Source organism: Aythya fuligula, chromosome 2 (assembly GCF_009819795.1).
Source record: "Aythya fuligula isolate bAytFul2 chromosome 2, bAytFul2.pri, whole genome shotgun sequence".
Taxonomy (NCBI): domain Eukaryota; kingdom Metazoa; phylum Chordata; class Aves; order Anseriformes; family Anatidae; genus Aythya; species Aythya fuligula.
Window position 1 is genome coordinate 120,915,085 of NC_045560.1, and position 72,089 is coordinate 120,987,173.

At 36.5% G+C, this 72,089-nt stretch overlaps 1 long non-coding RNA gene across 2 annotated transcripts; it reads left to right on the plus strand.

The window, feature by feature from the left end:
- Positions 1 to 23,923: 23,923 nt before the first annotated feature.
- Positions 23,924 to 53,151, plus strand: LOC116486817. 2 transcript variants are annotated; one of them, XR_004252997.1, is made up of 6 exons: positions 23,924 to 24,011; positions 25,979 to 26,148; positions 26,583 to 26,693; positions 38,800 to 38,871; positions 50,217 to 50,377; positions 52,224 to 53,151. It is a non-coding gene; the product is annotated as an uncharacterized LOC116486817 (long non-coding RNA). The 2 variants fall into 2 exon arrangements; XR_004252998.1 differs by lacking the exon at positions 25,979 to 26,148.
- Positions 53,152 to 72,089: the final 18,938 nt, after the last annotated feature.

Below are 72,089 nucleotides of genomic sequence, written 5' to 3' on the forward strand. Positions count from 1 at the left end.
TAAATTATTTAGTTCAGCAGTTTCCCATTGACATTTTTTTTCCTTCCAGCACTTTGATTTCGATGAAACTACATTTTCATAGAAAATGTACTGTTCCTCTCACCTCACTTTGTTCTAAAATAGCCCAGATTTGTAGCCTTTCAGGTCATGCTGTGTAGTCTTTTTTTCCCTTGGGTGTTTGAAAATGAGTTGGAACTGAAAGGATAAGAAGTTATTGGAAGAAGAAGGAATTTGATCTATTAAATTGCCTGTGTTATCAGCTGTGGTGGTTATTCTGAAATTGCATTTCTAGACTTAAGGTTTTATTTGTGATATATTTTTAACTTAAAACTAATATGCACAGTCATAGGAATTAGGAATCCTTTTCAGTATTTGTATAACTGCAATATCTAAATAAATAGATAGAACTTGTCTGTTGCCATCATGCCCCATCTTCTGGATCCTTGCTGTACCATCTCAAAAACAGGACAAAACTGTTAATTTCTGCAGATTTATGCCACCCCAAAGCCACACATAAGAACTTACCACCTAACACCAGGGCTGGCATAAATGCAATTATTTTACCAGAAGGCACAGTATCCTCTGATACTCTCTAATTCATTAAGCCAGTTTGTCTTTAACAGTCAGAAAATGCCCATGGTACTTTGTAGAAGCAACAGTGCCAGCCCAGATGCAAAACCAGAGCTCACTCTGAAGTACCACGTGTTTCAAAGGTAAAAACTTCATGGAGAGGGTTCTTTGCTAAAAGATTGTTCAATTGTCCAAAGTATGATAAGACAAAAACAGAAAAGCAGTGCATGTTCTGACAGTGTACTTTGCACATAAACAGTTGTTGTGCCTGTGGTACATCAGCAGCTGCTGAGCCAGAACACCTCTCTCAATTCTCATATCAAGGGCTGTGGCCCACAAACCACAAAAATACCTCGTGTTCTTTCCATGACAAGCTAGAAGTGTGAAACAATCTATGTTTCTGCTAAAATGTGCTGTGCTATCAGTAAACTTATTTCCCAGGCTTTAAAATGCTGCTGCTGCTGCTGCTGCTGCTGCTGCTGATAATAATAATAATAATAATAATAATAATAATAATAATAATAATAATAATAATAATAATAATAATAATAATAATAATAAATATTGTCTGATAGAAAATACCAGAATTTGAAGCTCTGTTAGAGCTTTCCAATGGCTGAAAGCACTGTAATTCATAAATCACTGAAAGTACTTAAAATGAAAGTCAAAAAGAAGAAATGGATGAAAGCTCATTATAGAAAATGAACAGCCATTTTCCACTGTTTCTGCAGCAGAACCTTGATATCTATTTACATACTATTTCTAATATTGATATCACTGTGGCAACATAAATCACTCCCCATACTTTTACATTTTTAATTACATTTTACTGTACTTATTCTTTTATTTACAGTTGGCCTGTTAGACAATGCAATATGTATTTTATCTTACATATAGGATGGGGTTTCAGTATTTTAATCAGATTTTCCACATAATCTCCCCCCACATCTTCCTTTACTGTCTTTTTTTTTTTTTTTCTTTTTTTTTTTTTATGACCCTAAACACCACAGGATGTTGTTTTGTAGAAAATCTCATTATTTTTTAATGCATGGCTATTTATTAATGTATTGTGTATATAACACACTATGCATTTCTTTGCATTGATGAATACATTTACATCCCCTTGAGAATAAGAATTCCCTTAAGGGCCAATCTCACATTTCTCTGGCTATGCTGCCACAAGACTATGCTTCTGATCTTCTGATGTTTTTCCTTTTTTTTTTTTTTTTTTTTTTTTTTTTTAACTTAAGAGACACAATGGTGTCTGTTCTGATTTGCTGAGAAGGTCTTTCTACCAGTGGACATAGATCATTATTCATTTTCTGAGTGTAGACCTGCATGTGCTGTGACAGATATTACTGAGCAAGGTACCCATATCTCAGCTGTGTTTTAATAAAGATGCTCTGAACTGTTGTTTTTTAGTGTGAAAGAGGTAAACTGCTCTCACATCAGTGTGTTGCCAACAGTATTTTGCAGTGGTATGTAAGCACCTTTTGGGTTAACAGCAAACAAGATATTGAAGTAAAAACATTTGTTTGAACTTCATGCCTTAAGAACATGATGCCTTAAACAAATTCCATCAAAACCAATACAAAATCATATGAATTCATCATGAGAGATATGGGTGGAAGACTTCAGTCTGTGGGAATACAGTGTATTTAGTAATTTCCTATTTTAAAATAATGTGAAATGGGTACAATTATTGAGGCCTTTTGTACCTCAGTAGCTATTATCGGAATTAAGAAAATTACTGTTGATGCTTTATTTGCATATTTGGACTTCCTTTTTTTCACCCTTGCTTCCTTCCTTCTTTCCTTCTCTCCTTTTAGATAAAGCATAAGCCAACTGTAATTTTTTAATACTTAACTGTATTTACCAAATTTCTGCTGACAAGTTCTACTTCTTAAATTATCAAAGAATAGTTTGGTATCAATAGCTGAAATATGTTAATTCAATTCTTTTAATTGTCAAGTGCAGTAACTCTCCACCCCAAGTGAGTCAGGCACAGATAGCCCTGCATTTTGTGGGATCTGATTCATAGAATCACTAAGGTTGGAAAACACCTTCAAGATCATCTGGTCCAACCATCACTCTACTACCAATGTCACCCACTAAACCATGTCCCTAAGCACCACATCCAACCATTCCTTGAACACCCCCAGGGATGCTGCCTCCACCACCTCCCTGGGCAACCAGTTCCAATGCCTGAACCAGTTCCAATCTTTCTGAGAAGAAATGTCTCCTATTTCCAACCTAAACCTCCCCTGAAACAACTTGAAGCCATTCCCTCTAGTCCTATCACTAGTTATATGTGAGTTTGAACAGTTCCTAGACAATCATCACAGTCACTAGATGCTAAAGAGAAATTCATACTTATAGTGACAAGTTGAAAGAAAGGTAGCAGTTTTAGAGGGTTTTAATCTTTATAGCTCAAAACTTTTAATTTGTGGGGAATAAATCTACAGTGTAATAAAGAATAATATTTTCCTCTCTCTAAACTCTGAACTCCCATAATCACATGATGGGATCAAATACCACTAAGTCTGTTCTGTTATTTTGAGGTAGCTGTGAAGGATAAGGAAAATGGTTCCCCTATTACTGTTTAAAAACCAAATCAGGTAATATGCATGTCTATACAACATTTTAATCATCTAATGCACTCAGATGACTCCAAACTAGATTTATCCAAGACATTACTGTGTGATGGATCCCTGTAAGTGCTCTGCATGGACTCTTTACAGCCTATTGGGTAAATAATACAAATTTTAAAATGATGAAAATACTTAGGTACAAGAGAAATCCTAATGGTTTCAAAGGAGTGGTTATGCTGAATAAATAACATGAAAATTTCAAATTGTTTTCTTACAGTTTTATGCATACTGTATCACACATTTGTGTTTGTATTTGGGATTAACAAAACACTTGTTCATGGTACATATCCTGACGCATATTTTTCAGATGCTTTTTACTTGCTTTAACTATCAAATATATCCTCGTTCCTTCTAGGTATCTTTATATATTCCAGTAAAATTACTATTGTGAATGAAATAAATAAATAGAAAGTTAGTTTATAACTTAAACCCACACCTAATTCAATTTTGACCCTTGCAATTTAAGAGATATATAGCATTACCTTATTATGCAAAAGGCATAATAACAAGTCCAGAATTTTAACATCATTCTTTTATCAATTTATATAATTGAAAATTATCACCCAGGAAAACTTTGGGTGCATAAAGCTTCTTTTGTACTGTGAAGCCTTGGGAAATGCCATTTTACAAACATAGATGGAGTAACATTTACACTAATATCTTGCATTTCTTTCTTTGTACAATATCAGAGGATTATTGTCATCAATTTAAAAATGTAAAAAATAAAAGCCTTTAGATTATAAATGACTATGTATGACTTTTGCACAGGGAGGTTTTGTAGTCTCGTTCTCTGGAGATATTCAAGGCCCATCTGGACGCCTATTTGGGCAACCTGCTGTAGGGAACCTGCATTGTCAGGGACGTTGGACCTGATGATCTCTTGAGGTCCCTTCCAACCCCTACAATTCTGTGATCCTGTGATTCTGTGACTTTGATTCCTCTTCTGCATTTTGCATGATTGGCTCATAAGTGTAAAGCCAATAATCACTCAATAATCACGAAACAAGGCTGCCCCCTATTCCTAACTTTATCATCAGAACATTTTCTCAATTCTAATTCAATATTTTTCTTCATTACCATCAGTCCTTTGGCTCTTATTTGCATAATCTGCTTCCTTTGTTCATTTTATTGAACATTTATATGTTCATTGTCATTTAAGGCCTGTTATCTTCTGCCTCCTGAATTTTCACTCTTCTAAGAGTGGCTCATTAAGTTCCTCCAGCACTGGCAGCAGTAAACTCTTCTAGAGGTTTTTGTATTTGAAGAGAAAGAGTTGGTGAAGATGTGGTTTGAGCAAAGCCAAAACTTTTTATATAAACATATAGACTGTAATCTATAGAGAAGGATGGTAGTATCCCCTCAGCCTAAAATGATTTTTTACCTGTAGTTTAGCTTTCCTCTTGCAGGCTCTTGTCTCTTGAAATCTGTACCAAGAGAATCACTGAATGTAACACACAGACATCATAGATCCATGAAGTTTGTTTGTTTGTTTTTGTTTTTCTTTTCCCTTTTAATAAAATAAGAATAATATTGTTGTTTACTACTTATCAGCATGGTGTTATTTTCTGTTTATTATCAGGATGTTTCCTTCTAAGCCAGTATTTACTCTGGCTAATAACTGATTTATTGGAGCTTCTCTGGGTTAGGCATTTTATCAGGATGATTAACTAACAAATGAGAAATTACACACTGGTAACATCCAGCTTGTTAAGGATTTGTAAAGATTATCATTGAGTAAATAAACATTAACAGCAACCATGTCAATAGCTCCAAAAGAATATTCAGGGAGTTTATCTGGAATATAAATGTTTTGTGACACAAACTGTGTTCTTAGGGACAGCTGTATTCCTTAGAATACAATCTTAAAATTATTTTTATATAATTTAATTCACTGTGCAGCAACAGACAGAAGCACAGAACTGGGGAGAATGAGGACATTTGAGAGTTTTCAAAATGAGGAATCTGGAACCAACATTCCTCTTCCTGTCAATAGCAAATATATTTCAGGAAACATAACTTCTGCATGTGTCTCTGTATTTAATTTTCTAGTTTTTACATATTATCTTTTAATTATATGCTTAGTCTGATTTCACAATTATTCTGCATGAACATTTCCTATTGAGTTCAGTCAGAGTGTAGATGATGGGTCAATAACGGGATAGGGATTATTAGTCACTATTACACATACATGCAGGCACATTTGCCCATGCAAATAATTGGATATATCCAAATAACTAGTGAGGTTGAAAATTATTGCCATTTGTTTAGTCTGAATGTCATGGTATTAGTGCTCATCGTTCCAAACAATATGTGAACTGAGTCCAACTAATAACAAAACCTTGCTCCAAGACAAATCAAATGGCATGAGCAGGTAACTACACAGTACACTACTGAACAAAACAGCACGTTGTCTTCACAGAAGCAGTCCTTCAAGAATCAGTAGATTCTCATATTTATTTAGTTTTTCAAGTAGAAAGAAAAAGAATTTTGCATGTCTTCACTGAAAATCTGGTGCATATTTTCATGCCAATAATAATAAGTAAAATAAGAGACCTTCAAAAAAAGTGTTATGATTATGGAAACAATTTGGACAGAATTAAAACTTCTCTTTATTGTTCCTCAAAAGCAATCTCACAAAATGATAACAAATGGTGATTACAACACAGTCTTTAGATTGGGAGATAGATTTGACATAGTTAAGTAGCTACAGCCAAAATATTGGCATTTCATAGGTTGCATGGTACCGAAACTTCTGCCTCTGGATGTACCCAGAGCACAGTAAGACTTGACCTAAGATTGGATATTGAAACCCTGTTTAATTACCACAAAACTTTCACAGTCTAAGCAAAGCTTACTTCAGATAGGTGTAATGAGTGCAATTAAATACCATCAAGCTTAAAGCCACATCTTCATATGTGTGTGAAAGAAAAGTTGGTTTAGGGTGTGATAAGTTTAATTTATATGAAAACTCTGTTGAAGATGAAACCAACTACTCTTCAGACTATCCTATTTTTCTCCATTGTTGATAAAAGGATTCTAGAGGACTAAAATGCACTGAGGTATCTACAGTGTCTTTGAGAATAGTTAGCTTGGTCAGCTAAATTCAATCTTGAGTGTTTTTTCTCATGGCTCAGCTGAGAAATAGTTGAGATATTATGATTTCACCTAATTCACCCAATATTATCCTTTTTTTTTTTTTTTTTTCTTCCAAAGGACTGCTTGCTCCAGCTTACAGGAGGTACCAATGGAAGCACTGGCCCAGCTGGGGTAGGAGGAGCAGCCATTAGACCCTCCAAAACTAGAAAATCCTACAACTTCTGCCTGATTTCTGCCATTATTTCTTTCTATTTCATCTATTATTCTTGATATGCCAACACTATCCCAGTTCTGTAAAAACTTGTCCATCTTATTTATGGGGCCCAATCTGGCATACTCAAAGCAGTTTTTCCTGGGGATGAAATAAAAGGTTGATGTGAGAAAATAAACCTTTGGATTCTATTTTCTTCTCCCCTGAATTTTTGTTTTTTGTTATTCATTACTCATAGGTACAGAAAATTGAATACATAGAGATACATACATTTGAGAAAAACTGGGCTATAGTGTCACCTTTCACAAAAAATTGGCTCAGGGTCATTCTACACAAAATAAACAGTTTTAGTAGAATATGCTGAGAAACCCCACCTTTAATTACTTTTACAGGTATTTAATACTTTAATGGCCTCCATCCACAACCTTTCTGTGTGAAAAGTGGGTTTATATGCCCCGAGACATACAAGGGAACTATTTGCAAATCCCTTACGTCCTGTATGACAACTCTAAGACATCCTGTAAAAGAACTCTAATCATGGGCTGTGAGGTCATCTCACCAATTCTATTCTATACTTGAAGGGCTGATGTAGGCACCAGATTTACATATATATATATCTGTGTGTGTGTGTATGTGTGTATAATATATAATGAATAATACATACAATGAATAGTATTTTTAAATATACATATGCATATACATAGAAATATATATATATACATACATATATATATATTAGGAAGCAGCACTGATGTTCCTGAGTGCCTCAGAACTTCCTGTATAGGAAGTATACAGTTACCTGTTTAGGTAACATACTCCTTTTTAGAATATATGGATAACCATTGTACATGTTCTAGGACTTTAGATTCCACTATGGACCAAAGTGACTAAAATTAAGTAAACTAGACATGCGATATATACATTCCTTTAGCTTTGAAATCTCAGAAGCATTCCCTTCTACCTTAAGCAGTGTAAGAATCTTAAGCTGTTTTTTTTAAGACTGAACTATGATCATAGTGGATCCTATACTCGTATCCCCCAGTTTTACAGCAAGTTCTGTGAACCTTAGGAATGAAAATATTGTCCTGCATAAATTCCAGTTAGCTCAAAATATTCCTTCCTGCCTTTCTTCCTGCCTTTCGGCCTTGCCATTCTGCCTTTCTTCTTTTCTTCTTTTTTATTTGTTCTCAGTGTGGAAGCAGAATGTTTCGTAATAAAAATCAGATTTCATTTAAAAAGTCCTCAAGAAACCAATACACAGGAGTGACTTGTCAGTCATCTGACTGAAAAGTAATACCCCTTATATTGTATCATCCATATTTCTTTCTACCTGCAACAATGCATAAAAAAAAACAATTAGTTCAAGAGTAGTTTGTAAATCAAATATTTTCACATCTGGTAAACACTCAAAGCCTTAATCAGTGTTATATCCCCTGTTTCTAAGATATTGCTGCCTGCATTTGGAAGTGTTTTTGCTCCTGTACGGTAACTTTCAAGTCTACATTAGAGATTCTTTACCAGTCCCCAAACACATTTAGGTCTATCTAACTAGAACACTAGGACTATTTGACACACACTGTATAATTCCTTTTTGTGTCTCTAATGATGCCTAAGTACCTACAAATATATTGTAGATTGTACTTAGTGCATGGAAATATTACTGTGATCTACTTCATTTTCGTTTTGTTGCATTGTTCCATGTGCTATTTCATGACCTGCTGTTGGAATCCAGCCCTACTCAAGGTTTAAAGCAAGCAACACAAAGTGCTTTGTTATCAATGATATATGCTAAAATAACAGCTGGGGAGATGTGAGGAAATTTTATTCTCATTATCTTTATGATGTAAATGATTCTCTTGACATAACCTCTTCATTTGATACAAAGTTAAAAATGTATAACCTATGAAACATGTAAAGATTTTTCAAAAGAAAAAATATCACAAAATACTGAAGAGTGTTTTATGTTCTGTATATCCAGGCTGGTTTGTGCAGTTCTAGACAAACAGTTAAAAAAAATGAATAATAATAATAATAATAATAATCCTTTATAAAAATTCTTTGACCCTGCTTTTTGCCATCTGAGTGGTCATGGCTGATTGGAAAATCAATGAAGTGCTGTGAGAATCGCACCTCACTGTTGCAGAAAAGCCACACAAAATTCCAACTTTTCACATGAGATGAAGATTGCCTTTGGTTCATTTACCCTCTTAAGGCACATTAAAATCAAATCTATCACCCCATTTGGCCATCTGTCAATTCTTACTACACAGTAAATGAGAGACTTTGTTCCTTGATCACCAGAATTGGAGGATGTTTTGTTGGTGTAATAAATGGTTTTAGGCCTCAGAGACAGAAATAAATCAGTGCAATTTATAAAGTTGGGGTGAAAATGTTAGATGCAGTTTTCCAAACTACAGAGAATTATGTATGGATGACTTGCAATAAATAAAGCACAGTTTTAGCAGCTTACAAAAATAAATAATAAAGATGAAAGAAATTAATGTGTAGTCCTTTATTTCAGAACCCTTTAAAAAATAAAATAAATACAAAAGTAAATTGCACATCAAAGGTGCAACTTCATATACATTTCATTTTAAACGCTTGGGAAACAAGTAAGAGAGTTCATTTCCTTCTCTTCTTAACTAAAACTTAGATTTCTAAGTACAATATATACTAACAACCTAAACCACATTTCCTACTGTTTGTTCAATAATAGTTCTGCTATCTATCTCCAGAAGAATTATCTTCTAGAGAACAGTATGAATTTCACTGTAAATATAACTTTTGAGGAGTAGCTTATTTTGGAACTGAAAATGGATGCTTTTGGAAATTGGCAGTCATGTTGGGGTGGTGCTCCAAGAGTCCAGGTGCTTCAGTCATTAAAAGCTTGATCTTGAGTTCCAATCAACATAGCATCTTCTACTGTACTAATTTGCACTCTTTTCTATATTGGTTGGCAGCAGTTTTGGAGATACTTTTGTGTGAAGAGAAACCTAAGCTCAACTCAATTTACTTGCAACTATTCAAAGAGATGTGAGCCTTGTAAAACTGAACTATCTTATATGTAATGAGCTCCAAAATAAAATGTCTGAAAATACAGAGACTAAACATCTGGCAACAGACATTAACAAAGTCATCAATTCCATATCCCAGCAGACTACATTAGTACAACAAAGTTATTTTCAGAAGAATAAACCATCAGTCCCCAAATTGTTGTCTGTAGCCACAAATGGTCTTCGGTGGGTTGCAGAACAATACCAGCTCTGTATAATTCTGAATTAAAAATATGATGGCATGCATATATAGCCCAAAATGTTTGAGAACTGCTGAAATATACCATCAAAACCACAAGTTTAAAACAAACTGATGCAAAAGCAGAAACAGACTTTTTAAGCAGTGGTTTTGCAAATTAAACATTTTAAAATTCAAGTAATTACTAATATATGTGAATAATTACTTCTTTTTTAAAGTAGAGATTAGGAGTTGGATGGAGGTGTAAGTTAAACATTCAGTTTTGCAAATATGGTTCAGAGTGAAATAATTTCAACAGTACACGATTTTGAATGTTGCTAACTATGCAGATACTGCTGAATCCAATGATTTCTTATGTTAAGAACTAAGTGTCTTCTATTGCATATTCTTCTCTTCTGAAACGTTACAGGTGCAAGTACTGACTCAGTATAATTTCTGCAGACATCACAGTCATTGAAGTGTAATATAGAGGTATATCAGTTCCAGCTTTAGAAGTAATTAACAAGTTTATTCCAATCCAGCTGAAATAAACAGAGTTCAGCACAGGCAGTTCTTCAAAATTTTTTTTGAAAAATTTTGCACATAATGAAATGTTCCATAGGATTGTGGCTAACCCTGCCTTCTCATGCTAAGTTAGAGGTAAGTTGTGAGTTAAGTGTAAGTCAACATATCCAGTTAATCCAAATCAGATAGAATTTTCAGTCCTCATCTATCTCATACACACAGAAGAGCAGCTATAGGTATTTAGAGTTGTTTTCAGCATGCTTTTATTCTCATATGGCTGAACTACTTTTTTATCCAAAATATGATCTTCACAGTATAAAAATACGTGTGTTGGTACTTGCCCAAAGTTTTTTCTGTGTGCCTCAAAATAGGAGAGCAGTTTTCTGTCAATAAGTATATTGATTAAAAATTCTTGTGTGTCTCATTGTTTGGAGTTGAGAACCATGTCCCTAGGTACATATGAGTAAATGGAAAAATGAATGCACAATAATGCAAATTGAACTCCTTTGGGGACAATATTCCTTAGAAAAGGTGCTGACTACTTGGGCTAGCCAGGTGTTCTGGACCTAGCTTTTAATGTGAGATTTAAAAATGAAAGGCAGCACTAGCCCTTGATGAAAACATTTTAAACATCTTTATATCACCCTACTATTTAACACATCTGCATGTGGTAGAAAAGAGTCCTTGTAATGAAGAAGCAGAAATGTGACATCAAAGCCAAAAAGCAGTAGCATATAAATTGTTTGGGAATGATCAACCTTGCATTGTTTGCCAGTCTGCCATCATATTACTTGCACTGTTTCCTTTATTCTTTGAAGATAAAATATTTTTGTTCTAAAAAAAATTAAAAAATTAACCAGCATTCCTCAAGAAATAGCTTTTGTTCAGAGTGCTCACAGTTTTTTATTGATAACAGTTCTGTCAAAAGCAAACAGATGGGGAAAAATAGCACTGACTTTATTTTGTAAAACTAACAATTATTTTTCTTTTTGCGCTTGGGTTCAGATTTTTAACATGATCAGTCTTCCCATTAGTCTAGCACAGAGGTAGCTATTCTTTTCTGTTGCTGCTCTGTCACCTAGAATAGGGCAGGACAGAAGCTGTGACCTTATCACTGAACCTACTTTTGCTGTCTATCCAAACTTGGTAAAGCTTTCATTCTTTGGTAATTTTTATCTTTATTTTATTTGGTGCAGCAAGGACAGCTATGAGTGGTAAAAAGTAATTACTCTACAGAGGACTCCACTACATTAACTTATAGAATTGTAAATCTACTTATTAGAACCATACACATGTGAAGGAACATATTCCACTGGGGGGGAGGAGAGGGGGATAAGCTGGATGGAATTAAAAAAAAATATATTAGCACTACTATGAATGAATTAAAAGCATCAAAAGGACAAAACAGCTACATGGTTTACAGTAGCTGTCCTGTGTACATGAACATTACATAGTACTTGTGTGTAAGCATCAGGTAACTTGTATGCATGAACATGTGGACTTATAAAATGGATTTTCATGGACTAATGACAAGAAGAAAACACAGTCAGAACAAATTAAGATCATGAAGTAGAAACAGAACAGGAAATCTTTGGTGGTTAGTAGTGGTTAGTGCCAACACCATCAAAACTAAACAGATACAGTCACTTGTAATTGTTTAAGTACCCTTACCTGTTCTCAGAGGTTTCACTGACAACTCTCATTCACCCAGAAAGAATACTGGAAACCACGCAGATGCTATACAAACCCTTAGACCTTTGTAAACTGACTTACACAATCTTTTTGCCTATTTATCTGGATACAGGTAATTTGCCTAATGCTATTTTAAAAAGTTTAAGCTTATGAGAATAGCAACTGCAGAAGAAGTAAAGGAAGTGTCTTGTGTCCATTGCAGGGCTTATAAAGGCAGAAGCTGGGATAAATATAACAGCACCTCTGTTACAATTTGACTTGCTGAGAATTCCTTAGCAACTTTTTCAATATATGTTTGTTGTTGTTTTGTTTGTTTGTTTTTTATCATCAGCATATCATATTCCACATTAAATTTGTTGATTACAAATGAGCACTAGCACATCATTATATTTCTTTTTTTCTCTTGTATGTATCACATATTTCATGCTTATGTTTATGTTTCACTACCTCAGCTGACGTCAAAATCTACATGAATGAGCTATGCCTATGTAAACATACAATAGAGTTAGAAAATTTCAAGTGACCTATGTTGGGTTCAATAGCAAAGCATTAGATTTCTCTATTAAAATGTTTGGAAAAGAATTGCTTTAACTTGGGCAGAAGATTTTCTTGAGGTGAATAGATAATCACTGAGTTATTGACAGGAAAATAGATGGCTTTAGATGGATCATATGTAGTAATTTTATCACAGAACAACATCAAGTAGAGTTGGTATAATGGTATGCAATTTCCCATAATACTCTGATAACAAGTGATGTTGACAAAGTACTTCATCAGTATACCAAATGTAGACCTCAGCCAGAACCTAACCTTTAAAATTGGCACTAAGGGTTCAGTTGTTCTTCCCAGTGGAATCTGGTAACTAGTAAATATTTTATTTTGAATGAATTTCTTTTTACAGAAAGTTTAAAAATAACATGATACAACAACGGTAAGTATTAACTGTGATTTTGGTAATACAATAAACTAAGACTGCTTCGTGTTGAAGTCACTAAGGAAGGATATGTTAAACTGACATCATGAAGAAAGGAAGCATTCATTATAAATTCTCTTTTTAAAATCAGAATCATATGACAGAGATGAGAAATGAAAAAATACTTGCAGTGACTACTGAAAACAATTTGGTGTTTCTATAATATGTCATTGCATATAATAAAGTTATATATTATAAATGGTGTGGGAGAAGTTATCATAAAATTGCTATTTTCCACTTGACACAACAATGTGGTTAAAAATAGAGTGTGTAATACAAGTGTGGTTTTCCAGAACAAACACACTTTCCTTGGGCAACCAAAACTTTTGTTTATCTGCAGGGATTACCAGGTGGTTGGAATGATTAAGAAAATAATAATAATAAAAAGATGCTCATAATAGTCATTTGTGGATTTATGGAACCATTTAATATCTTTATGTCTTAACTTTTTATGCATGTGTGATGTAGTAATATAGTCACATCTGCCCTTTTCCAAGCATATTTAAACCATTTCTTACAGGTGTTTTTTTTTAGCACTGTTGCCTAACCTTTCAGACTAAAGTTATCTGGGACTTTTCTTTCAAAAAGCAAATTCAAAATAATATCTGTTTCCTGAAGGACTAGGTAGTATGGTAATTTTGCATTTTGCAGACATTAGTACTACACTAAGAGAACAACTGAGTTTCTGAAAAAAGTGCCATTAAGCTCTATGCCATTAAGCTCTATGTCTATGCAAGTTGGTATAAAAAAAAAAAAAAAAAAAAAAGCTAACATGGAACGACTCAACACAATTAGAAACCATGTCACATCCATGATGTGAACATAGCATAGACTATGTCAAACTGTCTACATGACAACTTTTAACAATAAATTGTAACCTGTCTGAACTCTTAATGCATTTCGAGAACATATGTTAATAGCACTGGTTTAGAAGATAATATTTTTCAGTCTTCTACCAAATCTGAACTAACACTCTTATCTATGTCCAAAGAGAAATTTTTGCATGTAAAATGACATTATATTGAAAACTAAAAATGGACAACATTAAGCTTTTTTACTTTTCTTTCTTCTCCTCCCCCTCCTCCACCTCCTCCTCCTCCTTCTTTCTCTTCTTTTTCTTCCTTAATTTTTATTTTTTAAATTAGTTTTTTTTTTCCAGGTTTTTGGTCACTAAAAGCTTTTGAAAAAGAATTCTCTATACACTGCAATATAAATTTTAATTAACAACAAGATTGACAGATAGCATGGTCCTGTGAGAAGGAAGAACCTTAAACATCTGAAGGAAATTTTCTCTATTTTTTTTACCGCACTTTCCTTTAAATTTGTTGGATTATAGGTGGGGCTCCCTGACTTTTCTTACTTCTATTACAGCATCTGTCATTCAGTCCTTCTGTAGGACTGCAAGAAAGATCTGCCTGGAATTTTCTAGATGTCTCAATTACAGTCACATGTAAATGAGAGGGGAGATATGAAATTGCTCTCTCAGGTTATGAGAAGTCTCATTTGAACAAGATTATATCCAACCAAAATTCTAACACTTAGAGAAACACTAGTACTCTTCTGAGCTGAATACAACAATGTCACCAGATATATAGTACATGTAATTGTATGTAACATATAGGCACACTTGTAAACTGCCACAAGAACAGAGATGTTGGCATAGTTTTAGCAGTCAAAGTCAAAATAAACACAGGACTATGGTGTCAAGCTTTTTGTCTACTTATATAGCTGTTTCAAGTGTATTGACAACATTTAAAATGAAAATGCACTGACAAATAATTTGCAGGGCTGTCAGCTTTAAAAAATAATAGTTTAGGAATGAGGAAATATTCACATTTTCACCTAATTTAGTACTAATGCAACTGCCAATATACTGCCTGGAAGCTGCCATGTATGTCAAGTGCTGCGTTCAACTCTGTGAGTTGGTCTACACCTCCAATAAGACACTGTCAGTCAAAAATGAGGAAAGACAGCAATAACCCTCAAAAAGTAGAGTCTTCCCTGAAGAGATGGGGGGATGAGATACAAGTCGCAGCTTCCTTGTAAGAAAACAATTCTACTTTATTTTACTTTTGGCAAAATAGATCTTTCTCATGGTAAAATTTTATGTTGTGCAAAGTATAGAATATTTTGATGGAGAGTTCCCAACCAGTTTCAGTGGCATGAAAGTTTTTATCTGGGATTAAATTTTTCATCTTCACATTTTACCCAACATGGGTAAGGATGAAGGCATGTATAAGCAGGAACCACGGTAATAACCTGGCTTAGGGACAGCAAAGCTATAAATGGTGTTTCAGAAGAGCAATGCTTGTGTGTCAGCCAGTTACTGACCGCAGAGTACTGTGCTTCTGTACAGTCACAGTACTTTCCATTTTAAAAGCCAAACATGAGACAACCTTAATTTCCAAGGTAAGATAAGACGATGGGAAAGGAAGAGCCAGCTGTCCCGAGGAGATGTGTAGGACTGGAAAAACAACAAATACAGTAGTAGCAGCAGAAGATGACAGTAGGATCTCCACCATAGATACCACAAGGTCATTATAGCTTTTCAGACAGATGGTGCTAAGGGAGTGGCAGCCCTCTTCCCTCCCACACATTAGTGAGGCTGAAGAAGCAGCTTTTTTTCCTCCCTTCTGCTCCTTGACAAGCTGATGTTACAGCTGATGAAAAATGAAACAGGTCCTGGGAATGTGATGAGAATTGACTGTGCTGCAGACTTGTTAGTGTTTGTGCTTTGCTGCTTGGATACTCTTATTGATGAAGTGAAGTACTGCATACTATTAAATTATCATTTCATGCTACTTATGATAATAGGCAGAAGAGCATGGCGGATTGTTATTACTTTCATTTATAACTGATTAATGTGCATTGTTGATAACTTGTGTTCCTTTCTTAAAAAAGGTGGAAAGGTATTAGATTTCAATTTGAAAGATTTTGTTATGTTCCTTTACAGATTTAGAGCCCGTACAGAGAAGAGAAGGGAGGATAACAGAGAAAGGAAGGCTGAGTGAAAGGATAGGGATAGTTGGATTAGACAAGCTGAGATAATGTCGTAATAACAACTGTTTCATGTCTCTATGCATCTGGTGCTGAGCAGAATGAATTGAATACTCTCAACAGTTATGCCTTTATGTGTGCTGTCCCCCTACAGTTAATAATCTATTGTACCTGCACTTCAAGATACCTGGCTATTGAGTGCATTGCTAAATAGCACAATGTGTAGCCATTTAATGAGGCTGAGTAATTGTATTATCTCTTCATAGTATTTATTCACCACCTGCATATTTTCCACTTCCACTACAGATAAGGTTAACAAAATTAATTCTGCCATCAGAGGTTGATAATCCTGTCATCTGTGCATGTCTGACAAGCATGTGATGGAGGTTCACAGGTTCCCATCCTGTTGTTTAAGTACGTCCGACTATACTTGAAATAGTCAGGAGACAGTAAAGATATGACAATAGAAATGCTATACAGAATACAGAGTACTATACAGAATATGGAAAAAAATACAAAATTATTTCTTACCTGCCATAATACTGAATTGCACTAAAATGTAAGGTTTGCACATCAACTTTTTGCCATGTACAAAACTAAAACTTATGGTTTGTTTTGTAGAAGGTGAAGACTGTTGTGCTCTGGTAGAAAAGACAGTGAAAAGCATTGAAGAAAGACCAAATGATTTACATAGGCACTGCAGCAGTACCACAGATCCACACTGAATTAACTTAGTATGCTTTGAGACTAGTAAATTAGATCAAATAAAGCATATAAACATTTTTTAACTCCCTTTCACACTTTTTGAACCCTCCCACTGCCATTCTCACCCAGGAGCCCACGAAACTCAAAGGTCACAACTGAGCTAGTTTTTGTGCATTGCGTTGAAATCCACAAAACTATGGCAGACACAGATGTCATATGAAGAGCATAATGATACACACATCACTTGCAAAAACTGACACAAAGAGAGCACAGAATGCAGAGGTAAAAATCTGAATGGCAACCTGAATGAGCTTTGGTATGGATATCTCTGCTCTCTACTGAAGTGCTGCTTGAGGTGACTGACTGGTAGACCAGGACAAGACAAAAAACAAACAAACAAACAAACAACAAACAAACAAACAAACAAAAAAAAAAACACATAAAAAAAAAACAAGACTTTACATTTTTGTTGCTGCTATTTTTATAGTGTTTCACTGAACAGGCTTTTTTGCTATTAGATTTCCAAAACATTAATGATTCCTTTAACTGTATATTGTGAATGAATAGAAAAATAGTAAATGGCAGGTAATTTACCAAAGTGGCAAAGAAAAAAATTGTGTAAAAATCTCTTGCTGGGACTCTTGAAATTCAGAAGTCTACTAATGGTTTATCTCACTAGCCATAGTTTAAATACAGTTTAAGTAAGTCATTCATCACACAGATATGGTACTTTTTCTCCTTCCCCACATGGACCAATTTTGGGTGCCAACAATATGTTGTCTTAATTTACTTGGGCTTTTGCTGAGTAGGTGGCAACACTGGTATCTTCTGAGTTCTGCTGTATATTTATGAACACAGAATATCTACTGGAAGTCTGTTATAAGGTGGAGGACCCAGCTGCCTCATGCCTATGGCTCAGAGCCCAAACAAAAACAATCACATGAGCCTAAAAATATCACTCATAACTTATTGTCAATCCCATTTCTCAAGGAGAGCTAAAAGTCAGGAACACAGACGCTTTAAAAGTGTCACCAAAAAGTATCCTTCATTATTAGCTAACTGAAGAATTACATTGAACCAGAAAAAAGAAACCTGCAAAACTAACCAACATTAATCTTTCTTTCTCCTCTGAATCTCTGTGTGACTTTCTTGATTCTACAGTTTCCTTTTTGCTTGGTTGGTCTTGAAATTTCAGATTCACCGGTCTCAAAAAGCTTTTTTTTTTTTTGTGTGTGTGTTTTTCTCTCCTCTCATTGCCTGTCTCTGAGCACAGTATTCTCTTTCTTAATATGAGAGAAGCTGAGTATTGGATCCCCTCATTACTGACTAGCGGGGGAGTCAGTGCTACCAATGGAGGAGGCTGCCATACTTCACTGAAGCAGCAGGGAAGGACTGGGTGGCAGGAATCCTTTGAAATGTGATTTTCTACCAGGGATCACAATCCCAACAGCAAAATAACGACACCAACACACTAAGTCCAGCTGTTTGGCAAACCCTATGACAAACGTGGTGTTATAGAGCAAGAGGGTATATGAATGATTACACTACAGGGGAAAATGTGAGGACTCACTCTTTACATAAAAGACACATATAGGTATTTACAAATTGTGTCTTATAAATCTAGTTAGTAGACACCAGTGCACTCCTCCTCATAGGTGCTCACTTTCCACAGGTCAGTTCTCTGAAAAAAGACTTAGAGAATTTGGTCTCACCTACCACACAACCATCCCACATTCACATTCAAACAGAAATCTTCAAGACTTAATGACCTTCTGTTGTCACTGAACTAGCAGAACAGAGGCACAAGAGTGGAAATAGGTGAACTCCATGTAACCATTATAGAAAATTTAACAGGATTTATGTATATAGCAGGATTTATGCAAGTCAAGAAGTATATGTTGTTATTTCCCTCTTTCTGCATCCAGATTAATTGTTTCATCAAGAAGTCTACTTCATTATGACCAACTTCTGGCTGTCCATAAACCATTGCTGTTAAATCCTAATTCAGTCTATTCATGTTTCTGTTACACCACTTCCATTAACCTTTTAAAGAAGTAATGTTGTGAAGACTAGAAATGAAACATAACAAGCCAAATTTTGCCTGACACTTTTTGTTTATACAACTTGTTAACCCCAGTTCCTGTTAGAGGTTATAGTATTCTGGTTCTATTACTCACCCCCACATCACTAGAGAAAAATTTCAGACCATATGAAAAAATAGAGCAAATATTTTGGTACCACAATGCATGGAAAAGTCCACCAAGAAAAAAAAAAAAATCAAATTATGGACATATGGAAATTTCCAAGAAAATGCACCCCAGTATAGTGAGTTACCTAAACACTGCACATAGTTTTAGGCATATGATTAATCTTTGTGACCTTGCTGAGTTATGAATTAATTTAAATTTAGGAGCAAATTTATGTTCATTTCTGAATCTTAGTGTTTTTCTTGTCTCAGATGCTATTCACCAACAATACCTCTCCTTAGGAAAAAAGTAGCCATTGTGAAGTACTGAAGAAGAGTCTTGTCTAGTCCTTGACGAGAAAGAGGATGGTTCAAAGAAGGCAAAAATGAGGAACTTCTAGTCTGAGTCAGAGATCAGGAGGACACTGTGAAAAAGCAGTTCTCACCATGGTAACTTTCAGAAAATTGCTCTAAAAGAAATGCATGCAGGTTTCCTTCAAACTAAAGAGACACTTACCATGTCTCTCTTGTTTAAATTAAGTGAGAATCTGAGATATACACAGCATAAATGAGGGAAGCATATGGCCCTTGCTTGGTAATTTAAAGGGTAATTTGGTTAAGAAATTGAGAGTAGTTCAGAGCAGAATACTATTATGTAATATCAATGCAAAGCAGAATCTTCCCCAGATAATCAGCTCTTTTTTTTTTTTTTTTTCCTGGTGCATTTTTATACTTCATTCATTTTCTTTATTCCTCACACTTCTTAATCACAGTTTTAGAGTGTTTTTTTTTTTTTTGTTTGTTTGTTTGTTTTTTTTTCTTCAACATTTCAACAGAGGAAATAATTTCTATGAAAAAAGAAAGATGTGGTGTTTTTTTGTTTGTTTGTTTGTTTTTCTGTTCAGTTTCAATCCAGAGATAATTCAAGCAAGGAAGAAATTGTCTTATTCTAAGAAAAAATAAATAAAAAATCTTCATTTACTAATTTGTATACACCCAAAAAGGAATAGATTCAAAAATTTTCACAATATAGGATTTTTGCCCAACTAAGAGTACACTGGAAGATCTTTAAAAAAGTTCTCCAAAACAGGTATAGCAAGGCCTTTTCTGCAGTGAAGGAAAAATTGTGCATAATACTTCTATTTTGGGCTTGTTTTCTCTAACGTTTTAACCAAACATGTATATTCTTGACCTCACAATGAAAATTTAGTCAAAACTGGTATGTATGCATGTATTCTGTGATGAACAGTGATTTGACTTAATAACACTTGACTTATTCCAGAGGTAATCGCAGGGCTTCCAGAAAGATAATTGACTTCTTATATGTGTCACTGTAATTTTTATTTTATTTTTATTTTATATTTACTATCAGAGTAAACAAAGGGAAATTTATCACTACTGGAGTTATATACTAGTGATATAGATCTAGTTTATCAAAATCTCTAAGTATTTGCATAACTACAGAAACATAATTTATTCCAAGTGAATCATCTATTTAAATATAGAATTCATCCAGAAACCTTTTATAATCTAACTGGTTTTTGTTCTTTGTTGGATAATCCATGGTTTAGTAAATTTTACATACTTGAATACCTCTCTTTCAGTCAGATAATACAAATTTTAAGCATGCTTAAATTTAGTATCACTGAATTTGAATCAAAAATATACAGATTGTATAAAGATTTTTGACTTAAGACAGGTCTATTTTGCTCTCTGCAGAGAAAGCTGAATTCTTTGCTGAAGAAAGTTTTTTTCTCTGGAAGTTTTACTGATGTGACTGAATACTTTTAGGAAATCAGTGAGTTTAATTCAGTGTTATTTTGCCATCAAGTCAGAATTAATCCTAAAAGATTTTTGTGATACATGTATACATATGAGCAGCCTAGAAGAGAGGGATCTGGGGGTCGTGATAGACAGCAAGTTGAATATGAGCCAGCAGTGTGCCCTGGCAGCCAGGAGGGCCAATCGTGTCCTGGGGTGCATCAAGAACGGCATCGCTAGTAGGTCAAGGGAGGTGATTGTCCCGCTCTACTCTGCGCTGGTGCGGCCTCACCTCGAGTACTGTGTGCAGTTCTGGGCACCACAGTATAAAAAGGACATGAAACTGTTGGAAAGTGTCCAGAGGAGGGCTACGAAGATGGTGAAAGGCCTTGAGGGGAAGACGTACGAGGAACGGCTGAGGTCACTGGGCCTGTTCAGCCTGGAGAAGAGGAGGCTGAGGGGAGACCTCATCGCAGTCTACAACTTCCTCGTAAGGGGTTGTCAAGAGGCAGGAGACCTTTTCTCCATTAACACTAGTGACAGGACCCGCGGGAACGGGGTTAAGCTGAGGCAGGGGAAATTTAGGCTGGACGTCAGGAGGGGGTTCTTCACAGAGAGGGTGGTTGCACACTGGAACAGGCTCCCCAGGGAAGTGGTCACTGCACCGAGCCTGTCTGAATTTAAGAAGAGATTGGACTGTGAACTTAGGCACATGGTCTGAACTTTTGGGTAGACCTGTGCGGTGTCGAGAGTTGGACTTGATGATCCTTAAGGGTCCCTTCCAACTCAGGATATTCTATGATTCTATGATTCTATATACATGTATACATGCATATGAACATGCAGTGAAGCAAAGGTATAAAATAGAACCCCTACATGATGCTCATAAGGGATTTTCCTCTAAGGAAATAGGAAGGATATTGGTGAGAGCACAGTAATTTGTTATATACAGATAAAAGGCAAGTTTTCTTTCACTTTTTAAAGTCAAAAAAAATCAGAAAATTATATCATTTGAGAATTGAAACTATCTATGGTTTTCTTCATTGGAAAAATGTAAACTAGTTAAGAGTTAAAAGGTATGGATTGTAACCTTTGAAACTTTCTCCAGAGCTGCACAACTACTGATGGGTTGACATGAAAAGCCATTTCTCTTATAATGAGATACCAAGCAGATCTGTCTTCTTTTAAAACCTGGCATTTAAAAATACATTTACTTCTATTATGTACTGGCCTAACCTGCACAGGCTATTGCTTGTGACATATTACCAGAGCAGATGTTTTAGACAACCTGCTGGCATAACTGCAAAGAATGAACAATGGTGTTTTTTTGTTGTTGTTGTTTGTTTGTTTGTTTGTTTGTTTAATTTTGACAAAGTATTGTAGAAGTTCCTTTTCCAGTGTTTTAAAACAGATTTATCCAGGAATTTACTCTATGTAAATTGGTTATTATTTTTCCCCTACCGTGCAACTGAGTATGATAATACGAAATATAGGGAAAAATGGACACCCTGATGCTTTTTTTTCACAGGACATCTGCTCACCTTACCCAGATCTTTTTCAGCCAATTTGTCTAAGACCATATGGATGAGATCAAATTGAAGAGAACTGGGGGAGGGAGGGAGGGTAGAATGTGGAGGAAAAAGCAGGGTCTAGAAAGAGAGAATGAAGGTTAAGAAAGAGACAAGTTTTGAGAATATACATATTATTTTTAGTTACCAAATGACAAGTTACTTTGTTCAGAGTAGCTATTGCAGTCTTTCTACTGTCATGACCTTTTCTATAGCTTAATAACAGGATCTCAAACTGAATATGTTTAATATTTAACTAATATGTTTAAAATATAAATACAGAGCATTATGTTACAGAATATATTTGTACATTTTTTACCAAGAGATGGTATAGTTTTGTATTCATGAAGAAATGACCTTCAAGACTTGGAAGAAAGTCTTCTCTTTTTTACACCATCTTATTCCATTTTATTAGTTTTTTCAGGGTGTATGGAAATACAAAATTCATCTCATCATCTCTAACAAATGTATGATCAATCAAGGAGATGCAAAATCATCTAATGTTTATATTAGGTAGCTGGCACAAGCAATCACCCCTAATGACTTAGTAATGCCACTGTAAGCTGTGCATATGCTCAAGTATTTTCATTTGTGTTTCAGATATTTATATTTTTCATGGCTGTGGACCCAATTCTTTGGGTGGTTATGTGTATCTTTGAACTGAAATGCTTTTGACTTCCAAGGCATAGTTACAAACTTAAAATTAAGCATGTCCATTGCTGTTTGTAAAACCAGAACATACCTTTGCTTAAGCTACATAATAAATGTAACTGTATAAAGAGTGAAAAAAATCAAGCAATACTTTCACAGAAAAGTAAGGAATTACCAGGTAGGAGTAATGAGTAGATCAATACAGAGGTCTTAGACTCACACTGAAGTCAGGATTAATTGCTGTTAAGGCATTAAATATGTTGGATGATTTGACGCTATTTTTCAGATAATTACATAGTACAAAGATATGTTACATCATGTTGCATTTGCTTTTTGTTAAAACTGAACCAACAGTTACCAGCACTCAGCTGCTGCATAGCCCTGTGTTAAGTTACTTTCATGTCTTTGTCTATGTGATGCTCAAAATAAAGATCTTCATTATGATTTTGGAATAAAGAAAATCTAAAGTTTTCCAAGCAGAAATTACCTACCTTTGTTCCAATAACACATTCTTGCTGCTATCGATGTCAACTATTATATGGACTGGAAAACTGGACAGAATAATATGGAAAGACTGGCCAATATAACTGCCAAATGCTCTATAATTAAATGACTTCTACTGAAAGATTTCCCATTAGCAAGTATGATGGTGCTCTGGTCTACCAAACAAGATGAGTAGAGTGGACTGTTAGTAATTACATCATTTGCTAAGCTGATTTTCTGTTTTGTGCTACTTTATGAACAAAAGCATCAAAATGCACAAAGCAATGTTTCAGACTTCTCACCTTTGTACATAATTTTAACTCTCTTTCAGCCATTTTTCACCAATTTGGCATTGCACTTATTAAAATCAACTAAAATTGATAGCAGAAATTCCTCTGATGCATGTCTGCTCCCTTAAAAGAACGATCAAAGGCTGGAGTCTTTTGCCAAAGAAGAAACTCTGTATCATTTTTTGTATTCAGGATCCAAGTCTCCTTTGGCCAATATTGTCCTTTTATTGTGAAGTCAGGGTTATGACAACATCTTTATTCAGGCTGACTCAGGCAAAGCTTCTAGAGGCTTCAGCAGCAGCACTAACTCAGTCTCTTGCTGCCTGCTCTTGTCCTGCTCCTTCTCATCTTCCATCCCTGCACTGCCTCCTCTGTTAGGGGACTACAGGCCATGTGGTCAGCCGATCAAGATACTGAAACAGGTGAAAAATATGCTGTTATTTTTAACACATATAATTTCTCTGATCTATTTCTTTGCATAGCCCCACAAATAGTGTTGTGATACAACTGAAAAGGCATGTGTGTTTGGGGGGGGGGGGGCAGAAATGAGCAGCTGAAAGTGGGGACGGGGCTGGGATCCACCAATCTGGTGCTCATGTTGGCTGAAATGACCCTGGAAATAGGTTTTCTCCTCTGTCTCTCTTTGTCTCTGCAGCCTTGTTGTCATACTCAAACCAGTGATCAGAAAAAGTCCCCCTTGACAGAGCACATGAATTCCCAAATAACATTGAATTTGCCTTTGTTCTTCAATTAAGAAAGAAAGAAAAAAAAAAAAAAAACAACAACAAACAAAACAAACAAAAAATAAACAAACAAAACATAATTGTTTAATTATCCTGCAGATCTATCTGAAAATGACTGTAAAGAGATCTTCTAAATTCAACTTATATGAAAGTTGTTTAAGAGAATCAAACATTTAAAATTATCTCAGGTCTGTCTTTCATATATTGTTAGGCTTAATATCATTTTGTAAAGATGCAATAGTGGAAAAAAGGCAGTTTTCTTATCTATGCTCCATAAGTGTTAATGATCAACTATTGCAAACATAGTTTTAGATGACTATATACTCAATACATCCATCAGAGTGTGATATAAAAGCTGTGCTTTTTCTTTTACCTAGAAGCTTACTTAAAGAAACACAGGATGTTATACACAGTGTACATGATCAAACAAACAGATATGGCATACAGTTCCCACACTGGGATGCATGCTAGTAAAACAAACAGGCAGGAAGGTATCACAACGGTCTAGCAGTAGAGGAACTTTATGCTAAACAGTGTTTGGGGCAGCTATACAAATAGAGTCGTTTATAACAGCTGTGCTCAGACTGGAAAAGTTTTGTTTATCATGTGATAAATTCACAGTGTATATAAGTGAAATGTACTACACTTTATGGCAGCTTTGACTCCCCTTTCATTTCTTCACATTAACTATTAAAGAAGAACTGAGGCAATAATATAGCATGTTAGCTAATTACTTGGGGTTGTTTCTCCTTTCTTCCACAAAGAGTAATTTCTGAGATTTGCAAATATACTAATGAAGTGTTGTAGTAACGTTCTTAGGAAGAGTATGGTAGGAGATGCAATACACTTCTACAGTACAAATAGATTAAGTGAGAGAAAAACAAAACACCTCCAGGCATTCTATGCAAAGTAAATACAGGATTGGTGTGTGTTCAACAGGTCTTTTGAACAGAGAAATTATTTCACTGCATAACTAGCTCCAATGGTAAGAAACAGAAACTCCCTTTTTCACACCAAACACCCATTTTATAGCCCAAAAATACCCTAATGAAACCTGTTGAGTTACATTTTAATTTCCTTAAATCTTCAGCCCTAAATAATTGTAGATTTTAAAAATACAAGGAAGATAGGGAGAAAAACTTACTGAGGGCTCATTGGGAGCTCTCTGATTTGACATTAAAATTTTAAAAGTGTGAACTTCAGCTCCCACACACCTCTAATCCTTCATGGACAACACATTTTTAGAGAATATAACCTTCCACTTTCTTCTTTTATCCTAGATATGTCCATTTTGCCTCTTAAAAACATCTCCCTACTGTAGTCCTCTTTTATTTAGTTATTTTTCATTTAAAATTCCAGTTGTTTAATGTATTATATATATATAATATATATATATATTTATAATGGGTTTAAACTTGATAAACCAAAATGTCCCATCCCAGTTGCAACCAATGGCTCATTAGTTATGTTTTTTCCGCTGTTAAGGTGAACTTTCTGACATGATTCCTGGAATAGGTAAGAATGGTTCTAACATAGTAATTGAGAAGGTAGTTCTGTTAAGCATTCACCTCATCAACCAATACGTGGACAGAATTTAACTGATCTGAATAAAGTTGTTTTGGAAAGTATCTGCCCATTTTGTGCAGGAAGGAACTGCAGCTCAATGAGGTGTTAGGAAATAACCTTTGACTCTGCCAAAAAAAAAGCTGCTGTTGGATACCAAGAAAGTACAAGCAAGACGACAAGAACTGATGGTGAAATAGAATGGACTGAAATATTCTGAAATTCATTATAAATTGTACCTGAATACAAAAAGGTAATCCGGGGGATGGGGAAGAGAGGTGGTGAAACATTCATTTCTTAATATTATGTGGAGTTTTAGAATAGCTTTTTGCCATAAACGTAACATTTTTCGTCTTCATACTATTTTATCAAATGGTTCAAATCATAAATGGACTTCTGAAAACAGTAACCAAATTTTCTGGCTCTGAGACTGGCAGCTAGCATTCAACAAATCCATCTCAGATTCTTTCACTTTTGGTTACTAGTGTTGGAATATTTTTTCATTAACTGTTTTTCATAACAGCAGAAACTATAGCTGTGGTTAGAAGAAGCTAGAAGTTAGCTACCTAGCTAGCTAGCTAGCTAGATACTTAGATAAGTACATAGAAAGACAGACAGACAGACAGATAGAGTCATTTATTAAGCATGTAAGCACTCTGTCTTCTCTTGGTTCCTTCCTACCTACAGCCAGAGACTGGTTATTAATAGAGCATGGAGAAAAGCTGCTGGATGTTTGAAACACCTCCATCAAATATGAAGAAGTAAACTGACTTTAAAGCTGGACTTCTGCTGTCCCAGGTGAGTAGCCAGAGGTGGTGTCTGTCTTGAATAGTATGGAGGACTTAAATGACCCTGTGGGGGGCGAAATTCAGGCTACTGGAGAAGCCTTCTCTTTAAGACTTCAACTCTCTTCTCTACACTTGTACACTTCTCTACACTCCCCAAGTACAGTGACTACTAGGATTCCTGAGCTGCTTTGGGTCTTCCATTGTTTTATTTATTTATTTATTCTTTGCTTTGTTTTGTTTTTGTTTTGTTTCATAAAAAATATTATTTATTTTGGGTAGACTATGTCAAAACTGAAATAACAAAACAAAGTTTTCTCTTGTTTTCTGCAGTTAGGTTGCTGCCAAAAATGAGATGACACCGCACTGTCTCCTCCCTACCTAGGTTTTCCATCATGAAACACAGAAGCATTTAAGCTTCAGAATGGTGCTTGAAGATCATACTTCACAGGGCCACGAGTCCACAGGGCACATGCATGCATATCTTTCCTCCCTTGTGAGTTTTTCATTAAAAGGAAAGATTAGGTTCTTATTATTTATACATTTTATTATACATTATATTTATTTTATTGGTCTATTTTCCCACGTGATTGGCAACAGCATGAGGGGGAATGGGCTAAAGTTGCACCAGGGGAGGTTTAGGTTGGATATTAGGAAAAACTTCTTTACCGAAAGTGTTGTTAGGCATTGGAATGGGCTGCCCAAGGAAGTGGTTGAGTCACCATCCCTGAAGGCCTTTAAAAGACATTTAGATGTAGAGCTCAGTGATATGGTTTAGTGGAGGACTAGTTAGTGTTAGGTCAAAGGCTGGACTAGGTGATCTTGGAGGTCTCTTCCAACCTAGATGATTCTGTGATACATTGTTTTCCATTGCTTAGAGAGATTCTGCTGTAGTCTGCCTCACATCCTAAAGGATTTTAAAATAACTTTCTATCCATTAAATAACTGGCTTACTGCAAGAAATCAAGAATGAAAGAAATCAGGAGACCTTCTGCTGACTTTTCTGCTTTATACATGTGGACAACAATCTTTCATGGCTTTGTCATTTAAAAGCTTTTGAAGATTTTTGGCTAGAAAACAAAACAAAAGCAAGAACAGAAACAAAACAACAACAAAAAATAAGTGTTATACAATATGTTTTAAGGTAATGGAGCATTCTGAGGAAGATTTTCTAAATAGACTCCCCACAGAGGCAACAGAAAGGATGGAGAGAATCTCTGTCCATCTTCCCAAGTACAGTTGGTTTTACATGATAGATGGTTTGATGATAAGTTCAAGAAGGATGTTTAGACCAATTACTTGGTACTAGTTCTACATATGACTATAAAGACTCAGTTTTATTGCAAAGGAAAATAACAGAGCCCAGAGCAAAGCATGAATTTATTTATTTAATTTCAAAAACCACATCAGACACAAGGTTACCACTCTGTTCACATTCAGTACTACTTTACTCCTGCAAACCAATGGGATTATGTGTATAGTGAGATAACATCCAAAAGATTGCAAAATAGAAAACTACCTCTTTCTAAAAGAGGTATTTCTGCCACCATCCTATATTACTCTACCTCCCTCATAGTACAAAGTAGAACTGAATGTTGAGAATGTCCTGTATAGGGGAGATGTTGTACCAGAGATAGCTTATGCCTTTGTGTAACTGTCTAGATTCCACATTAACACAGCTTCTGCCTGGACACGTTAAGAGTTTGGGTCCTCAACAATCACTTGCATGAACACACATTCAATTTTCTCAACCAACTCACTACACGTTAACTATATTAAGACCATCACTGAATTAAAACTACTTGCAGAATATGACTACAGAGTCTTCTATCTACATAATATAGTTACATATATAAGGTTATTCTATATAGTAAAATTTGCATAAATAATTAAATATTAATTAAATATAATTAAATATAATAAATATAATAAATATATTTAAATAATCAAAATCTGCGTGCTACAAATAGAAGGAGAAAGACATGAGTACATGGACTCTTGAATGTTGATGTAGAGTTTATAAAACATAGATCACAATTTTTTGTTATTTTAGTTGTTATAAAAGAAAAGAAGAAAATGAGATGTATTGAGTATAAAACCATTTGGGAATTTTCCAACAGAATATTTCTATCTGAAAATGCAGATTTAATGGGGTTACAGTACATGTAATTTCAATGAGAATTCCATCAAATACTCACATACTCTCATTTAAATTCAGAATAAATATAATGTTGAAAACCAACAAAACCCATAGACATTCAGTTTTAGGAATCCATTCTCCATAAAACATCACTTGTAAGAGTTGCACTTTTACAAAGGGTAAATCAGAGCAACATCTTAGCACGTGTGCTTTGAAGACCTCAGCACCTCTTTCACAAGGACAATAATCAACAAACTAGAGAAAAGGCAAAGCTGGAGTCATAATCCGAAGTCTTCACTTATCCTATGCAATAGGCATGTATTCTAATCCTAGTTATAGAGAGTTCTATTCTGTAGTCAGTTTCTTGTTAGTTATTTTATTTGTTTTTCTGGATAAAATTGTTAGACAAACATTTCCAGAACATTTAATAGTTTGGCATTAAGTCAGTTGCTTGGGATATGAACGACTAAAGGTCAAGCCTTTGGCTTGAACAAAGAAAAGCAATGTGACATCAGTAATTTTGTCTGGTTGTTCAAATCTTTTATCTTCCAAAATGACTTTTGAAAACCTTTTTCTTCTGCTCAGCAGGGAAAACTATTAAAATTTTGAAATAAACTTTTTTTTCCCTTGCTCATCTCTCTTGCTTACTTTTAATTTTTCCTGGGGAAAAAAATGCAAAAAGCTTTATGTAGGGAAACAGCAGACTTCTGCAGTTTATTTATTTTTTGGCTTGATAACTGTAAGTACAATGCATGATACTGTGTGTGAGTATCTGTAGAACTGAAGGATGTTGGAACTGAAAAGATTATTTTAATGAACAGTTTCTCACATTTTCAATTCTTTACAAAACAACCAGACAAAGAAACACTGCAGATAAGAGAAACTGGACTGAATAAAGCTTCCATTGTGTTCAGTAACAGAAAATAGAGAGTAGGAATAGTCACAGAAGAAAGTCATGTCAAAAAATATAACAGTCACAATAGGTAAAATAGTGAATTGTATTGATAAGAAGAAGTGAAATATTATATTACTTGTAGTAAGCAGCAAGTAAGACAAAATCTTGTGCATATTAAAACTTTATAGGAACAGAGTTTTACAACATTTGGAGACTAGTTCTACCATTTGTTTGGTGGGCAATGAAGCTGCATGAAGTTTAACAAGAGCAAGGGCCAGATTCTGCACCTGCGATAGGGCATTCCTGGTTATATATACAGAGTGAGGGATGAGAGGCTGGAGGACAGCCACCCAGAAAGGGATCTGGGGTTTCTGGTGAATGGCAAGTTGAATATGAGTCAACAATGTACCCTGAGAGCCAAAAAGGCCAACCATTTCCTGAAGTGCATCAAGCACTGCATTGCTAGCTGGTTGAGAGAAGGGATTGTCCTGCTCTGCTCTGCACTGGTGTGGCTTCATTTCAAGTACCATGTGCAGTTTGGGGCACCACAGCATTAAAAGGACATTAAAAAAAAAAAAAGTGTCCAAAAGAGGGCTGCGAAGATGGTGAAAAGTCTAGAAGGCAAGACATGTGAAGAGCAGCTGAAGTCCCTTGGTTTGTTCAGCCCAGAGAAGAACAGACTGAGGGGGGGCCTCATGTTGGCCTACATCTTCCTCACAAGGGGAGCGGAGGGGCAGGTGCTGAGATCTGCTCTCTGGGGACAGTGACAGGACCCAGGGTAACAGCATGGAGTTTCATCATGGGAGGTTCAGGCTGGATGTTAGGAAAAGTTTCTTCACTGAAAGTGTGGTTGGGAACTGGAACAGGCTCCCCAGGGAAATGGTCACAGCACTGTAGTTCAATAAGTGTTTGGACAATGCTCTCAGACATATAGTTTAATTTTTAGGCAGTCCTGTGTGGAATCAGGATTTGTACTTGATGATCCCTGTGAGCCTCTTCCAAATCAGGATATTCTACCATTCTGATTCATTTAAAAAATTAATTAATTTCTGAAATCCAGAAAATCACAGAATCACAGAATGGTTGAGGTTGGAAGGAACTCCAGAGGGTATCCAGTCCAACCCCCTGGCTCAATCAGGGTCACCTAAAACAAGTTACATAGGATTACATCTAGATGGGTTTTGAATATCTACATAGAAGGATACTCCACAACCTCTTTGGGCAGCTTGTTCCAGTTCTGTCACTCAAACTATAAAAAAAGATCTTCCTCGTATGACCTTGGTGAAGCCTCCTGGGGTTCAATTTATATTCATTACCTTTTGTCCTATCACTGGCTGCCAATGAGAAGAGTTTGTCCCCATCCTCTTTACATTGTCCCCTCAGGTATTTGTAAAGGTTGATAAGATCAATCTCCTCTAGGCTAAACAGTCCCAGCTTGCTTAGTCTTTCCTCATAAGACAAATGCTCCAATCTCTTAATCATCTCTGTGGCTCTACACTGGACCCACTCTAGAATTTCCCTACCTTCTTATACTGGGGAGCCCAGAACTGCACAGGTGTGGCCTTCACCAGAGCTGAGTAGAGGGGAAATACAAGAAATACAAGAAACTGCCAATAGGCCATCTAGTCGTTATGTCACACTGCAGAGTTGTGGGCAATTTCTGACTGTGAGCACTGCAAAATTGCCTGTGACATCCACAGAGAAGAATTTTTAAAAGATTTTTCCAGACAGAAATTATTTCAACCTTTTAAATGGAAATTGGTTAATATATCAAAGTATGAAACTTTGTGTCCTGTCCAAAACATTATTTTTTTTTCCATAAATTAAGGGTAGATATTCCCATTACTCAGGCAAAATGTCAATTCTTTTTCTAAATCTCTGAAACTCTTGAGTGCACTGATATTTCATGACAGCCAGTTCCACAGGTTAATTACAAACTGTGTAAAAGTATATTGCTTTTCTATTTCATCAAACATCTTCATTCGTGTATTGTTAGAGGATAAACAGGAGTCCCTTTTTGACCTTCTCTGCAACTTTTGTTGTTTTACCTGAATCAAATGTATTCCTACTGAAGTCTCTCTCTCTCTCTTTTAATTTAAGCAGCTCCAATCTTCTCAGTTTCTTCAGCCATGTAGGCTGTACTTTGTACTATGTAATCTTCAGCTTGTCATCTGTTATCATTTTCATCACCTGTCTTTAAATGTTTCTTATTTTTTTCTGGTAAGAAAATACAATGAAGAAAATACAGTTAGCATTAAACTTGACAAAGATTTTGACACTGTCTTTAAGACCAAAGTTTACAAACTGGAGTAGGTAAGCAGACACAATTTGCTGTTGGCATTATGACATCTTCTAGGACTTTCTTCCAGCCCTATGTTCCATAGGCCTCTATTCCTTTTCATGTTGAAGAAAGTTTCATTAAGCTTCACTGTCCATTTTGAGGATATGGCATTATTTTAGAACCTCAGGTTGGTTTGCCTTAGAAAAGGAAACAATCCCTTCCACTAAGCATAATTGTGCATTTCTCAGCATTAATGTTGAGCTAATGTCTGCTGCCCCAAGACTAGCAACGTTTTCCAAAGTTTTCTGTGTTGATTTGCTGACACCCTTTCTTTCTTTCTTTTTTTTTTTTTTCTTTATATCTTTCTTTTTCCCTGTTCCCTTAGAAATGCATTTTAAATGCCTCAGATGGAATACTTAGAGCATTTCTGGAACTCCTAAATTTTTGTTTAAGCTGAAGCAGAAGTTTTGCCTAATTACCTAAGGAAGGCTTCCTTTATAAACCTGATTAAAGTCCATATGTCTATGCTTTACTATATAAATAAAATTAATTAATTAGGACTATAATTTGATAATAAAATAATTGTTATGGGCAATTCTAACTGAAAGTGCATGATGTTTATTTGCAAATAACACATGCATTTGCACTCAGGATATAATACATGTAGTTGTTTTACAATTCTGTTTAGATAAGCATTTCAGAATATCCCATGGCCACCAAATTTTTAGTTGCTACTTACAGGTAAAAATGTGGGCACCCCACCTATCACTGGTGGATAATTGGGATTACTTTTTATTTAGAAGGGCTTGATCACCTTGAAAGAACTAGAAATCTGCAGAATGACCAAATAAATTATCTATTGTTTTTATTTTATAGATGGAAATGAGGCAGAGATTTTATACCAAAGATTTCCTAGAGTGACAAAAAACATTAATTGTCACTGTATCTGGGTGCTAAATCTCCCTGATGTGGACTTTTTTTTTTTTTTAGAGAATGGGGCTTACAACCTGCCCTCAAAGCCTTAGACACCCAATATTCACTACTTACTGGAAATTTTGAGTGATTGTTCTGCAAATCTGTCACAGTATTTCTGATTTTGTTGTTGTGAGCTGCAAGATATTACACACTGTCATAGTGATATTCAGCTATTCTTTCAAAGGACTTTATGGTTCTCAGTGGCCATTCAGGGAGGGAGGTTCCTACTCAATAGGAAAACAGTTGGGGTTACATGACCAGACTGATGTTTTCTTCCTCTTCCCAGCCCTTCCATCTCTTCTTTTTTCCCTCCTCTTTTCTTATCTACTAAAATAGTATAAGTAGATCGTTGAAGCACACATAGCAACAGCCATGTGTTATCTATGTATCTATGTACTTAAAAAGCAGGGTAGTCACATGGGTGCCTTAAATGTCTGCTTTCACTTCATATATATTGAATATATGTGTGCAATAATGCAAGATTATTTTAAATATATGTGTAAGATAAATTTTACTATGAAAGACAATAACCAAAACTTTACTGAGTGGACAGTTCTCAATTTTGTCACAACTGTTTTGTACAGTACTGCTAAGTTGCCAATTGTACATTAAAGTGGAAACTGTAGAAAACTGTCAGATATTACTCAAAATATCCTCTGGAATCAAAAAATGGTGCCTGAAAATACAAGGCAAGATGTTGCTCTCAAGGTATATTTTCACATGATAACAATGGTCCTATTACGAGGTAACTCCTATATCAATGAGATAAATTCCACATACTCATATCTCCAGAAAATAAGTTGCACACATAACTGAGCTATTGAGTCCCCTCTCTATTCTGTAAACAATATATGTGGTCATTTAAACATTTAAACTAGAATCCACATTTCAACAGACATTGTAGTTAGGAAATTGTTTGGTAAAACTCCATCTGAATTCATTTTATATGCCAGAATGTATTCTGAGAAAAAGAGGTTTCCAGAATCATTGATGATACAAAAAATAGATATACAGGATCATGTGAACACGTAGTCAGATAATGATAGGACAAGGAGGAATGGTTTTAAAGGAGGATAGGTTTATTTAAATTACATTTTAGAAATAAATTATTTACTATGAAGTACCAAAACAGGTTGCCCAGACCAGTTGTGGATACCCCATCCCTGGAGGTGTTCAAGACAAGGTTGGATGGGGACCTAGGCAACCTGGCCTAGTGGCCTTCCCTACCCATGGAAGGGAGGGTGGAACTAGATGATTTTTAAGGTCCCTTCCAACCCATTTTATGCTTCCAAGCCATTTTATGTTTCTATGATTCTATGATTCTAAGACAATTGCTGGTAGCTGAATTATAATTTCAGAATTTGAAAGTGACTATAACACTACAGTTATACTGGTCTGATCATATGAATTATTTGCACAGTTAACTTCATAACCTAGATTCTGAAAGGGTTACAAAAATCTCATATTTTTATATTTTAAAGATTTACTTGGAATTAACAAAAAATGAAAAGTTAGAAACAAATATTGAATGTCTGTACTTAATTTAAAGCAAAATCACAGGTAAACTATGCATTTTAAACTTATATTTGGCTAAATTATGAATAATAGTACCATAAAACTTATGCATCTGCAATGCAAGAAATAGTGTTAGCATGTTTAGTGTTCAATGCTCTGTAATTCAAGTACTGTTAGATAAACATGCATATCAGAACAACAACAACAAAATAATTTTTCTCAGGAAGCATCTCCTCATTGTCTGAAGTGTCTAAAACTACATAACATCACAGTTTATATATATCGCATGGTTAGAACAAAAGATGGAGGGTAGAATGATGCAGACTTTGTTCTACCATTGACTTACTGAAGGTACCTGTTCGATTTATCCATGTGTAAGCCACGATAATTCTCAATAATGAATTTGTTGTATATATATATTATAATTTTTCTCAATTGTTTTGAGTTTTTTTAGATTAAAGTTGACAGATGATAAATACTAGTGTGCACTTTACTGGGCTATTTGAAAACAGACAAAATATTTTAAGGGCTCTGTTAAAGGCATTGTCCTTTGAAGCTAAGATGAGGGAAAGGAGAAGAAGCTGAACAGAACATAGAAGAATAAATTATAAAATTCATGGTGTTCAGAACTTATCACTGTCTGCAACATCAATCATAAGTAGTGAAACTGGGTTCCAACTCTGAGCTTTTGAAAAGAAACAAAAATTCTTCTTTGGATCTGGGTGGGTTGCTGGTATGCCATTATTATTCTTTCTCAAAATTTTCTAAATGAAAGTAAAGCCAACAGTGAGCCACAGCTTGGGGAAACCCTGATCAGTAGTTTGAGATGTCACCTTTCTCTCCAGCAAAGGACCAATATATTGTCTCTGGTTAACAGCTGTGGACAGAATGATGGTTTGGTGTTCATTCATCAGAAAAATGGGTAGTAGATGTAAATTTCAACCCACCATCCTTCTAAGAAAGATAAAACTCTGAAGTTGGAAGATATCTGACATCAAAGAGCAATTAATAATTCCTGAATATGACTCCTGAATATGATTAAGAGATTGGCTAATGCTTATGTAATGGCCATGTGATAATATATTATAAAATAAATTAATTAGTTAATGTTTAAGAAAGCATTCTCTCAAGACAAAATGATGAACTCAGACTAAAGTATTCACTTATATATATATATATACATCCTCCAAATCGACAAAGGTGGCTACAACCTGTAAGTGACTGATTTTTCAGTGACAAATCTACTAGACAGATATCCAAGTAAAAAATGAAATGAAATGAAATGAAATAATAAAATAAAATAAAAAAAATAAAAATAAATAAATAAAATAAAATAATATATATATATATCAGAGAATTTTGTATTTTTGTAGGACATTTTCTTATTAGCCACTTTTTGTAGCTGTTAATGTGTGTACAGATGTACCACACATCTAGATTGATGTACCACACATCAAACAGATACCACACCTAATCCAGAGACTTTCTACATGTGGAGTTCAATAACCTCCTTGTTTCTCTCAACCTTTGAGTGAAGGAACTCATGATGGGGAGAAGTAATCTCACTTCTGTGCTCCATCTTGGTCTGATGTGACCAAGGAAGTCCTACGCTGAGTCCTTCAGAGGTATCCAAGAAGGCCTTAGAAGATCAGGATCCTCTACCCAACCTTTTCTGCACTGTTCTCCTGTTAGTGGCTGTAACCAGTAATATTCTGAAGTGTTTTTTTTTTGTTGTTGTTGTTGTTGTTTTGTTGTTGTTTTGTTTTGTTTTGTTTTGTTTTTCTGACAATTTCACCTGTTGGACAGTAATGGTAACTAACTGTGTCATTAAGAAAATTATCATTATTGGAAAAAGAATGTCAAGAAACACCGTTATGGTACTGGTAAAATCTAGAAACTGCAGTATGAAGCCACTTCACAGGACGTTATTTTAAAGCCAAGTTAATGAGGTTATTTGCCTGAAGAACCGAGATAACAGATGACATTTTGAGCCACGCATTTCTCAGTCCCCTTTACAGTACTCTTCTGATCTCCCCAGCTTGAAGCACCTGTTCTCTTTCTCTGTCCTTCTGCTGCGGTAGAGCCCAGATGCTGCACACTAAATTTTATTTTATTTTTTCTTTACAAAATATGTGTCAAAAAGAAAATCATCTTTCTTGAGGAATATGACCAACTTATGACTATGGCAATTTTATTTGTGAACTTCTCATTAGTCCTTAGGATGATGAAAGCATCTGAAGGAAAGCATCTTCAGAAATAAAACACACCTGATCCTTGAGAGTCATTGCAACAGAGGTATACCATGTGCAATAGTGGAGGACAATGCAAAAGCAGATATGCAAATGTTCACAGTTTCCTTGAAGGCGGTTAAGATGCATATCTATAAAGCCAAGAAGTGACTGTGAGGCTGAGTCATCAGTGCCAGCTCCTGAACAGGAAGTGTGCCAAGACAGAATTCAGAAGAAATATGTTGTACCATATTCATATGAAAGCAAATCAGGCATAAAGCTTGTTGCTTTTAAGGGTAATGATGACTCTTTTGTACCTAGAAAAGATATGCTGCTCAGGAGCATTTTCTTAGCTATTAAAGTTGGAGTGAAAAGAGTTAAAACAGACTTCATGATTTTGGACTGATCCCTGTCTTAAAGCTGTAAAACAGAAAAACATAATTAATGAATGTGACTAATATAGTTAATATGGTTTGTAAGTTTGAAGAAAACTACAGTGTGTTACAACAAGAAGGTAAACAGTGCCTACTATTCCTGAAAAAATGTCATTCACTGAATCTTTGCGGAGCACATTCAGCAGAAAGCAGTACTAAAGCTGATGCTTGTGCTGGTGTAGCGAAGACTGTTTACAATTTGCTTTGTAGCATTCCAAAAAGCCAAGACACCCAGCAACATCAAGATGGAAATTCCCTTCAAGGGCTCTCTGGTACAGGATGGACAGATTGTGGCAATAGTGGCCAATCCTTCACAGATTGTTATCTAGGCATCAACACAAATTTATAAAAAAAAAAATAGAAAAATCTAAATTTAAAAATGACAAAGATCTCGTTGTTGATATTTGGGGTTTCTTTCTCCAAACCCCAAAGGAACACAATCTTCTTGCTTTTTATATTTTTAAATACATGGTCCATACATTCCTCCATATGAAGGTGACATTGCCATGATAAATATCATCACTTAAGATCTGGGACTTGTGTCCAAAGAGAACAGAGCAACTTGCTTATTTGAACTCTGACCAAAGTCTACTGTTGCTAACGTTACTCAGCTGAGGGAGTGGGAATAAGTGCTAAAAACAGGTAAAAAGCTCATACTTGGCTATGAACAGGCAAATTCTGATTCCAGTAGCCATGGTCATCTGATAGTAAATATTCAAAACAGATATGGTTACAGTTTTGTATTAAAAGCTCTTTTAATATACATGAGTTTACTAGGGAGACAGCAGGAAGGGCAGCAATAGGGTATACCTCTTCATGAGCACTGTCCGGCATGGCACACACTTACCAGTTTGTTCAGGGCAAATACTGGTATAGCTCTCCCCATCCTTTCCTGTCCCAAATGTATTACAACTGGGTCCAATATGGGCCTTTTGTCATTTGTGACACTTTGTCAGGAGCTCATTACTAACATTCAATTACAAATTGAGGCAGAGCTAGGTAACACACAGCTAAGATACTGGACTCCTCCAACGATATTTTAGGAATTCATAAAAACAGCTCTGCAAAAAATAGCGTTCAGTTCACACTCAGTTATTTTCAAAGCTTTTCTTAAAGAGAAGCACCTTTTTCCCACCTCCATGCTGCTCACCTTTGTCAGCCTTTATACAGACTAAAATCTATACCATACATTTGAAACATTTGATTTAACTTCTCTGAAGAACATGTAAACTTCATTTAAAATAATAATAACATTTTAAAACTTTCATATTTTGCTTCCATATGCAGTTTTCTTTCTTGCTTTATGAAGTAAAAATGGAGAAACAAATATATCTCCATTCCTCTCTTCTCTGGACCTTCTGCATTTCAAGGATATAAGATTAATTTAATGGAAAAGAGTGTTGCTGGTACTGTTTCTTATTGGTCTTTTACTAGCATTTGGCTCATTGTTTTGTACCTCTGACACATATCTGATGTTGTCTAGATTGCAGAAAGATGACACAGAATAAAATACATTTAAACTTTAATTTTGTAGGTATAAATACCTTTGTTTCTGTCTTTCTAACATGTAGATGTACCTTTTATGTAACAGGTCTTTTTCTATTTATAACTTCATAGTATTTATGACATAGATACTGTTTTTACTTTGTAGAAATGCTTTATCTGAAGAAAAACTATGTTTACTCTCCCGGAAATGGCATTTCTGATTAACCAAGTGACAACGGTAAGGTCCTTCATTTACTGAGAATTTTTCTTTGCAGACATTTCATTGAACATGAATAGCAATACCCTGGCAAAAAGAGAAGATTCCTCTGGTAGGTGGTTTTCCTCCATTAGTGCAAAGGCAACTGCAGTTTCAGTTTGGCTTTCAAAGTTTTCTGCTTAAAGCTCTAGATCCCATTTAAGCATTGTCCTGTACATGCTCTGTGACAAAAGACTCATAGGAAGGTTCAGTCTTTTTCTCCACTAGAAATGAAGCTTGTATTAGACTAAGGAAAGGACAACAGTCCTTTACCAGGGCCTACTACCTTCCCTCAAGAACTTCTCTTAATTATCTCAGCCGTGACCTAGCTTCCTGCTCTAAAGTTAGAAAACCACATCCTCACTGCAGAACCTTCTTGTTCTGAGCCAAAAAATGTATACAGACAATAGTCTGCAGTCAGGACTCATGGTCCTGTTTGTTGTTAAAGTATTGGATCCAGTCATAAGACCTTGTTGCTTATTTCTTTGCCAATTTTTATGCATTCTGGTTAATATTCTCCATGACAGGTATCAGCCCCTTATGTGTTTTTCTTAAACTAGAGCCAAAACAACTGTTCTATTTCTGAAGCTGTGACTGGGGAAAAGACACTGCTTTTCACTGATGTCAAGATTTTATCTGGCAATCAAGAGTCTGGGAGATTGCTGGGGATGGAAAGAGAGCCACACACCAAAATAATATTGACATTGATATTAATATTAATATAAAAATAATAACAATAACAATAATAATTTTTAAAAGGAAAACAGAGCTGAATAGCTCCTTATTCAGACAGGATCAATTATTCTGTGCAAAATCTCATGGGTGATCTTATAATTGATTATTATGTCATATATACTAGGGAGTTAAAGAGAGCTTAGTATTCAGCTAACTTATATCTCTAACTGCTTTACACTGAAAAAGCGTTTTTAACATAACTGTGTGCAGTAATGTGTAGTACATTTTAATGAGAATGACACAACTCATTTATTAAATTCTTATTAATTCTTTAAAATGCATATACTGAGGCTAGTAAATTCATAATTATTTTAGACATAAGAGAAACTTAATGACCTAGTTTTAGAAGACACTAAAGAATTTCAGTTCTCGGGTAATAGGAAGGAAACTATGAACACTCAATGACCATCAGTTTCTCTTGTTCTCTATAAAACAGAGCATGTTTACATACATAAGAAATGCAATAGTTATTGGATAGTTCTACCTGAATGTAGATGTACCCTAGAGCACTAGAGGAAATTACTCTGCTTGGGGATGAGTTAAAGTTTGCTTTGAAGCCAAATCTAAATTTTGCCACAGAAGCCTCTATCAAACTGGTTAAATAAAATCTCAATACAAATACCCATTTATTTAGCTAAGTTTATCTCCATACAGAAAGAAATACAGCTTATGGTCTTTTCTGTTTCTACCTGTTCTGCTGCAGAAGTACCAAAACACACACAAGTCTTAGCAAGTAGTTAATAAATATATGTATATATACACACTCCATAAAATACATCTAAGTTTCCAATATGTTTTTATATTTTACTGTATAAGAATTTCTGTTTATGGTTAAAGATTTCTAAAATACAAGCAATCCATTCAAATCTCAGATAACTGAGACTTGTGCAGGTCACCCAAATAAGTAACTTCAGATTTTTGTAACTTTGGTTGGAGACCAGGTAGGCTTATTATTCACAGCATATGCCTTATCTCTATGAGTCCTCAATAATCAGAAAAGCAATGACGGCAGAAGCCTGGAATCCAACCTATTAATGATGATTGATACTCTTCCGGAGATGAAGGTGCTATTAATCTCAGAGGAGCAAGCATAGGTTACAACCTGCCTATGAGCTATATTTCAGCTACTTTTGTTCTTATGCATAGTGATTTCCAGATTAAGTTATAAAGGTTACAATATCTAACTGTGATCTATTGGATCATGAAATCTTGATTTTTATTTTGTTTTGCTTTCCAGTGGATCGAGATTATTCTGTTTTAGAGAATAGAGCTCAAAAGACTAACATCTTTTTCCTTAAAAACAAACCTAAAATCCTCTCTCGGGGTTTGTTTAGCTATGATGACAGAAGCCAGCACTTAGGCATGCGATTTTCTGCTTGAGGCAGTGCAAGCCCTTGTCAGTGAAATGTTCTAAAGAGACCTTCTTACAGCCCAACTCCACTTGTTCACAGGCATTCACAGACTCAAGGCCAACCACACACCATTTGATTGTGAGTGTACATTGCATGCAATTGGGAAAAAATCAAAGACCTCCCTCCATTAACATTGGGGTTAGAACTTATAATATTTAAATAGGCATCTGCAGCACAGATGGGGGATCTTCTGGGGGATCACTGATCTGGCCGCATACCTGGCAGCTTCTAACATGTGTCTTCCTGTAAGGCACAGTCACTTTTTTAAACATTACACACTCCTTTCTTCCTTATAAGCAAGTCGAGTTCACTAAGCCTTTTTTTTTCCTGCTGCTGGAATGTCTAATGCAAACTATAAAGGTAAAGATCCCACAAACCCTTTTGGGAAAATGATGGAATCATTTCAGGTAATATTTAAAACACAGAAATACAATAAAAAATGTTGGGCACTTCTACTCACACTTGACTCATTTCTTGTGCTATGAATGTCATCGTAAAACCAATTGGTGCATTGCTACTTGTGCCTTTGTTATGGTAGTGGCCATCAAGGCCTATTTTAATGCTTCATAATTCATGTGCAATTGACTAGACAGGTCATAATATGATTGTTCTGTGATTGCTACTTAGAAATACTTCAATCTGTGCGTTATTAACTCAATCAACTATTTTGGCTCTTCATTGTCACTAAAGTCAGTTGAGTAAACATGGCTGGTGGGAAAATACGTGACCTTTAGCATCAAAAAGATGCCTTCAGAATGTCTTGGAGTATTTTACCATGAACATAAAATAAGTGTTTTAATAAAATAATTAATTTGGTCCTGAACCATTGACAAATCATCAAAGATAGAAAACTCACAGGCCAAAAGGCCCCTGAATGAATTAGTGTTTCCTGTTTCTCTTAAGTGCTGGGCTCCCTAAAATTCAATGTGAGTGTAAAATCTACCTGAGTCAGTCTGTTCATGCTCAGTCACTCACAGAATGTCAGTCTAAGGGACAGTTTTTGTCTCAGCTACCCCTCTCTGTTCTGTCCTTAGCATGTCTGGGTAAGGGTATAAGCACCCATTCATTTCAGAATCAGCTTTGCAAGAATTTCTTGTAGACGTGACAGCATACCGTACTTTGCAAAGCCAAACTTCTTTTCCATTCCTTGCTTGAGGGCAGGAAGGCTTTGCAGAGAGGACAGGCTATATTAATGGGCTGAGTCCAATCACATAACATTCACCAGCCAAGTCATAGAAGGTAAAGGCAGGGACTAGGAGAATGAAGAACTACCCACTGTAGAGGAAGATCAGGTTTGAGAGCATCTAAGGAACCTGAATGTGCACAAGTCCATAAGGCCTGATGAGATGCATTTGGGGATCCTGAGAGAACTGGCAGATTAAGTTACTAAACCACTATCCATCACATTTGAAAAGTTGTGGCAGTCTGGTGAAGTTCCAAGTAACTGGAAAAGGGGAAACATAACCCCCGTTTCTTCAAAAAAGAAAAAAAGAAAGACCCAGGGAACTACAGACCAGCCAGTTTCACCTCCATGCCCAACAAGATCATGGAGCAGATCCTCCTGTAAATTATGCTAAGGCACATGGAGAGCCAGGAGGTGATTGGTAACAGCCAACATGGCTTCACAGTGCATATCTTGACATATTTACATATTTGGTGGCCTTCTACAGTGGGGTTAGAACATTAGTTGTTAAAGGAAGAGCAACTTCCTTTTTTTTTTTTTTTTTTTTTTTTTTTTTTTTTTTTTTTTTTCTCCTCCTTTGGGTATCCTCCATTCTGTGAAAGGGAAAGGGAGAAACATGCTTACAAATACATTCTGTTTCATAGCAAACATCTAAAAATTCTTGAGTTCGATGCTGCCTGATATGGATGCTGTTTGAGATGGGTGCTGCCTGTGCAGGAGCATCTTCACTCCAGATCAATGCCTGGGTCATAGTTTCTAGTTTTCTGAAGGTGATTTCTCCAGCCAAGGCTAGGGACTGAGCCTTGTGGATCATAACTACCAGTGCTTCTTCCACATTACCTGGAGTCTCCTATACATAAACTCCCAAAGCCTCTATTTGATATATTCCCACTTACCCAGTACATATTCCCTATTCAACTACTCTCTATACAGCAGACAGCTTGAGACTAAAGGTGCAGTTCTTTTGAATAAAGGATAAGTCTCTTAGGAAGAAGCTAATAATCAAGAACCTATAAATTAGAAAACAGCTAACCTATCAATTAGAAAACAGCTAACTGTTCACTGCAGATGTCCCTAGAATCTACCATACAACTAAAATTCTCACAAGGAAACCTTTATTGCCATCAGCTAGCACAGTTTCATTATGTTTAAGGAAGAATACAGTTCTCAGTTCAAATACAGCAATAGGAAAGAGAAATGTGGAAGCAACATTACCTATATTTTCTCTGTAAAAACAGTGAATTCAGAAGTAATCACTGTATCATGTAGGCTCAGCTAACCTTTTGCTACTCCAGAACAATCACCAGTATGACCAGAAAAACATCACATGATGAAATACATTAGTGAGATTTATAACTGGCTTCTTCAGCAAAGTGCAGCTTGACCTTCTGCTAACCTTGAAATTTTGTGAACAGGAGAAAACAGTCGTTAAATGGGGAACAGCTTGCATAATGTTTAAGTAGCAAATATTACCATGAAATATAATTGAAGTATAAGGATTATGAACACAATCACATATTTTTAGTTCTGTCAAAGATAAATGAGAGCATGTTTTTCTAGCTATTCACATAGGAAACAGCAAAGGAAAAGAATAGCAATCTCCCTAACAGACTTACCATTAACTAAAGATTTTGAAAAGAAAAAGCATCTTTGAACATCAGTTTTCCAGAAATGTATATGTGTATGCAATTACCAAATTTTGTGTGTGGATTTATTTTTGCACATTAATACCTATTTAAATATATGTTGATCTAGACACATTGTGCATGCAGTCTTCACAACTGCATGCAAAGATACAGAAATTTGGACTAGCCAGCAGTCCAAGCTAAAATTCATACAGCCCATGGGCACTAGATAGCAGCATCTCTGAAAATAAGATATGAAGAGCCTGAGGTATTTAAAAGACTAGCTAGTAAATATTAAATCACAGTCTGATTCTTCAGTAATCTCATATAAAGGCAATGACATTACATCAACATAAAACTGCAGTGATGCAGTAGCTAATTAAGCCCTTTGAATGATTAAGCTGTATTTATAGATCTTCTAACTCAAAGAGATCATACCTGGCAGATCAATGCTGATGTTAAATAAGTCATTAGCCTCTGCAAAGATTGCCCACAAGGTCATTGAATTGTGATGGTGGAACATTTTAATGAGCTGAACACTTGACCTATGGGAACAGGACCAACAACAATTCACTCAAATGGGGAAACTCAGCATGTCTGAAAAAAAAATCACAAATCTCTCTGGGCCTTGATTTCTCAATCAATAAAATGGAAACAATATTTCTGTAACACAAACAAATCCCTAATGTTAAGTGATAACACATACAAAATGTGTTACTATGATTATAATTTGTTGTCACATTATTATACCAAGGATTTATTTTTACAGTTTTTCTCACCTTACAATATACTATGGTTAAACTGTATACTACAAAATCAAAAGAATTATGTTCCTGTTATTGTGAATCTGGCCCGGGCCCAAAAGCTGCTGTGGGTATATTTTCGTTATGTAGCAGAGCTTCTTAAGAATTTCAGAATATTCTATCCCCACCTACCTCTTCTGTCCCTACCTACACAACATGACGGTACTGATTATTTTCTCTTTTGCATCAGTAGTGGGTGATAACTCAGTGATAAAATAACGTTTGTGGCCTTTATAAAAATATTTGGTCTACTTATCAAAAAATAAAAAAAATAAAAATCCAACTCTCTGAAAAAAAATATTGAAATCATTGCCAGTCCAGAATAATATAATCAGTGGGATTATTTCACCAATATTTCAACCTGATTTGAAGGTACCCGCTACAGATCATCAGTTCTAGCATATCCATTATTTATCTGTTGAAGCCTATTAAAAAACAAACAACAAAAAACGTCATGTTATTTGCAACTATTTTATTTGAGACATTTAACTATAGAGTTGGGACCACTGAATCACTTCACACAGGGTTTGTAACACCTACTAGATGATGGTATCAAGCATAACCTGTGTCATGGCTTAGACTTGATCAACTGTTTGATTTTTCTTTTTCCAGTCCCTAGAGCTATCATGTTACCAAAATCTGGCTTTTGTGATTTTCAATAATAGCCTGATTTTCCCTAAATTTTCTATAATGTGGTTTGTTGAGAGAAAAGCTTAGCTAACCATTCATACTTGAATTGAGAATTCTACATGATTGCCCTGTGAGTGTGTGCCTGGAGGGAAACAAAAATAGGGTTGCTACTTGAAAAGATGAAGTGATTGAATTTAATGCCTGAGGCCACAAACCTCATTTTTGTGACTGCTAATATGTAGAACTAACTGAAAGCCAACTGTGAACTAGTTTATGCTTTTTCTTTTCTTTTCTTTTCTTTTCTTTTCTTTTCTTTTCTTTTCTTTTCTTTTCTTTTCTTTTCTTTTCTTTTCTTTTCTTTTCTTTTCTTTTCTTTTCTTTTCTTTTCTTTTCTTTTCTTTTCTTTTCTTTTCTTTTCCTTTTTTTTTTTCCCTCCCTATAAAAACTTACATTATACATTCTACCTGTGAAATTTATTTCTGCTGTAGCAAAAAAAAAAAAAAAAAAAAAAAGCCACCAATTTAAGCCTACAGTCTGAAACATGATCTACTGTTCACAAGAGACTAGTGAAGCAATAGTTTGAAATTTTTCCTAATATAGTCCTCAATGCCATGGGTATACATTAAGAACACATTGCTCAAGCCATTGAAATACTTTTTGAGGTTCCAGCTCTAATGATACATGGCTAAAGCAATTCTCAGATCCAAAGAGATATTTTTGTGTGTTGTCACCATGAAGAGTACTCAAAAATGTGAACTACCTTGGTACTGTCAGAGTAACAGACATTAAAGATAGATGTCTGTAAGAATTAGGCTGGAAATAAGCAAGGTCAGGGCATTCAACTACCATTGATGTTTATAGTATTATCATTTAAAGACATTGTTTTTGCAATACTTATAAGTAATGGAGTTTCTAGGATACTGTTAGTGATAACATTATTTGTCACACAAAAAAATTTCATCACAGTTTTTCTGTGATGCACCAGTGTTTTGTTCAGAAAGTGAATCTATCTTTGACTTTAGAAAAGGTTGGCCGTATAACAACAGTGATGCCACTTTTCAGTACAGAAAGTAGCAAAAGTACATATAGAAGAAGAAAACATGAGTGATGAATCACAGAATCACAGAACTGTAGGGGTTGGAAGGGACCTTGAAAGATCATTGGGTCCAACCCCCCTGCCAGAGCAGGTTCCTCAGAGCAGGCTGCCCAGGTAGGCATCCAGATAGGCCTTGAATATCTCCAGAGAAGGAGACTCCACAACCTCCCTAGGCAGCCTGTTCCAATGCTCCGTCACCCTCACCGTGAAGAAGTACTTTCGCATGTCAGTGCAGAACTTCCTGTGCTCTAACTTGCAGCCATTGCCCCTTGTCCTATCCCCACAAAACACTGAGAAGAGGTTGGCTACATCCTTCTGTCCCCCACCCCTCAGGTATTTATATATATTGACGAGATCCCCCCTCAGTCCTCTCTTTTCCAGGCTGAACAGACCCCGGTCTCTCAGCCTTTCTTCATAGGGAAGATGCTCCAGGCCCTATATCATCTTTGTGGCCCTCCACTGGACTCTTTCCAGGAGATCCCTGTCTTTCTTGCACGGGGGAGCCCTGAACTAGACACAGTACTGCAGGTGAGGCCTGACCAGGGCAGAGTAGAGGAGGAGGATCACCTCCCTTGACCCGCTGGCCACGCTCCTTTTAATGCACGCCAGGATCCCATTAGCCCTCTTGGCCACAAGGGCACAGTGCTGGCTCATGGTCAACCTGTTGTCCACCAGGACCCCCAGGTCCTTCTCCTCAGAGCTCCTCTCCAGCAGGTACTCAGTACATCAGTACAGGCTCCCCAGCATGTACTGATACTTTGGGTTGTTCCTTCCCAGGTGCAGGACTCTACACTTGCTCTTATTAAATCTCATTTGGTTTCTTCCTTGAGAAGATGAACGAGTGGCAGCTCAGTCATGAAACCTGAGTCAATGTATTCCCTTGATATTTATAAATAGCCATTCATTGTGGAACTAATATATTTACAAGCTAGGGAAGTGGTGGTAATTTTATATCAGCAAGTATTATGAGCCAGATTTGGGGATATATTTTAGGTAGGAAACACCACTGAAGTATAGAGTTGATCTTAAATAATCATTTTTTGTTTATGAACACTTAGATGCAGAGAAGTTATAGGACTTTTTAAAAATAATCTCAACAAAAACATGTTATATCACTGATTCTGTTTGCTTTTACCTGTAAACAGAAATATCAAATACAAAGTTTATCAAAAGTGGGATCTTCATTGCTTTCAGTACAATCCTCTTTTATGATCATGGCAGCTGTTCTACTATCACAATGAAGAAGTTTAATCTAGTTCAGCATCTGATTTTAATCTCTACATGAAGTATGGATTAATAAGTGAATTATGGGATGGAATGATTGACACAGCAAGCAATATGGTATTAGAAAGCAGGATTTGATAGAGTTATTAAATACAGAATGCAATGACTAAATGCGAGCATGATGATTAATCATATAATGTATCAGATGAGAGAAGAATTTTTAGCACAGTAGGAAGGGAAAGCCCTGACCAAATTTCATACTGTCCAAACCCAAAGGAAATTAGAGTAGCTATGACAGTTTATGCCAGCCAGGAATCTGACCCCAGGAGAAATAGATTGAAATTAAGGAAAAAAAAAAAAGTCTAAATATCTGAATAATCATCCTGACAATGTGATCCCTTAAATTGAGAAACAATCTCCCAAAGGAAATGTTGAAAGCTTTAAGTTTGGACATATTTGGAATTAGAAGCAAAGCATTTAAAAAAATACCATGTGGAAAAATTTATACAACAGAGGGAATGAAATGGACAGTGAGATAGGCCTTTTTCAGTCATTCTCTTAATTAATTAAAATTAACTGTATAAAGAAAAGAAAGAGCTTGGAAGGCTTTTTGGCTAGATAGCTGTCCATTGCCCTGAAACAGCATGGAGTAAGTATCATACCCAGACGGAAATGCTTCACTGCTAAAAACATATCCTCTTCTGTTTCATCTAATGTTTATTATGAATAGCCTATTTGCTGGATATAATGAAAATTTGTGAGATTTAAAACCATTAAATGGGAATGTTTCCATGGGGTTTGAATGTTCGCTATTATATATATATTTTTTCCCCATTACATTGGTGTTGTCATATAGGACTCATGTCAGCTAGAGGAGGGACAAGAGGTGTGCTCATCTTAAAGTAACTGGGAATTTCCTTTCTTTAAGTTCAAAATGGAAGCCTAGGCTGCAAATGGGATAAGCACAACATCCAGCCCCAAAAAGTCGCTTTCATTTTCATATAAATATGCAACCATCATTTGTTTAACTCACACCAAGCTATCAAATTTTGTGGTGGGCTATAAACTTGTTGAGTCATTAGCTTGGCTGCTTAATGGAGGAAAACTAAATTCCTGTTCCTGCATAATGACACTTATTCACTGTAGACATTTGCATCACTAGGAAACGATAAAACCTCATCCTTCATAATGAAGTTCTGAGCTGACAAAGAGGAAAATATAGTGTTGTGGGACAACTATGAATATAAAACTAGCTTAATAAAGAAGTAGTGACAAATTATATTATGCAAAATGCAACGCAATAAAAAAAATCTAACTAACTCATTGGAAGTGTCATAAATATTCTAAATAGTTTTTAACTGTCAAACCCTTGAAAAAAAAAAATATATATATATATAAAAAGTACAGAATAGATGCCAGTTTAATTGCCATCATATTTTGACAAGCATGGAGAACCTTGTATCCAGCTTATTTGCTAAATTTAGCTCACTTGCCTAAGATGAAATGATGGGGGGAGCACTATTAGTCTGCTTTTTAAACTCATTGGTGTTCCATAAAAAACTGAATAGCTTAGTCATTTAAAAGTGTTGTTGTTTTCCACTTGAAATCAATATTCACAGTTCACATTATAATCTCAGACCAACTGATTCTTGTAAAGAAAAAAAAAATCTGATATGAACATGTGAACATTTGTTAAAATCATGCACTCTCTTCTCAAAATTAACATTCTCTTTGAACAAATAAATATACTGTCTGCTATATTTCTGTGGGTGAGAAAGAGTAAGAAATCCCAATAGGACAGCTCCTTGTATTAAAAAAGGTTTTGTCCAATTTCTTTCTCCAGATGACTCACTCTTCCAAAAATTTCTTTTTATAGAAAGGAAAAAGTCACTAGCATTTCAAGAATTGCTAGTGGTTCATATAATGACTTTGATTCTGTTTCTGCTGAAGTCTCAGTGATTCCAATAGTGACTTGAATAAAAGTAGCTTTGAGTCTTGAATAACCAGAAACATTTCTATTCATGAAAACAGTTGCAAAATTAACTGTGTGATCAAATTTTCACTTCAATGGAGATTTCCCTGCTGACACAGGCTCTTGTTTAATTATATGCTGCACATACTCAAAATGCAAAATGATAAAGATGCTTGAACCAGTTGCTATATCTTCTAGCATATGAGGCTGTTCAGGCCAAATGATACATTTAATATACTGCTAAGAGATCTGCTGAGATCTGATTTAGAAGTGTAAAATTTTACTTGTTTTTGTTAATGATTTTGATTTAGTTATTTTTAATATCAATGACAGACATCTCAGTCAGAAATCCCACTTTGGCTTCTAAACATGAGACTTTCTTTTCTGGAGAAAATCTATTTTAAACTTGTTCCCTATTTTTGCAGAGAAAGCAGTACTTATATCTTTATACAAACATTGAGGAGTTTCACCCTACATCAAATACACATATAGTATGTTAGCTATTTTCAAATTATTTTCAAAGTAACACGGTTTACCCTCTGGTTGTTATTATAGTCAACAAGTTAGTGTTTCATGTCTGAAACACAAAACCCAAAGTAAGCAGGTTGGTTTTAGCATGCTAACTTTTTCTTTTACCCTTTTCACAGTTAGAATTGGCTGTACAAAATTTTCCATTATGAAACAGGATTTGGAGCCACTCTGTCTGCTATGCTGTCTTTGGTCTTGTCCAATAAATGATGTTTCCAATAACTCATTTAAATTGCCAGCTCTTCTGGGCAAAGCACCAGTCATTATGATCATCTTTAAGGTTTGTAGATCATCTCTTTAGTTTTAAAATGCTTTGTTTAGCACATTTAAGGCACAAATAAGAATTTACCAAAAATAAAAATGTTGTTTTTTGTTTGTTTGTTTGTTTTTTTTTAGAAAAAAAAAAAGACAAAAAAAAAAAAAAAAAGAAAGAAATTATTTTCAGTCCTGAAATGTGGCTGCAGAGATTCCATCAGAGAAGAAGAGAATCCAGATTGGCCACAGTTTGGCTACTGGCGAATGAGGAAAATTTTCCTGCCCTGCTGTTTTAGCCTCTTAATAATATGGAGATGAACCAAGAAGTGGCTAGATTTTTCTAATCCATTTTATAACAATAACTTTCACTTCTATCTGGGGACTGTCCATCCCCTTAATGCCAAAAAATAAGCAAGTAACTCAGATCTGATAAGACTCGTGCTAGAGAACAGAAGGACTAATTTTATTTTCCCAGATCATACTCTTTAGAAATTTTGAGGGGGCTGAATTCAGCATAGTATACAGAAACGTTCCATGGCCAAATGGGATGCATGGTGGCATTTAAAAGGTTGTAAAATCATAGAATCATAGCTGTTTGTTGGTTAAGGATCTATCATAAAACTTAAAATGTGGAAGAAAAGAGAGAAAGAGAGAGAGAGAGAGAGAAAAGAAAGAAAAAGAAAGAAAGAAAGAAAGAAAGAAAGAAAGAAAGAAAGAAAGAAAGAAAGAAAGAAAGAAAGAAAGAAAGAAAGAAGAAAGGAAGGGAGGGAGGGAGGGAGGGAGGGAGGGAGGGAGGGAGGAAGGAAGGAAGGAAGGAAGGAAGGAAGGAAGGAAGGAAGGAAGGAAGGAAGGAAGGAAGGAAGGAAGGAAGGAAGGAAGGAAGGAAGGAAGGAAGGAAGGATATTATCCAAAACACTAATTGAGGGGAAAGGAAACTAAGGCACACCAAACGATCCTATAATTTATGAGCCATACAGGACAAGACCTGCCTGATCCAGACCAAAAGCTTGAGACTGATTGCCCATAGACATAAAAAATCCTTTTTTTCACTATTTGCAGTTCTCATTTTTTCCTCTTGCTTTTTGATGTTGTATAATTCACCAGCGAAAAGAGCAATAGACTGAAAGAGTGACAAGCATTTTAGTTAAGAGCACTCAGACATTGCAGGTTAGTGCTGGTTCAACAGACTGTTGAATACTTTTCTGTACTTGATCCTTCTGTTTTCAGCACAGGTTCCACACTAACCCTCAGAAACTTTTTCCTACTAAAGTCTGACTCTTCTCCAACACAGAAATTTTAATCTGTTGAATATATGCTTTCTAGCAGAAAAAAATAAACATTCATAGATTCCAAAAGTTGCAGTTCCAAAAAGTACAGTTAAGAAGAGGCCTGATTTGACCAGATTTGAGTCATTAGTATTGTATGTGCACAAAACAGCAGGGATGGAGTATACATTGAGATGTAGAGCCCTTTCCAAGGCTCCTGTTGTTATTTAGGTTTGCAAAAGATATCAAGGATATCTGGAGTAGAAACACAGGAGCACTTCCTAGTTTTAAAATCCAGGTTTCTTCTCCCTGGTCTCATCTTGACTTCACAGGAGAAATATCACCATATGTCTGTATTTTCTTTAAAATAAAATTTAGTTATGTAAATGGGGCAGGAATCAAGGTGTTATTGCAATGGTGCCTAGCCTGCATTATTCCAGGACTTCAAGATTGATTAGAAAAGGCTGTAGAAGCCTGTTCAGATCTATCTGTGTTAGAAATTTTTGTATGTTTTCATTATTCTGATTTTCTACTTAGAGGATATTTGTTATGAGATACTTGCATACTGGGGATCTCCTTGTAACTGTAAACATTTTGTGCCCACAGATTCTGTGGGACCTATCTGTCCAGAAGGTTCACTGGATCTCTCTACAACAAAAGAAAGAATATCAGTGCGAATGCTGGAGTTGTCTCTCAAAAGTTGGCAAGAGACTATTTTTGGAAACAAGAATCATCTGAAGAGGTCTCTTTGCTTACAGTAACCACTACATCATGTTAATAGCACATCATTAGGTTATATAATTTGTGTTTCAGTCATCTGCAAGGATTTAGTATGATGCCTCTCTGTCCCAGAATGACAGAAACACAAACTGTACCAATTGTGCCAGCAAGAAGTTGTCAGTTTTGTGTTTCTAGGAACATCCTGGACTCAAGCCTTTACATCTGCTTATCATCCTTATCTCCAACTTTATTTCATAATTTAATGCCTCTTTATAGAGTGTTTAATCTATATAAAGGCACAAATTTTACACCAGAATATGATGTGCCAGTCTTCTCTGTATGCCTCTCCTCTTCCTTCGGTTTAAAATCTACTTGATTTGACTTTTCTCTACATGGTGACTATTTTTTTTCTCAAAAACAAAAACAGAAAACAGAAAATTGGCCCACTAAAAAGAATCTTCTCTGAATAGATCTTGCCAGGAGAAGGAACCTATGTCAATTTGAGCGTTACTTGATAGTAACCCTACAGTTTGGCTACAACAGCACTCAGTGTACAATGTCAATTCGAGGCTGTTCTTCTTTGAATAAACACTGAAGTAGATCTCTGGGTTCTATGCATTGCCTCTACCCTCCAGTTTTGATTAGAAATGCAGTAATAATTTAGGCTGCTATGACTGGTACTCAAGCGCACAGATTATCTTCACTTCTCTCTAGATGAATGTACATAATCACTTTTCTCTTTGACTGTGCTTTCAGACTGTTCTTCTGTACTTCTGTACTTCTCACCAGTCATATTAAACCAGTAAACCCACAACAAGATGTGATGTCTGTCATTCCTTTTCTTCCATGCAAAGGAAGCTACTAGAGCAAGCCCGATTCCCTAGAATTAGTTTGTTATTCCCTCTCACCAAAATACATGGAATTCTGAGAATAAAATATATATAGAAAAAACACTTGTGCACATATCACTTGTACTACTACTACACAGTGCTACTACTTGTACACAGTACTACTCCTTGGCTTGATCAGTAGCCTCTGCTTACCTCAAGTCCCCTTCAGTCTGTTGCCAAATGAGAAAAGACTGCACCATTTCCTTCATTTAGGGATTGCCTAGTCAGAATCTGTGTTAATAGATTTGGGCTGTTCCTGTAAGCCTGAGCTAGCTTGAACCTACTCTCTGTTTGCAGAAGACAAATGTAATGAACATTACAACATTTAAAGTATTAGAGATAGACATGAGGTAAAACCCCATGTTAGGGATAGTTTCATGCAAGATTAATATTTGTGGAAAGAAGGAAGGAAGGCAAGAAGGAAAACAAGGAAGGCAGGAAGGCATGCAAGAAAGAAAGAAAGAAAAGAAAAGAAAGAAATAAAGAAAGAACCCCTTTCCTCCCCCCTCCCCCCCACAGGCCTCTCTTTCCTTTTTCCCCAAGCTATCTTCCAGTAGATCCTTTCATCTATGTCACTATGCAGTCTGTCTTACTATGTACTGGCATTTTTACTAATAAGTCTTTATGCACCACACAGACTGTATTTCACATTTTCAGCTCATGTTCTTGACATTATACATAATCTGTGAAATGTTAGCCAAGTTAGCCAGAGTGGTACAACTCAGCTGTTACACTATTTGTAAAGAATATGCAATCAAAGAACACCAACAAGCTAATTGACATTATCCATTTCATCTCATTGAATCAAGAATTATCCTCTCTGATTGATGCAGGATGATCTGCAATCACTTGTAATTGATTGGAATTCATTCAGTATAGAATGACATGTTGGGTAATTGCTACCAAGAAATAATGACTAATTAAAGCTAGTAGGACAAGCTTCAGCCAGTCCATATATTTTGGACATTTTAGTTGCTTCAAACATATATGAACATTATAGATTTTGTGTTACAGCTTATTGTTTATGTATACTGGAATTCAAATTTTGTACACAAGAATAGCCTTATATTTTCATTAAAAAAAAAATAGATAAGTATTATAAATTGAGGTCAGTTATTGAAAAACTGGATGTGATGTTTTTCTAAATACTTTGAACCTTGAACAAACAGACAGCATAAAACATTAATATATGCCCATAATAAACCCCTTTTCTTTTGGTGTTCACAATGAATAAAAGTAAGATTTTCTAATAGGTATACATAGCATACATTTAACACAAGCATTTTCTGCTTGTTTTTAAGTAGAAAAAGATGAATTCATTGAAGTTGATGAGCTCACTCTTTTCGAAGGTAATACTTTGGAGCACGCAAACTTTCAGGGATTGTTTAGGAAAGATAGATACCGTAGATCAGCAACGCAGGGCTAAACTCTCTTGTCAGATTCTCTGGTGAATTCATGTTCTCTTCATATGACTTGTAGCACTCAGATCTCAAATCTCAACAGGTTTCAAACAGCATATGGCAAAGTACTGAGCCAAAAGTTTGAAACTGAATTTGTTTTAGCTTCATTTTACATAATATATTACGACATATATATTCTTATTTACTTCTTTTGTTTTTGACCATAAATAATTCATAACAAACATTCATTTAAGATACCTTTACTATATGTGTGCATGAGGTTGATTTCCCCACAAAATACCACATAACTACTTTATTGCATTTTCATTAATGTATGTTTAGACCACACAGCATATATCATCCCAATACTGTCTTATGTTGATTCCTAATATATTCAGCACCCTATAATAACATTAGTATGCATGAAAAGTTGCATGATAGAGATTTCATTTATTTTCTATAGAACTAAGCCTTGGAAAATAACATCCAGCCAAATAGCAAAAATCCTGCACTTTTAATATTTATAAAAATTCCAAATCCACTCTGCTTGCAAGTGCCTCACCTTCCATCTTCTGCACATGTGGTTTACAGAGGGACATTCACCTGAAACACACTATTCTGACAAGAAAACTCCCCAGAGTCATGAATTGCTTACCTTTTTGCCATTTTCCCTATTACAAGGCAATGCAGTGGGGAAATTCCCTATTACTATTCTCTTTTTATGTACAGGAAATGAACATATGGATTCTAACAATCTCAAAATTGTAACATAATGTCAGCAGTAAAATTACACACGTCCAAATTAGTAGACAGTACAGGGGCTAAGACCGAGAGATAACACTGAGAAACACAAGACTGCGCCATCATCTCATCCTGAATAGGTTTTGCACATGTGAATCACTTCAAAATTTGCCTGGAAGATAGCTTGTATGGTCAAGAGGAAGAATGTGAAGCTGAGTGCCCAGAGTGTGCTTAGCTTCCTTGGCTGTCTCCTATTCCTCCCCAAGAGATGAGTTTGATATGGGCTGATACAGAAAACAAAGGGCCAAACTGATCAGTTCTGCCTTAAAAATCACAGAAAGGAAGATATGAGGCCAAAACAGGATGAACAGTGGAAAAAAAAATATTTCGTCAAGAAAATTTAGAATGCCTGTAAGAGGCAGGCAGGTGACAGTAAAAGAAAGCACACCTGAACTCATAGAAGAGTATGGCATGTTGAAACACTCCAAATGAACAGGCACAGAAAAACAGCAGCAATAAATGGTATGTTTGCAGGTAAAGATACCAGTATCATGGGCCATCATGAGTTTCAGGCATACCTGTTTTATCTTTCCCTTTTGTGCTCCAAACCCCTTCTAAAAAGGTATCTTCCCCTGCATAAGTTGCTCACTTCTATGCAGTGGAAATGTCCTTCATAGCTGCCAGATCCAAACTCACCTGTCACCATTTTAACTTACATTATGGTGGTATTTTGCATTTGAACTCTAAGCTTTCTAAGGAAGAATTACTTTCCTATATATAAGACACAGTTGGCTGAAGTACCAAGCAACAAGGAGGTCAGGGGACACAGAGAGGACACCTTTGGAGGGTGCTTTTGGGAGGTTCTGCAGTCCTTCAAAGACTGGTGCAAGAAAAAAGCCTGCCAACATTTCCTGCACTTTACTGAATTATGGACTAGTCAGTTGCACTGAAACTAAATTTATAACAGTGTAGTAATTTTTCTACCCTTTCTGTCTCCAAAACAATTCTTCTTTAAAGAGCAGAAGGACATTTAAGCTGATATTTTTACTTTATTTCTTACAGTACATCTCTATTTTATGGGGCCTGTGTTTTGCTATTGCCAGTGAATGATGACTTGCAGGTGCTAAATAGAGTTCAACATTTCTTAATATTACATTCAGATATTTTTGGCGACTAGTGGGATTTCTAGTCAACTCACTTATATAATATTTTTATCTATAGGTGGATTTTTTTGTTTGCTTGTTTGTTTTTAAACAGAAGGGTTAATGATACGTATTTTGAGATCTTGTGGAATGTTTCCAGCATAAAGCAGTGAGGTCTTTACTGTGATTTATAAAATTGTGTGGAAAAGTTTGAGCCAGTGTGATATAACAATATCAGACTTCAGTTGATTTGAAACAAAACAAACAAACAAACAAACAAACTCCACAATACCTATCATTTATACTACCGTATAAATACACAAAATGGTTTTCTAGTTGATAGTATACTTTATACAACAGCAGGAGTAATAATAGACGATTTCTGTCACCTTATGAAGATGATAAGGTACAGTAGATTTTGCTTATGTGAAGAACTCCTTGTGTTCCTGAAGCCTGTGATATGTTTGCAGCAGAATCTGCTATCCCAAAGGAAGATTCATTAATCAAGCCAAAAGACTGTGACAATTGTGAGACATTCAAGTTCAAAAGTTTTATAAAGTGGAGAGAAACAATTGCCTGTACTTAGAGCTGAGATTTTCAGTTCATCTGTGATTAGAAACTCCAAGCATTTCTAAAGAAATGCTGCCTATTATAATACTTTAATACCATATACTAGATATGTATATTTTTCTAGGATACATTTTAAATCTCTGAAAGTGCTGGGAGAAAAGATATTTTGGGTTTTGGTTGCTACTTCTAAATATCACTCAGTGCTAATTGCAGATTATGGGACAGTTTCTTTGGCATTTATGTAATGTAAGCACAAGAGTGAAAAGAATATTGAATAAAACAAAGAAACCTACTGATATAGTTTATTAGTGTTTTATAAACTGAAGATCCTCTGGACTTTATAAAAAAGTTATGACTTATCTTACATATTCATGAAAGTGATTTTCAGCTCATAAGTTTGAATATTGATTTATATTGTTTTATATATTTAATACCTGTAGTTATTTATTTTTCTCATTTGGTTGCTTTCTTCTTGTATGCATGGAAGTCTAAACATAGTTTTTAAAATATTCTCAATGTTGTTTTGATTTAAAAGTTTACATGGCTTCAAGAAGAGAATGAAGGAATTTAAGGTTAATAAATTATATTGAGTTCTGAAAACCCTAAATTTAAAAATTTTAAAGTGTATTAGTGAATCTATCATTGCCTACATTGAAAACAGGATGTGGGACTAAAAGTAGTTTTGATCTGACCTACTCTGTCCAGTCCCGTGTATATTAAGATCATATTGTCCCTTACCCAAATAGTTGTATAGACTACAGAAACATTGTTTCTTTTCTTACCAGGTCAAAATTGACAAGATGTAAAGTAAGAAAAGACTTTAAGGAAATAGGATATATGAAGAGATAATGGGTGTAGAAGTATTTGTATACATAAAAGTACATAGAAATATTTGTAATACACATAGGTAGTCAGAAAGGAATTTTTCTAAAGATACATGTATGCTATATTGGCAATCCAAAGAGAAGAAAGGAAAAGGAAGGACTGTGGAAGTAAAGAAGCATAACAAATAAGTAGTACTAAAACCAGAGATTGCCCTCAGTGTCTTCCATTCTCTACAAATCTCTTAGAGATCTTCAGACTCTTTAAATTCCAGTTTAGTTATCTGTATTGCATGTAGGTAGGAAAAGAAGAATATCTGTAAAGTGGGAAATGTGTACATTATTGTGGCCATACCCTTCTTCTTTTTTTTAAGATTAAGACAGTACATGCTCTGCTACACTGAAAGTAGCCATTCAAATTGGAAAGTATGTTAAAATTAACAGAATGTTGTTAATTTGATGCAATGTACTAAAGAAAAATAATAAAATAAAGCTTTGTACTGAGTCAATAATTGTTATCACCTCACAAGTCATTTATTTCCTTATATATTATGACTAGCTTGTTGAGGCACTTAGCAAATAAATGGTTAGCATGCAACTTCCATAGATCCGAACCACCTTAAGAAAAGTTTTCCTCTTGTGTAAAAGGCTCTCCCTCCCTGTAGAGCTAATGCCTGTTGCAGCAGAAACTGCTTTGTTAAGAGAGCTCAGGATGACAGTGGAGGACGGAGATGAGGATGGAAACCTTTTCTCAGTGTGTATATACATATACATGTATAGTGCACAGATATAGAGATATAGGAAGCATAGAATTCCTTAACTGGTTTAGGACCTTACACCAGTGACTACTACACCTGCTTGATGCATCATCCTGTCATGAGATGCAGTGCAGCCTTCACTGAAACTGGTGCCCCCAAAAATGAGTCCTTGACTACTGGTTCCAACTGATGGCATTAATTTAATATGACTTATAAAAATAAAGAAGCAATAGTCAAATTTATATGCAGTTCCTATTGCTGAGTTCACAGTTGTTGTTTTTTTTAATCACATTTGGGGCAGGAAGCCCAATGGGTGAGAGAAAACATAGTGAGAGAAACCTTAGGTACAGAAGAAGTCAAAGGGATTGGTGCAAGGCTACATGACTAACAAGGCCAATAGTGACCTATGACATGATGTCTGAGGTGTCCTTGGCTTGGTATAAGCACTGCTCTGCAACAATTAAAACATCGGGGTGTTATCAGCACTCTTCTCATCCTAAGCCAAAACACAGCATTCCACCAGCTACTAGGAAGAAAATTAATTCTGTTCTAACTGAAACCAGGACATCTATCCACCCCTTATTCCATACCATTTATGTCATGCTCAGGTTACACTCTTTTCCATACATTCTAATTAGTCACCTATAGTAGTCATGGTAGTGGTAACATACAGTATTATATAGCAATTAAGATGGTACAATTCAGTTCATGGGCTATTCTCACCCAGTATTAAATCTCCTTGAGGTACACACCGGACCTCTCCGTTCTTTTGCATCACCCACCAAGTGTATCCAGGTCCCTGAGCGAAAACAATTCCACGAATGGGTTTGCCTTTTCCTGAGGCAGGAGTAGCCCAGACTGTTTTACCCAGCATATTTTTTACATGCACTACAGGAACTTTATCCCCATCTACAGTACGTAACAGGTTTGATTGGGCAGGTCCAGCTCGGTTGGCAGATCCCCTAGTATTGACTAGCCAGGTGGCCTTTGCCAAATGCGTATCCCAGTTTTTGAATGTCCCAGCGCCCATTGCTTTCAATGTAGTCTTTAACAGTCCATTGTATCGTTCAACTTTCCCGGAGGCTGGTGCATGATAGGGGATGTGATACACCCACTCAATACCATGTTCTTTGGCCCAAGTGTCTATAAGGTTGTTTCGGAAATGAGTTCCATTGTCTGACTCTATTCTTTCTGGGGTACCATGTCGCCATAGGACTTGCTTTTCAAGGCCCAGGATAGTGTTCCGGGCGGTGGCATGAGGCACAGGGTATGTTTCCAGCCATCCGGTGGTTGCTTCCACCATTGTAAGTACGTGGCGCTTGCCATTGCGAGTTTGAGGGAGTGTGATGTAATCAATCTGCCAGGCCTCTCCATATTTATATTTCAGCCATCGTCCTCCATACCAAAGAGGCTTTGACCGTTTGGCTTGCTTGATTGCAGCACATGTTTCACAGTCATGAATAACCTGTGCTATAGCGTCCATGGTCAGGTCCACCCCTCGATCACGAGCCCATCTGTATGTTGCATCTCTACCTTGATGGCCTGAGGTGTCATGGGCCCATCGGGCTATAAATAATTCACCTTTATGCTGCCAATCCAGATCCACCTGAGCTACTTCAATCTTAGCAGCCTGATCCACCTGCTGGTTGTTCTGATGTTCTTCAGTAGCCCTATTCTTGGGCACATGAGCATCTACGTGACGTACTTTCACAGCCAGGTTCTCTACCCGAGCAGCAATATCTTGCCACAATGCAGCAGCCCAGATGGGTTTGCCCCTACGCTGCCAGTTGTTTTACTTCCATTGCTGTAACCATCCCCACAGGGCATTTGCTACCATCCATGAATCGGTGTAGAGATAGAGAACTGGCCATTTTTCTCGTTCAGCAATGTCTAAAGCCAGCTGAATGGCCTTCACTTCTGCAAACTGACTCGATTCACCTTCTCCCTCAGCAGCTTCTGCAACTCGTCGTGTAGGACTCCATACAGCAGCCTTCCATCTTCGATGCTTCCCCACAATACGACAGGACCCATCAGTGAACAGGGCATATTTCTTTTCATTTTCTGGTAACTGGTTGTACAGTGGGGCTTCTTCAGTACGACCCACCTCCTCCTCTGATGATATCCCAAAGTATTTACCTTCTGGCCAGTCCATAATCACTTCCAATATTCCTGGGCGACTGGGGTTTCCTATTCGAGCCCGCTGAGTAATTAGTGCAATCCACTTGCTCCATGTAGCATCAGTTGCATGATGCGTAGAAGAGACCCTTCCCTTGAACATCCAGCCTAGTACCGGCAATCGGGGTGCTAGGAGGAGCTGCACTTCAGTACCGACCACCTCTGAAGCAGATCGAACTCCTTCATATGCTGCCAGTATCTCCTTTTCAGTTGGAGTATAGCGGGCCTCAGACCCTCTGTATCCCCGGCTCCAAAACCCCAGGGGCCGACCTCGAGTTTCCCCAGGTTCTTTCTGCCAGAGGCTCCAGGTGGGGCCATTCTCCCCGGCTGCAGTGTAGAGCACATTCTTTACATCTGGTCCTGTTCGAACTGGCCCAAGGGCTACTGCATGGACTATTTCCTGCTTAATTTGTTCAAAGGCTTGTCGTTGTTCAGGGCCCCATTCAAACTCATTCTTCTTACGGGTTACTTGGTAGAGCGGGTTTACAATCAGACTGTAATTTGGGATGTGCATTCTCCAAAACCCCACAACACCTAGGAAAGTCTGTGTTTCTTTTTTGTTAGTTGGTGGAGACATAGCTGTTATTTTGTTGATCACATCCATTGGGATTTGACGACGTCCATCTTGCCATTTTATTCCTAAAAACTGGATCTCTCGTGCAGGTCCTTTGACTTTATTTTGTTTTATGGCAAAACCGGCTTTCAGAAGGATTTGGACTATTTTCTTCCCTTTCTCGAAAACTTCCTCTGCTGTGTCACCCCACACAATAATGTCATCGATGTACTGCAGGTGTTCAGGAGCTTCCCCCTGCTCCAGTGCAGACTGGATCAGCCCATGGCAAATGGTAGGGCTGTGTTTCCACCCCTGGGGCAGTCGATTCCAAGTATATTGGACTCCCCTCCAAGTGAAAGCAAACTGTGGCCTGCACTCTGCTGCTAGAGGGATGGAGAAAAATGCATTAGCGATATCAATTGTGGCGTACCACTTGGCTGCCTTCGATTCAAGTTCGTACTGAAGTTCCAGCATGTCCGGCACTGCAGCACTCAGTGGTGGCGTCACTTCGTTCAGGCCACGATAGTCCACTGTTAGTCTCCACTCGCCATTAGACTTTCGCACTGGCCATATGGGACTATTGAAAGGTGAATGAGTCTTGCTGATTACTCCTTGGCTCTCCAATTGACGAATTAGCTTATGGATGGGAATCAGGGAGTCTCGGTTAGTGCGATATTGCCGCCGGTGCACAGTTGTGGTAGCAATTGGCACTTGCTGTTCTTCGACCCTCAGCAACCCCACAACAGAGGGGTCCTCTGAGAGACCAGGCAAGGTAGATAATTGTTTAATGCCCTCTGTCTCTAAGGCAGCTATACCAAAAGCCCACCGGAACCCTTTTGGGTCCTTGCAATATCCTCTTCTGAGATAGTCTATGCCAAGTCTATGCCATGGAGCATCCGGGCCAGTCACAATACGGTGCTTTTCCCACTCATTCCCAGTCAGACTCACTTCAGCCTCCAATACAGTCAACTGCTGAGATCCCCCTGTCACTCCACAAATATAGATGGGCTCTGGTCCTTTATAGCTCGATGGCATTATAGTGCATTGTGCACCGGTGTCTACTAAAGCCTTATACTTCTGTGCGTCTGATGTGCCAGGCCATCAAATCCACACAGTCCAATAAACTCGATTATCCCTTTCCTCCCCCTGGCTGGAGGCAGGGCCTCCCTAATCCTGGTCGGAATCTTCTTCGTTTCTGTGTTTGAAGGACTGTCTGCTGGAAGTTGGAGCAGCAAACTTTTCAGAGAATCCCTTCTTCCTGATTGTTTTCTTTTGCAACTCACGTACCCGTGCCTCTAGGGTCGCGGTAGATTTTCCATCCCATTTTCTCATGTCCTCTCCATGGTCTCGTAAGTAAAACCACAGGGTACCACGGGGTGAGTACCCACCATATCGTCTTCCTTGTGTGGATGAACGACTACCCCTGATAGCTGAGACACTGCTCTGTACAGGTACGGAGGAGAATAATCTCTCTTCAAGTTGGTGAACCTTTTCAGAAAGTTTCTCCACAGTGTTCTCTTTTGGTCGGTGGACACTGGTTGGTTCAGGTGGGGATGAAGATAGATTCTCTTTAAGTTGGTGGAACTCTTCAGAAAGTTTCTCCACAGCTGAGACGCAGGCCTGTAAGGAAGAGGAGAGACTTTCTTCGTACTGCCGGAGTTGTTTAACTTTAAGCAGAACCTGAAGTGCATTCAGGAGGCAGAACAACAGGACTATGCTGGTCTGAGTATCCCAAGGATATTCAATATCTTGGAGAGCTATTGTAATAAACTCGGAGGATAAGAGGGTGGTGAAGGAGGAAGGGAGAGTGATCAAGGAGGGTACAGGGGTGGTGAAGGAGAAAGGGAGAGTGATCAAGTAAGAAAAATTATCTTCCCCTTTCCCCTCCACAGATTGACTCCCTAATGAAAAAAGGCAACAGATACAATTGCTAATAGTTTCCAAAATACAGTTTCCAAAGTATAGAATCGAAGATGTTACTGAGTACAAATACCAGGTTAGAGTCATGGCCAGATATTTCATCATCTCATAAGCCACTGATACAACACACAGTACCATAATGGTCTGAAACCAGGGCCCGGAGAGGATAAACAACATGACAGAGAGCACATACGGAAAATAACGTGCTATAATACTCAATTTGGAAAACAGGCGCAGCACAGTTGAGATTAAAGCAATCAGCATTATGACAAGTGACTATTAAGCAGGTCTAATACTTATACCAATTTTAGTTTAACACACTCTGGTCAGATCTGCCGTTATCTCAACCTTTCGTGCCCCACGTTGGGCGCCAAAAAGACTGTCGTGGTTTAACCCGGCTGGCAGCTAAACACCACGCAGCCGTTCGCTCACCCTCCCCCCTCCCTCTCTGGGACGGGGGAGAGAAATGGAAAGTGAAGCTCGTGAGTTGAGATAAAGACAGTTTAATAAGACAGGAAAATAATAATAATAATTATAATAATAATACAATGATGATAATAGTACTACTACTAATAATATGTACAAACAAGTGATGCACAATGCAATTGCTCACCACCCGCTGACCGATGCCCAGCTTAACCCCGAGCAGTCCGGCCCCCTCCCCCCGGCTAGCCACCCCTATATATTGTTTAGCATGACGTCAGATGGTATGGAATACCCCTTTGGCTAGTTCGGGTCACCTGTCCTGGGTCTGTCCCCTCCCAGCTCTTACTGTACCCCCAGCCTGCCTGTTGGCAGGACAGAGCAAAAGTCTGAGGTGTCCTTGGCTTGGTATAAGCACTGCTCTGCAACAATTAAAACATCGGGGTGTTATCAGCACTCTTCTCATCCTAAGCCAAAACACAGCATTCCACCAGCTACTAGGAAGAAAATTAATTCTGTTCTAACTGAAACCAGGACACATGAATATAATTTAGAAAGATAAAACAGTTAAATGTTTTCTGTTGTTGAGAGAATGTTGTATACAGACATGCAAGACCATGCAGAAGTCAGAGATTGTGAGGCACTGGCACATTTAGGACCCAAGCAATAGGCCATGGACCTGGCATGTCACCAGGTGGGGAGAGGGTCCTGCTTCCCTGAGTATCAGCTGTACTAGTCTAAATGGAATGGAGGTGAAGAAGCTCTGGTTCATGTAGACATTTAGTATATGTTGTAGAATAAAAATTGCTATCCACCTGTCATATTTGTCCTGATAAATAAACACCAGATTATTTATCTGTGGGTGTTGTGGGTCTATTCTTAAAGTCTTCCCACCCCACTGAATTTCCTGTGACTCTCCAAAATTAAATAAATTGTTGCCTAGGTGCTCTCTTGTTCAGTGGGGATGTGCAATTTTGCTGGATGTTCCTTCTCAAATATTCTGTCTCTTTCTGTTTCTGATTACCTTTTTTTTTACTAGCTATATATGTATTAATTCTGTTTGCCTCGACATATGGTGGTATACAGTGATGTATGGTTTTTCTAACCAGTATATATAAATTTGTAAAGACGAATACCTTATCCTAGTTTTAGATCAAAACTTTATATCAATCAACAGTGTTATATCAACAAGCTAGTTGCATATGCTGAAATTCTATATATCAAAAAAAAAGAAGATTTTATATCTGCAATTCTCAGAAAAGAAAAGAAAAATATTTACAGTTTATGCTACAGATGGGTGAGCAATGAGGAAGCCCTTTTGTTTCAGAGAGTTGCTGAGATATTTCTTGAAGCAGTTTAAGATAACTACAGTTTATGTACTTTATGCTGGAAAAATAAAAGAAACAGAACCGAGAAAGGAAAGAACCTGCGATCAGCTACAAATATTATTGCTTGTCTTTCAGGAAAAATAATAATAATAAAAAGTCCGGCATTTTTAAACTTGATTTTTATTATTGCTAAGCTGTGAATGATGATATAAAAATTCCTTCTGGGCACATTGAGCAGAAATCATTATGTATTAGGTTAAAGGAAGATATTGCATTAAAAGAAAAGAAAAAAATCATTTTAAATTACCAAACAAGTTTCATCACCCAGAGACAATTTACACATTTAAATATTTTTAAATGTAATGCTCATTTCTAATCTTAAACTCAATTATTAGATTTTCCTCTGGCTCAGATCAAGGCTGAAAACACACTTTCTTCAAAGTGTGTTTGAAGTTCCCTGAAAAGTTGACTCCACTGACTTTTTCTGTTCAGATTTTTATAGTAATTATCATAAGATATCTGAAGTTGTTTCTAGTTGTAACATATCTATTTTCTGACAAAACCAGATGTTTAGCATTCCAATTATTTTCCTTAATGTTGGTTAGCTGTTCATATTTTCTCTTCATTGTTCCCCAACTTTCTAAAGATTTTAAGTTCAAAGTAAAAAGTTTCTTCCCCAGAAATGTGCAAAATATTTAATTTTTCATTTATCAGATTATTTTGGAAAAAAAAAAAAGGTCTCAGATAATTACTCTAATTATGAGCTTTTTGGAGTGCAGTAGGGACAGTCTCTGAATGTATGTACAATAAGCTTGTGTGTAGTTAAGAGCTAGTCAAGATTTATAAGCTTGCAGTCTGTTTAAGTGAAGACGTTGTGCCAAAAATGAAGTTGAAAAGAAAACTACCCCTGTTTGCTCAAGGCTATAACATGAATGTTCACCAGGCAGGAAAACATTTTTCAGTTTGCTTTCACTACTGTATATGCAAAACCAATTAGTTTCAGAAAAGTATGTTTCTTAGTTGCCATTTCTGAGATTCCATTGGACAGTGATATATTAATACAGATTTTCTGAAGATGAAAAAATATGGTGTAACTATGAAATATCAGTTATTCTAGAACATTGCCTGTTATATTTATAGTCATTTTCCACATTTGTTGTCCATAATTGTGAGGAAAACAGCGTGCTACAAAAAAAAAAAAAAAGTTTTCTTTAAACTACATCGAAGCAAAGTAGTTTAATTTTTATCACTATATTGACCCAGTTTTGGCCAGATAATACAATGACATCTTCTGACAAAAAGCTACACATAGTTCTTGATACCAAGTGTAAATTAAACCATGCCAAATGGACAAGCAGAGCTGGCCTACACAAAGGTTCAAGGCTTACCTCAACATCATGTTTTCTGGCACAGAACATAATTGACATGACCAGCAGGATATATAGGATCATAATCAACAGGGAAATTCCTCTTTTTTTTTCAGGTGGAGTTACATTTTCTAAGCATATTAGAGAAAGTTAATTTATAATAATGACACATAACAGCAGACCATAACAGCAACATCAGCTTCAGTTTATTGACAGATGTTGTTTCAAATTATTCTTTGAAGAGTGAGCTCATTCCAAAGCAGCAAACATTTGAAAAAATGCATATGAAGAAGCCACAGTACAATTTTGGGAGCTAAACATTTTTCTGTGTTCTCCCTGTCTCAATGAAACATATGTAAGGAAGTGTATGGGCTCTAGAAGAGAGGTTGGGCAACATGAAAGGACTGCAGAGATGCTGTTTGCCATTGTAGGGAGAAAATTCATGTGGCAAAAGCACAATTAGAGTTTAAGCTGGACAGTACTGTGGGGATTTTTTTTTCTTTATTTTTTTTTTCTAAATATGTTAACAGCAAAAGTAGGACCAGAGATAACACCGGTTAGCTAATTGATGAGAATGTTCACCTCACAAATAGGAAATCTGGAGAGGTCCCACTTAACTCAAAGCTGGCAAATGTCATTCCCATTTTCAAGAAGGGCAAGAAGAAGACCCTGGCCTGTCAGTCTCACTTCAGTGCCTGGTAAAATTATGGAGAAGATTATTCTGGAAGTTATTGAAAAACACATGAAAGATAAGGCAGTCATTGGTCACAAACAACACGGGTTCAAAAAGAGAAAGTCATTCTTAATGAACTTAATTCCCTCTTATGACAAAGTCACCCACCTAGTTGACCAAGGGAAGCTAGGTGTTGTAATATTTTTGGATTTCAGCAAAACTTTCAATATTGTTTCTCACAGTATTCTTCTGGACAAAATTTCCAGCACACTGCTAGATAAATAAATAATACATGTATTGTTGGTGAACAATTGGCTGATGAGTCGGGCTTAAAGGGTTCTAGTAAATGGGGTTACAACAGGCTGGCAGCCAGTTGTAACTGGAAGCAGCCAGAACTGGGGTTCTGTAGACCTCCATTTTAGGGCCAGTTCTCTTTAATGTTTTCATACATTACTTGGATGCAAGACTTGAAAGTAACTAAGGAAGTTTGCAGATGACACTTCGGAGGAACTGTTGACTATGTTGAGGGTAGAGAGGTATTACAGAGAGATCTTGATAAATTAGAGGGCTGGGCAATCATCAATAATATGAAGTTTAACAAGAGCAAGTGCCGCATTCTGCACCTTGCAAAGGGCAACCCTGGATATATGTACAGACTGGGGAAAGAGAGGCAGCCCTGCGAAAAGGAATCTGGGGGTTTTGGTCAATGGCAATTTGAATATGAGTCAACAGTATGCCAACCATATCCTGGGATGCATCAAGCATGACATTGCTAGCCGGTCAAGGGAAGAGATTGTCATGCTCTACTCTGCACTGGAGTGGCCCCACCAAGAGTAGTGTGTGCAGTCTTAGGCACCACAGTATAAGAAGGACATAAAACTATCACTGAGTGCCCAAAGGAGGGTAACAAAGATGGTAAAGGGTCTGGAGGGCAAGATGTATGGGGAATGTCTGAGCTCACTTAGTTTGTTCAGCCTAGAGGAGACTGAGGGGAGGCCTCATGGTGGCCTACAGCTTCCTCATGAGGAGAGTAGAGGGGCAGGCACTGATTTCTTTGGTGACCAGGGATAGACTGTGAAGGAGAGGCATGAAGCTGCATCAGAGGAGGTTCAGGCTGGATGTTAGGAAAAGATTCTTTACCAAGAGGGTGGTTAAGCACTAGAACAGGTTCCCCAGGCTATTGGTCACATCACTGAGCCTGTCAGAATTCAAGCAACATTTGGACAATGTTCTCAGGCATGTGGTTTGATTGTTGGATGGTCCTGTGTGGACCCAGTTGTTTGACTCAATGATCCTTGTGCATCCCTTCAACTTGGAATGTTCTATGATTTTATGATTCTGTGATTCTAAGATTCAATGCGCTATCCCTCCTGAAGTATGCTTAAGGTACGACTGCATTCTTGCTTAACTCTCAGCATTGCCCACTGCCAATACCTTGTGAATAGGTACTGAATTTGTTTGTGTGCTCTTCTAGGAAAAGAATTTAAAATCTATTCTGGAGTTTGCACTGTAAAGGAAGCAAAAATAGATGTACAACAGTCTTGTGTTGTGTTTCTCACAGTTTCTTGTTATACATTCACTCTTCAAATACCAAAAAATTATTTACTGTTTGCTTCAGTGTTCCTCATCATACAACTTTACACATGTGCTGTGGTGTTGCAACAGCATGGAAAATGCCCACCATCAAATGTGTTGCTGTCTGGAAGGTGAGACACCACCCCCCAGTGTCATAACAGTAACAGATGCTCTGCTTAAACTCAAATGATTTAAAACACACCTGTAATGGCCTGGGGTAAGCAGCAAGACAGATTCAGACTGCAAACATTTTGAAATAACTTCTCATATCTTAATTTTCCAATGCAGGAAATTCAAGAAATCTTCCCTTGCACCTCCACGTATGTCCACTGGCAGATGCATGAATGTCAACCAGCTGTCAAGAAAATTCTGGAACATCTAATAGCCCGTTCTGTTCTCACAGTCAGTGTGATTATATGTAGGAAGCACTGAAATTTACAATGTGCTTATCCATCTTTGTTTCGGGTAGTTTTGTGTAGCATAAATAATTTTACCCACCTGTTCTACATGACCTAATTCTTCTAGGCCAGTACTGTAGTGTGTTTATTTGTACTTCACTGAGCACACTGGAGTCCTCAGTCCTCTCTGGGTTTGTTAGACAATAATAACTATCATTATCATTATCATCTATCACCATAAAGAATATATGAAATTTGTCATTCTAACTAAGAATATAAAAACTTTGGGCAAATCAAACAAACAAGCAAAACACTACTATGCAGCAAGGAGGCTTTTGATGATGTTGGATATAAATATTCTCCAAAGTTCTCTGTCCCTTCATTCCAAAGCCTTTCACTGGAAAGAGTTAACAATGCTGGCTACATTAATAGGGGAGAACAAGCATCACTAAAAGCTCAAAGTGAAAACCAACTGCAGAGGTCCTTCCTATGGTGCTTTATTTTCTACTTTATTTTACCTCTAGCAAAATACTTTCTTTCTGGATGAAATAGAAGTCTTAGCAAAAATACTAGGTATAGAGGCAGTTTCTTTCCCATTTTGCATGAAGCTAGCAATGAGACAGAATTACGGGTGGTTTCATAAAAGGCTTATGTTAGAGGTACTTGAAAAGAATTTGATACATGAAGTAGGTACACAGCAAAGAGTTATCAGAGTCACAGACTTTTTGATCTCTGACTCTCCTGTGGGCATTATAATTTGGATTTATTTTGGCACTGTCAAAGATCTATGGAAATTCTGAGCTTCATATTATAAACACCAAAGTAGCCAGAATTCTTGTTTTATTACAACTTAAAAAAATATATTTATAGGGAAAGCATGGAAAGTTTATTAAAAATCTCTTCTTGATGCAATCGCTGGCATGTTGGAAAGTAAATGAATGAATAATTATTAGTAAAAGTACTGTTAAAGGGTAATGGAAACATACTCTATGCAATAATATTTATACTTAACATTATACTGCCTGTCACTTGTATAGAAATGTCTGTGGTAAAGAGTTCCTTCAGAATGAACTTCATTCCCTTCTCAAGACAGAGAAAATATAGGCATGGTCCAAGCTTGAATCCCTGATGAGTAACTGATTTAAGTAAGCCTTCAAGCCTTTAAATTTTTCATTTAAATGTGCTCCTAAGCACCTGAACATTTAGATGTTCATGGAAGTTACTTAAGTTCCCTGTGAGAAAGGCAAGCTGGGAGCATTTTCTTGTTCCCAAGTGTGTATATACACATGTGATTGCGGGCTTTGACTGTATTTTGATATCATGTTGAAATGAATAGGTGCACAGATTAACTCCCACCTTCCTGTCCTCACACCACAATATTCAACAACTCCTGAAGGTGCTATCTATAACTATTCTTAATTCCCATTTGAGCTTGCTGACACATTCTGCTTTCACAACATAGTGCTGGATAAGTACCTTCCACACCTTCTATGTTAGAATGCTCTTTTAAATAGATCTTCAGCTGGTTTAATCGTGTTCTCTTTTTCTCTTATTGCAGGACTTCAAGAACAACAATTCCACATTATTATCCACTGCTTTTAAGATTTTGTGAACCTCATTCATTTTGTGAACCTATCCCTGCACAACCATTTTGTCTTGAAACTGGAAAGCCCTGGCCTCTGCTCACAACATGAGCTGCTTTGCCCTCTAGGACATTATAATTGCCACATTCCAACCTTCCTAAACTCTGCTTCCTTCCTGAGATGCAAGAACCAGAAGTACACGTTGAACTCAAGATATGAGTTCATCATATTTTCATACAGTAGCAAAAAGATATTCTCTCTTCTCAAGATCCTTCTAGATGATTGTAAACACTTTGTTGACTCCTACCCATTAAATCAATGATTTCAAGAACCTGTCGGTGACGACTGTAAGATCTCTTTCTGAAGCTGCAGTTCTGAGTTCAGCACTGCAACATTTTAGATTAGGAACATTTTAGATTATTTTCTTTAAGTGTTTTATCCACGCTGAAGCTCATCTGCCACATTTTTGCTCAGTCACTCAGTTTTATGGTGTCCTTCTGGAATTGCTTGGTATTGTCACAACATCTGAGTTCCCAGAAGAACTTAGTTTTGTCTGGAAATTTAGAGATTTCACATTCACAGGCTCTTTTCTTCAGGTGTCTTGGGAAAAAAGATGTCAGGTAAAAACTGTGCTGGCATTGATCCACGGGGAACCCCACTTGACTCTTCTACATCCTGGAAAGTGGCAGTAAGTCCAACCTTTTGCTTCCTGACCTTAACCAGCCTTACATTTCAACTAGAATTTTTTTCTTGTCTCTTGCAATCTTGATTCTTAAATAACCTTTGAAGTGTTATCTTTTTCATGTGCATACTGACATCCTTGTAGATCTCCAACTGGTTAGGAAGACAGTATTTGCCCTCAGAGAAACCACACAGATTTTTTCCCAGCTGGGCCCAGCCTGCTCTATTCTTTGATACAGTCTCCACCATTTTCTGTGCAATGGCTACCATGCCAGTTTGTAGTTCCCAGGATCCTCTCTTGGGCCCTCCCAAGGACTTATGCTGGCACTCCACCTGCCACCTAACTGTTTGTAACCCTATGTCACGTGGGTAACATATGGGTCACTGTGACAAGGGTGTTACTTTTGCAGTTTCATATGAATTTCATCCTTGGGTGAATCCTACACAGACAAGGTGACTTGCAGACTTCCAGCCTACCCATTCAGTTTAGTACTTTGTGTTATAGTTATTTCAACTGGATCTAGCTCCTCTGACATCTACTGCAAAGAGTACTTCAGATGTGAGATTGTTCCCAGTACCTTCATCAAGGAATTCAACAACTGAGCTTTTCTGATATTTTTTATTATTATTATTTTTTTCACTCATGAGTTGTTTTACACACTTGTCACAGATATTACCACCAATTTTCCAGACACTGAAGTGCTGAAAGAACTTATTTTTATCATCTAGAATATTTTTTGCAAGGTATATTTCA